General features: G+C 47.4%; 3 protein-coding genes and 2 long non-coding RNA genes across 14 annotated transcripts; 2 read left to right on the forward strand and 3 right to left on the reverse strand.

Annotated features, from left to right (window-relative positions):
- Positions 1-17,999: 17,999 nt before the first annotated feature.
- On the reverse strand, positions 18,000-18,593 carry LOC111257071 (tyrosine aminotransferase-like). The gene has a single exon (XM_022826102.1). It carries the CDS (start codon positions 18,363-18,365, stop codon positions 18,000-18,002), a length of 366 nt encoding a protein of 121 aa, XP_022681837.1. The 5' UTR covers positions 18,366-18,593.
- Positions 18,594-31,850: 13,257 nt separating this feature from the next.
- Positions 31,851-38,178, reverse strand: LOC101758514. Of its 5 annotated transcripts, none has more exons than XM_022826037.1 (5): positions 37,290-38,178; positions 36,951-37,033; positions 36,540-36,553; positions 35,948-36,184; positions 31,851-32,595 (listed from the first exon to the last, which is right to left on the reverse strand). In XM_022826037.1, the coding sequence occupies exons 1-5, from the start codon at positions 37,529-37,531 to the stop codon at positions 32,299-32,301; spliced, it is 873 nt and encodes a 290-aa protein (XP_022681772.1). In that variant the 5' UTR covers positions 37,532-38,178; the 3' UTR covers positions 31,851-32,298. The 5 variants fall into 5 exon arrangements, 2 of the variants coding, with proteins under 2 accessions (XP_022681772.1, XP_022681773.1); XR_002677458.1 differs by lacking the exon at positions 31,851-32,595 and adding an exon at positions 37,163-37,289 and having other exon boundaries at positions 36,142-36,184; positions 37,424-37,555; XR_002677457.1 differs by lacking the exons at positions 31,851-32,595; positions 35,948-36,184 and adding an exon at positions 37,163-37,289 and having other exon boundaries at positions 36,388-36,553; positions 37,424-37,495; positions 37,566-38,136.
- On the forward strand, positions 33,793-36,064 carry LOC106804314. 6 transcript variants are annotated; one of them, XR_002677462.1, is made up of 3 exons: positions 33,793-35,187; positions 35,291-35,542; positions 35,622-35,931. XR_002677462.1 is itself a non-coding variant. In XM_014805146.2 (3 exons), the coding sequence occupies exons 1-3, from the start codon at positions 34,888-34,890 to the stop codon at positions 35,536-35,538; spliced, it is 456 nt and encodes a 151-aa protein (XP_014660632.1). In that variant the 5' UTR covers positions 33,793-34,887; the 3' UTR covers positions 35,539-35,931. The 6 variants fall into 6 exon arrangements, 2 of the variants coding, with proteins under 2 accessions (XP_014660632.1, XP_014660633.1); XM_014805146.2 differs by having other exon boundaries at positions 35,291-35,368; positions 35,461-35,931; XM_014805147.2 differs by having other exon boundaries at positions 35,291-35,368.
- Positions 36,278-39,362, forward strand: LOC111257039. The gene is made up of 4 exons (XR_002677463.1): positions 36,278-36,388; positions 38,194-38,320; positions 38,464-38,576; positions 39,044-39,362. It is a non-coding gene; the product is annotated as an uncharacterized LOC111257039 (long non-coding RNA).
- Positions 39,363-41,833: 2,471 nt separating this feature from the next.
- Positions 41,834-43,746, reverse strand: LOC101759598. Its single transcript, XR_215057.4, has 2 exons — positions 43,140-43,746; positions 41,834-42,287 (listed from the first exon to the last, which is right to left on the reverse strand). It is a non-coding gene; the product is annotated as an uncharacterized LOC101759598 (long non-coding RNA).
- Between the last annotated feature and the right edge of the window lie 27,347 nt (positions 43,747-71,093).

Raw genomic sequence — 71,093 nt, forward strand, 5'->3', positions numbered from 1 at the left:
AGGTGAGAGTCACTGGACAGCGGTGAAAAACATTCTTAAGTACTTGAGAAGGACTAAAGATATGTTCCTCGTCTATGGAGGTCAGGAGGAGCTCGTTGTAACAGGTTACACCGATGCTAGTTTCCAAACCGACAGAGATGATTCAAAGTCACAATCAGGATTTGTGTTCACGCTAAATGGTGGTGCTGTTAGTTGGAAGAGTTCCAAGCAGGAGACGGTGGCCGATTCTACGACAGAAGCCGAGTACATCGCGGCTTCGGAAGCCGCGAAGGAAGGTGTTTGGATAAGGAATTTCCTCATTGAGCTTGGTGTGTTCCCGAATGCGTCCAGCCCATTGAATCTCTACTGTGATAACAATGGGGCAATTGCGCAAGCAAAGGAGCCAAGGAACCACCAGAAGAACAAACACGTAATGCGGCGATTTCATCTCATTCGAGACTTCGTTAACCGGGGTGAGATCAAGATATGCAAAATACACACGGATCTGAACATTTCTGATCCGTTGACAAAACCACTCCCGCAGGCTAAGCATGATGCGCATGTAAGAGCTATGGGTATTAGGTACCTTCTAGATTGACTCTAGTGCAAGTGGGAGACTGTTGGAGGTATGCCCTAGAGGCAATCATAGAGATGATGATATTCCATTTGTATCCATGATTTATATATTGTGTTCATTGAATATCCATTAAAGGCTACTTGAATTGATTTGCAATTATGTGAATTGTATGTGAAACTCTTTACTTGTATGGTTATTCTAAAGTTGTCCCTAGTCGGAGTTCATGTGAGGACACACATGAATATTAGACTAGCATATGTATTAGTTGATGACTATGTTTCACAAGTCATGGACATGGAGATGTTGAACTAATAATGTGGACACATGTGGAGACATGTGCTAGGACTGACCCAACACGAGAAGTAGTTCTCTCTTTAAACAACATATATGCTTTGTCCTTAGACCTGAGACTGTCGCATGTATTCTAGATGTGGATCGACCTACTTAGGGGCTATCAAACGCTACGCCGTAACAGGGTAGTTATAAAGGTAGCTTTCGGGTTTGTCAAGAAGCATGCTATGAGACATGGTCAGTCAAGATGGGATTTGCCCCTCTCTGATTGAGAGTGATATCTCTGGGCCCCTCGAGTGATCGGATCCGAAAATGCATGGCCATGCTACGTACGGTTAAGAGTTAACCTACAAAGGGATTCCGAATCACAGGATCGAGAAAGAGCGGTCGGCTTGAAGCTAGACCAAATATCGTGAGGCAAAGGGAATAGCATGTATATTATGTTGTGATGGTTCGTCTGATATGATCTTCATGTGCGTATAGGAGTTGGCACGTCTTGCAAGAGGCCGCTACCGACTATTGGGCCAAGTAGGAGTACTCGGGCCATGTCTATACGTATCCGAACCCATAGGGTCACACACTTAAGGGGCTGGAAGCCCAATTCGGATCTGATCCGAGTTGGATTAGGTTTAGGAGTACTAATGGGCCTCGGATCCAGAGGCCCATCAGGAACCTCTATAAATAGAGGGGTGGGGGCGCCCTAGGGTTGACACCTTTTGGCGAAACACACCTGCCGCGCCTCCCACGCCCTCGCCTGTTGCAACTCGCGGATCTAGCAATCCGGCTTGCGACGCTTCCTCCCTGCACGTGTGGATACCTTGGAGGTGTTGCGCCTGCAGCATTTGGACGAGCCATCGACGAGCCACCGACGAGCCACGACGAGCCGACGACGAGCCGCGGTACCGGAGGCGATCTTGCTGTGCACGTGGACGAGCTGCTGAGGAGCTGCTGGACGTGATCGACTACGTACGACTACGTTGATCGACTACGTACGACTACGTGATCGTCTTCACTGCACCGACGCATATCTACATCTTCCGCACCAGTAGTGCGTCGAGTGGTAATCCCGTGATCCTTATACGGCAGTTCTTCCTGGTTATACGCGGTAGAAATTTTGATTTGCGCTAGCGTAGCCTACCTCGTATCCCTACACAAAGACCAGCAGGCCCAGGCACCGGTGTGGAAAGAGGCCGTCGGGCCGCTCTGGAAGGCCAGGTGCCGCGAAAAAGAAAGGAAAAAGGAAGTTGGGCCGTTAGGGCCGGAACAAGAATAGGAAAGGAGGAGAGGGGAGTAATCGGCCTAGTAGGCCCGGGAGAAGAGAAATGGCCGGCGGGTAGAAGGAATAGGAGGAGGAAGTGGACCCGAGCTGCAGGCCCAGCGCGAGTGAGAGAGGGTAGAGAGGAGGCGAGTGAGAAAAGTAAGGCCGGGGGTTCTAGGGAAAAAGTTAGATTTTCTTTTGTTAGAATAATAGCTTAAATTTGTTTATCACCTTTTAAATCACAGAAATTTCTAGGAGTGTCCAAAATTAGTGAAACCAATTTTGTTAGGATTGTTTTATTTTCCTTTATGCATTAAAATTCTTATACCCTAGGAAAAATAATAAAAACTTAGGTATTTGTTTAATGCCTTTTCATTAAGGTATTTAAATAAATACTTAACCTTTATTAAATGCATAAAATATGGAATAATGTTTTCATATTCACAAATTATTATTAACCCATAGGAAATTAGGTTTTGAGACTAGAAAATAATTATAATATTTTCTAAAAATAATGGAAAAAGCCTAAGGTAGGGTTAGTAAAGAAAATAAAAATGGTGGATTAATCTTTTTGGGTTTTTGTGTGTTGGCTTGCAACTTTATCATGAAGGAAAGTTGTATAGTCTTGTATTCAAAAAGTTGCATCACTAACCCATGCATATGCTATATCGTAGACAGCGAAGCACCTGAAGAGGATTTCTTGGAATTATAAGAAGGATCTTCGGAGTTTGAAGAGATCGTTGAGTTGATCCCCTGCGAAGCCAATCCGTCGGACAATACTAACATTTTTATAGAACAAGGCAAGCCCCGGTGCATTTATACCTATCTAATTATTTCATGTGTCCAATTATTGGTTAATTTCTATATGAATGCATTAAGTCTAGGAGTTGATTGAAACCCATTCTTGTGCATAATCATACCTTGTTTTAAGGACATCTTTGCCACTTGTTCAAACAATTAGTAAGTAACCCAAGTTTAGAAGTGCTTAGATGCTTAAAGTAACTTGTTTACCGAACCTTAAGGTGAAATGTTGGGTCATACATGCTAATTATGGAAAGGTAACTTGGAAGTTGAAAGGCAGGCAGAAGCTAGAGATGTTAGTTCTGTCTGCTAGTTTAATCTGGTTAAGGCCTGATCATTGTCTTAACCTTTGATCAAGTGAATGACACCTAGTTACTTACTGGGTATGGGACCAGTAAAGCCCGATAGGTTAGTAGACTCTCTGATCGAGAATATTTCGTACCCATGCTTGACGTGCTGGAGATTGGCAGGGGCGTAGCCTGAAGCTCACATGGAGATCAGGCTAGACGTGGGGTCCCATGTGGGGGTGCGTCTCTGGGTTCGGGTAGTCTTATTCCCAATCCTTGGGTTTGCTAATCGAAAGGTCGTTGCGTATGACCCGGACAGTCGTACATAGGTGATCAGGGTGCTCTCCTACAGGATGTAAATTGATCCGGATCGTCGCAATTCTTGGTTATGAATGCACTTGATCACTATTGAGCATCGTAGTATAATCTCATGAATACAATATCTCTCCGAAGTTAATTTGTTGTATGGCTTAATTTCTCACTGCTTGCAAAAGTCTCTTTTGTTATCATTTAGATTGGTGAGGTAATAACTTAATTGGGTTAAAAGATAAAGCTAAGGTCTCACTTCTAGTAAGCTCTTATATTGGTTAGTGTGTCAGCCAGTACACTAATATAGCTATCATGTAGTTCCAGAAAAACTATTATATTGGTTAGTCGGGTAAGCCTTGCTGAGTACCCCGTACTCAGGGTTATCCCTTGTGGCTGTTTCAGAAGCACCGCAGGAGTCCGCAGAGGAGGAAGCCCCAAAAAACTAGGGTATTGTTACGAGTCTCGCAATACCCTCAGAAGGAAAAACTTTAATATACATCTCCCATCTGGACCAGTTTATGTTTAAAACTCCTAGATTCCCTCTAACCTGCACTATTAAGTTTATTTCAAACTATGTTCTGTAATAATTCGTACCTCTTGTATGTATGTAAAAATGTAATGTTTGTTGATGCGTTCCCATCGTGGAAGCGATCCTGGTGTATGGCTATGAGACGTGACGTGGATCCTTCGAGGAGTCCTAGGGACACTCGATGGACTACCGGACTTATACTGTGCGTTTCGAATAATTGTTGTCCCGACAGCGATTAAGCGCATTTAAATCAGTTTAAGTTGGGCAGTTCCGCCACACCCTCGGGTCAAAGAAAAAAGATACAGCCGAGCCCTCGGGCGAGGCAGATAAGGGTCGGCGAAACAGACAGGGTCGGGCGAGACGGAAAAAGGGGTCGGGCGAACTGGGAAGGGGGTCAGCAGCTTACCTTTAGGCCTACTGGTGAAGTCTTGGGGTCAGGAAGGAATAGACTTAGGCGGAAAGACTAAGGCGCTAAGGCTTGGATGGTGGTGAGGTTCGACGGTGTTCCGGCGGCGGCGGTGCTTCTTGTGGATAGCAAGCAAGCTCTAGCACCGTGCGGAGGAAACAGGCAGCTGGTGGGTTGGGAAAAGCGGGTTTGAGCGGAGAGGGGAACTTCCTCATGAGCTTAAGCAGCAGAGTATGGCGCGGTGAACCAGCGATGGCGAAGGAAACTCCGGTAGGGGCTCTGGTACTCCTTTTTATAGCGACGCGGAAGAGAGAGAGAGTTTGAGCAGCGCGAAGATCGGGTTGAAAAGGATGGAGTGCTCTACCTTGGTGGCCATTGGGCGGCGCCCCCATTGGCCGGTGAAGCAGAGCTTCGAGGATAGGGTCTTTGGTCATTGGGCACTGGAGACACAGCCGGCGCAGGCGCGGTTTTGCCGGGATTAAGATTTGGCGAGGGCGAGCAGGGTCTGGTCGCGTCAAGCGGTGGATTGTGGGCCGCGACTTGACTGGCGTGTGACAGGAAGGAAGGCACTGCAAGCGAGGTCGCAGCAGGCGAGGTGACAGGGCGAGCGGCGGCACGAGCGAGCGCAGAACATCGGCTTGCCGGGGCACGTTACTAGCGAGGTGGAAAAAGGAGCTGTCTCTGCCGGAGCCGGGATTGGCGAGGGCGGTATCGTAGTGGAGCGCGCGCGTGGGTGGCGCGACTGTGGGAAGACGAAAAAGCTGGAAGGCATCGGGGCGTGCGGCCGGGGATCCGGGCGAGGTGATGGGTGCGGGATGCGAGGTGGTCTGGCGCGGCAGCGGCAAATCCTCTGTCGCGGTGGCGACAGGGCGCCTTGGTGCGGCCGACGAGGGTGCGAGCGAGACGAGGTGAGGCAGAAAGGGCTGCAGGGCTTCCGCGCGCGATTAGGAAGGGGCGCGCTGATCTTTCTTGTCGCGGCCGGCGACTGGGTGAGGCGGCGCTCGTCAAGGAGGTCGAGCCACGCGGTGGAGAGGCTCTTAAGCAGGGCGCACGCTGGCTCTGGCATGTTTGACTCGAGAGATCCGAGGAATCTGGTTGTGGGTCCACCATCCAGTCTCTGGCTCTCCCGCAGCTCTAAGATTGTGGAGGAACACCGGTTTTGGGACTTAGGGAAGAGTTGCTGCTTGCTGGGTTGGTGCGATTTTGTTGGGTTTTTTTTAGGGGTCGGACCAATGGAAACTGCAGACTTGGGATTAGTCTTGAGATTAACTCGGCTGATTAACCAAGATCGTTACACATATGCATAGCCAAAAGAAGCAGCAGCAGCTAGTAATGAGAATTCATTAAGCCAACAAAATTCATGCTGCAGATCAGATGACCATAGATCACAAATTTCTTTACATTCATGCGGAGGTAGACAATGAACTGGACTGGTTTGCAACACAAGAATAAAAAATTACACGATAGGAGTGTGTTTTCTTACCAGCAAGAGATGTGAATCAAGCGCCGGGTGGAGCGAGGCGCTGTTGCAACGATGTAGAGGCAGCGGCGACGGAGCGTCGAGCACAAAGGTGGATGTGGCCTCCCACGAACCCTAGCCTTGTGGGTGCTTGGCCTGCGACGCGCGAGGGCAGTGGCGGGCGATCTCGCTTGGATCGAGAGGTCAGAATGAGGGGGAAAGTGGGGTTAGCAAGGGGAGGAGGGGGGCGATCTCACTTGGATCTATATGTAGAATATATCTTTTAACATATATCTGAATCCTTGCTGCATTCAAAATATTTAATCTATCTGAACAATTAAGGTTCCTTTTCACATAGGGAAACTAATTACAATGGTAACTTCTAGATCAGAAGAACAAGCAGAGTAGACTAAGAGGTCCTCACAACTCACATCTCACGTTCCAATAGCAAATAAATGTCATATGAAAAATATGAATTCTCTAAACACAGAAACCTGAACTGAAAAATAACTATACCACGTCAAGCCACCAGTGCCACTGACAAAGTTTTTAGACAAAAAAAGATGCATAAATGATTGTGAAAAATCACCTTGGTTTCTTTCAGAATACATTTTGGGTCACAAATTGCTATCCAGCCAAATCTCCAGCCAGGTACAGCCCATCTCTTTGATATAGCTCCAAGAGTGAGTATTGGAACAGTCTCCCCAAAAACACCCATTGGCACAAAAGGAGTGCTACCATAGACAAGGTTACCATAGACCTCATCTGAGATGACTAACATACCGAGCTTGTTTGTTGTATCTGCAATCTAAGTCAGATACAGGCACATAATAAGCATTATTACATGAATAATGTAAGGCTACCTAGCAACCAGCATTGTATAAAACACCTTACTAACCCTGGACAAATGCTCATAGTTATACATAGAGCCACAAGGGTTATTGGGATTAATAATCAGTATTGCAACTGTTGGGTTATGATCCAAATTCTTGGGCTGAAGTAAAGCGGGCCGAAGCAAAGCGGCCCATTAGCGTTTAGAGGGACTACACCATCTATTAGTACCATATTGCTAATAGACGAGGCTGTGGGGTTTTTTCCTCCCTATATATATGGACCACCTCCCTCATGGAAAAGACGCATCATAGACTTCTATACGGGAAGGCCCCAAGTTAGGGTATCCCCAAGTTGTAAATCTTCATTGTAACCACACCCAGATAGAGTGAAGATTGTTGTTGGCTGGCGCCCGTGGTTTTTCCCTCTCGCATTGGGAGGGTTTTCCATGTTAAATCTCATGTCTCTCTACGATTGATCTTGTTTACTTCGTCGTTCCTCCGCCATAGCGTATAACAAGTGGTATCAGAGCTGAGTTTTTCAGATCAGGGCAACACGATGATGTCGATGAAGTTTGATCTACCGCTACTCGACTACAAGACGAGATTCTCGCTATGGCAAGTGAAGATGAGGGCGATACTCGCCCAATCACAGGATCTGGATGAAGCGCTTGTTTGCTTCAGGAAGAAGAAGAAGGAAGAATGGAGTCCTGAGGAGAAACATAAAGATCGTAAGGCTCTATTGCTCATTCAACTTCATATTTCTAATGATATCTTGCAAGAAGTGTTGCAGGTTCAAACTGCTGCAAAACTTTGGTTGAAACTGGAATCGATCTGCATGTCAAAAGATCTCACCAGTAAGATGCACATGAAGATGAAGTTGTTCTCGCACAAGTTGCAGGAAGGAGGATTGGTGATGAATCACATATCGGTCTTTAAGGAGATCGTGGCCGATCTGTTATCCATGGAGGTAAAATTTGATGATGAGGATTTAGGTCTTTTGTTACTATGCTCACTGCTCGGTTCATATTCAAATTTCCGTGACACCATATTGTTAAGCTGTGATGAACTAACCCTAGCGGAGGTTTATGAGGTGCTCCAAAGTAAGGAGAAGATGAAAGGTATGGTGCAGGGTGAGTCGGCGTCCTCCAAGGGCGAAGCGTTGTAGGTAAGGGGCAGATCTGAGCAGAAGTCCTATGACAACAACAATCGCGACAAGAGCCAGCATGGTAGAGGACGTTCAAAGTCCAGGGATCAGAAGTTCTGCAAGTACTACAAGAAAATGAACCATTTCATCGAGGATTGCTATAAGGTAAAGAATAAGGAGAAGAGGAATGCCGCATATCAACAGAAAAATAAAACTGAAGGTAATGCCTCTGTGGTCTCTGGTGCTGATAGTATTGATTCAGGAGATTGCCTTGTCACATTTGCTAGTTGTGTTGCTGGTCAAGATGAATGGATACTCGATTTGGCATGTTCGTTTCATATCTGCATTAATAGAGAATGGTTTAGTTCTTATAAGCCTGTGCAGAGTGGAGATGTCGTACGCATGGGAGATGACAACCCATGTGAGATCGTGGGCATTGAATCAGTTCAGATCAGGTCACATGATGGCATGGTTCGCACGCTGGACGATGTGCGATATATACCAAGGATGGTAAGAAATCTCATCTCCCTCAGCACACTCGATGATGATGGGTACAAGTACTCCGCTTCAGGTGGAGTTTTAAAGGTATCAAGAGGTTCTCTCATTTACATGGTTGGTGATATGAATTCTGCCAAGTTATATTTGCTTAGAGGAAGTACTTTGCATGGTTCCGCTACGGCTGCTACTGTCTCTGATAATAATACTAACCTCTAGCAAAAGCGTCTTGGGCACATGAGTAAACTTGGTATGGCAGAATTCATGAAGAGAAACATGTTGGATGGTTGCACTCAAAGTAAGATGAACTTCTGTGAGCACTGCATTTTTGGTAAGCACAAGAGGGTAAAGTTCAATACCGCGGTACATCGCTCCAAAGGTATACTTGAGTATGTACATGCAGATTTGTGGGGACCTTCCCATAAGACCTCGTATGGTGGTGCAAATTATATGCTAACTATCATTGATGATTACTCTAGAAAAGTATGGCCTTATTTTCTGAAAGGTAAAGATGATACATTTGCTGCTTTTAAGGAGTGGAAAGTAATGATAGAAAGGCAAATTGAGAAGAAGGTAAAGCTGCTTCGTACTGATAATGGTGCTGAATTTTGCTCGCATGAGTTTAATGATTATTGCAGGAAGGAAGGCATTATTATGCATCGCACCATTCCATACACTCCACAGTAGAATGGTGTGGCTGAGCGCATGAACAGAACCATCATATCGAAGGCTCGTTGCATGTTGTCCAACGCAAAGATGAGCAAGTGTTTTTGGGCAGAGGCCACCAACACCGCATGCTATTTGATCAATAGGTCGCCTTCTATTCCACTCAACAAGAAAACTCCTATTGAGGTAAGGTCTGGTACACCCGCTGATTATTCACAGCTGAAAGTTTTTGTTTGCACTGCTTATGCTCATGTTGATAATGGAAAATTGGAGCCTAGAGCTATTAAATGTCTGTTTCTTGGTTATGGTTCTGGAGTAAAAGGATATAAGCTATGGAATCCTAAAACAAGAAAGACTTTCATGAGCAGGAGTGTTGTTTTTAATGAATCTGTGATGTTTAATGACAGTTCTCCCATAGATATTGTACCAGACAGATCTGATGATGAGCAGCAGAATGTGAGCGTGCAGGTGGAGCACATGGATGATCAGGAAGATGAATTTGTTGATGACACTATTGATACTGTTCAGCACTCACCTCTTGTTTTGCGGCAAGACGATTAGCCTATTGCACTTCGCAGAGCAAAGAGGAGTTGTGGGCCTCCATCAAGATTGATTGAAGAGTGTAATATGATTCATTAGGCTCTTAGTTGTGCTGAACAGGTGGAGAACACTCATGAGCCGGCTACGTACACTGAAGCCATTGTTTTTGGAGATTGTGAGAAGTGGATCTCAACTATGCAAGAAGAGATGCAGTCCCTGGAGAAGAATTGCACATGGGACGTGGTGCATTTGCCTAAAAATAAGAAGACCGTGCGTTGCAAATGGATCTTCAAGAGGAAGGAGGGTATATCTCCTAGTGAGCCTTCGAGGTTCAAGGCAAGGTTAGTAGCTAAAGGCTTCAGTCAGATTCCAGGTGTTGATTACAATGATGTGTTCTCCCCAGTTGTGAAGCATAGCTCAATCCGTATATTCTTTAGCATTGTTGCTATGCGTGATCTTGAGGTTGAGCAGCTAGATGTGAAGACAGCATTCTTGCATGGAAAGCTTGAGTAGGAGATATACATGGACCAGCCAGAAGGGTTCATAGTACCTGGTAAGGAGGATCATGTTTTCAAATTGAAGAAATCCTTATATGGTTTGAAACAGTCTCCTCGTCACTGGTATAAGAGGTTTGATTCATTTATGTTGTCAAATAGCTTTAAGAGATCTGATTATGATAGCTGTGTCTACATTAAATTTGTTGATGGATCACCTATATACTTGCTCTTATATGTTGATGATATGCTGATTGCTGCCAAGAGTAAGAAAGAAATCATTGCATTAAAGGCTCAGTTGAGCAGTGAATTTGACATGAAGGATCTTGGTGCTACTAAGAAAATTCTAGGTATGGAAATTACTAGAGACCGTGCTTCTAGTTTATTGTTTCTTAGTCAGCAAAATTATATTCAGAAAGTACTTCATCATTTCAACATACATGATTCAAAGCTTGTTAGTACTCCCATTGCACCTCACTTTAAATTATCAGTTTTACACTGTGCTGGCACTGATGAGGAAGTTGAGTACATGTCCAGAGTTCCGTATGCTAGTGCTGTTGGGTCTTTGATGTATGCTATGGTTTGCTCTCATCCGGATTTATCTTATGCTATGAGTATGGTCAGTAGATATATGGCTAATCCTGGTAAAGAGCATTGGAATATCGTTCAGTGGATTTTCAGGTACCTGCGAGGCACGTCGGATGCTTGTTTGAAGTTTGGTAGGACTGAAAAAGGACTTGTTGGCTATGTTGATTCTGATTATGCTGGTGATTTGGATAAGCGAAGATCGCTCACAGGTTATGTTTTTACCATTGGAGGTTGTGCTGTGAGCTGGAAGGCACATTTGCAGGATGTTGTTGTGCTGTCCACCACTGAAGCAGAGCTATTTGTGAAGCAAGTAAAGAGTCAGTTTGGCTAAAAGGTTTGTTTGCTAAAATTGCTGGAGTTGATTCTTGCATTAACCTATTTTGTGACAGCCAGAGTGCAATTTATCTCACTAAAGATCAGATGTTTCATGAGAGGACAAAGCAAATTGAGGTTAAATATAATTATGTTAGATATATTGTTGCAAAGGGCAAGCTGAAATTATGCAAGATTAGCACTCATGAAAATCCTGCTGATATATTCACAAAGCCAGTTCCTGTTGCTAAGTTTGAGCTTTGCTCAAGCTTAGTTCGTATTATTGTTTAGCCCAAGAGGCTATTTGGCGCCGAAGGTGTTTTCTTTGTTTGTTTCAGGGTTAAGGTTCGTTTTATGCTACAAGAATGAATTTGTCTCAAGGTGGAGTTTGTTGGGTTATGATCCAAATTCTTGGACTAAAGTGAAGCGGGCCGAAGCAAAGCGGCCCATTAGCGTTTAAAGGGACTACACCATCTATTAGTACCATATTGCTAATAGACGAGGCTGTGGGAGTTTTTCCTCCCTATATATATGGACCACCTCCCTCATGGAAAAGACGCATCATAGACTTCTATACGGGAAGGCCCCAAGTTAGGGTATCCCCAAGTTGTAAATCTCCATTGTAACCACACCCAAATATAGTGAAGATTGTTGCTGGCTGGCGCCCGTGGTTTTTCCCTCTCGCATTGGGAAGGTTTTCCACATTAAATCTCGTGTCTCTCCACGATTGATCTTATTTACTTCGTCGTTCCTCCGCCATAGCGTATAACAGCAACAGTATTCTCATCTGCAAGAGCTTCAACAGCTTCCAAGTCGACCTCCCAACCTCTCTCCGGAACAAGATCATAATGGCGTACTTCCATGTTATGAATCACAGCGTGCGCTTCATGTTTTGGGTAACCAGGCCTTGGGAGCAATATATTGACACCTGGTTGGCCAAAAACAGACATCACAGTCTCGATTGCTTGGGTGCATCCAGAAGTGAGCAGAACATCATCAGGGGAAAGCTTGTCAGGGAGACCACACGATAGGTACTCTGCAACAGCTCTGGATTTAAGCAGAAAGTAAGTATTGACAAAAGAAATATGTCTTACGTGTACATACAAGATTTAACAAATTATTATATGTAGATGAAGAATTCAGTATGCTGTTATGAGACAATACGTTTCTCATGAACTGGTTCATATGTGTGAACAAGGTGGACAAGGAACCAAGACAGCAGCAACTCTTATGAAAATTATATGTGCAGATTGTTTCTCAGAACGTATTTTGTAAGATTATAATTTAGTAGATTTTACAAATATGTTGAAATAAATGCTAGTGGTTATTAAAGCTGCCCTCATGAGGACCCTGTTAATGTAACTGCTGGATACATCTTTGCTGTTTTCCAAGCTCATACAGTGTGGCGCCCAAAAACAATATATTATACCGATATTTGTAGTCATTACTCATTAGTGGCACATTGCTTAGAGCATTGGCATAGTCTACACAATGATACTTGGACCAGTAATTTCTATAAGAATATGGCATTTCACATAATGATGATTAAATATTACATGAATGTAATGAATCTAGCAAAAGCTATGTAATTCTTTTACACAATGATACACTATCAATCTATGTAATTCTTTTATATATATATATATATATCAGTAGCGAGACGAACAAGGGGGATGAGCACTGACCGGCAAGCTGAGAGTTTTGTGTCGCGGGATGGGTAGTGTTAACAGCACAGAAGCAAGGGCAGGAATATAGCAGAGAATTTAGGATCGGAAGCAAGAACTTAGATGGGATCGGACGGATAGTTCTTAGAACAGAGGATAGTTGTTACAGATGTTCTTTTCGATACCTATTCCTTCTCACGCGCCTCCTTTTATGACTAGCGGACTCACGCACGCACACACAGGTTACACCCATTCTGGGCCATACATCAGAACGTTAGCCTTCCTGGGCCGGTTGCCTCGGCGCGGCCCAGCTTCCTTTGCCTGCGCTGCAGCTGCTCCAGAAGATGTCGCTGTTGACTGTTGCCCGTCAGCTGTTGCACTAACATCCCCCCCTTGAAGAAAACCTGCTTGTCCCCAAGCAGGAGCTTGTGGAAAACGCTGCTTCAACGGTGTCAAATCCTCCCAGGTTGCTAGAGAACGAGGCATGGCCGACCATTTGACAAGCACCTGCGGCACACCCTTGGCTGACATGCGACGGCGAAGAATCTTCTCTGGAATTTGAAGGCCTTCAAGGTTCACTGGTAGCTGGGCAACCTCTTCAGACGAAGCTAAAGCCTTCTTCAGCTGCGAAACATGAAAAACAGGGTGCACTGCCGAAGAGGCCGGTAAGTCCAATTTGTAAGCAACAGAACCCACCTTGGATAATATTTTGAAAGGACCAAAATAACGGAATGCCAGCTTCTGATTAGCACGAGGGGCCAAGGATGATTGCACATATGGCTGTAACTTCAAATACACCATAGCGCCCACTTCAAAACAGCGCTCTGAGCGATGCTTATCAGCTTGCTGCTTCATGCGATGCTTGGCGCGAGATAAATGCTGCTGCACTAATTCAGTCATAACAGCTTTATCTTGAAGCCATTCCTCCAAGGATGCAACAGGACAAGCTGACAGCAAGTCAATGCCAAAATGCTTCGGGACATAACCATACAACACCTCAAAAGGAGAAAATCCCAAAGCTGAATGCCAACTTGAGTTATACCAAAATTCAGCTAAGTAAATCCACTCCACCCACTTAGTAGGACAGGCATTAACAAAACACCGGAGAAATGTCTCCATGCATTGGTTAACCCGCTCAGTCTGACCATCTGACTGAGGGTGATAAGAGGAACTCATGCACAATGTAACTCCAGCAAGAGCAAACAAGGCCTTCCAAAAATGACTAGTAAAAATCCTGTCCCTGTCAGACACTATGGCAGAAGGCATTCCATGGAGCTTGTACACATGTTGCATAAACAATTTGGCGACTATGGCAGCAGTAAAAGGATGTCTCATGGGAATAAAATGACTGAACTTCGAAAAAGTATCGACGACTACCAAAACACAGTTCTTGCCACCAGAGAGTGGTAAACCTTCCACAAAATCCAAACTTATAGTCTGCCAAGCACCTGAAGGAACAGGAAGTGGTTGGAGCAAACCAGGATATTTAACTCGTTCAACCTTGGCCTGCTGACAGACTTGACAAGTTGTCACAAATGTATGTATGGCTTTCCTCATGCCAGGCCAGGCAAACATCTGCTTAACACGATGATAAGTAACTGGAAAGCCGGAGTGACCCCCAACTGCAGAACTATGTAAGGCCTGCATTACTTGTTGCTGCACAACAGAATTATGACCCAGCCAAATTTTTCCTTTAAATCGAAGCAACCCATCTTGAAAGGAAAAATCAGGGACAGATTCAGCATTAATTACTAGCTTGGAAATCAACGCTTTAGAAGCGGGGTCAGCATAATAGCCCTCCATGATATCCTTGCTCCATTGAGGGGAGACCACTGACATAGATAAACAAGCAGGACCCTCCTGAACTCTTCTGGACAAGGCATCTGCCACTCGATTTTCAGACCCTGGTTTATAGACAACTTTGTACTGCATCCCCAATAACTTGGTAAAAACTGTCTGCTGCCAAGGTGTGTTCAGTCTTTGCTCATTTAAATGCACCAGGCTCTTTTGATCAGTGAAGATAATAAATTCAGCATGTAACAAATAAGATCTCCACTGCTCAATAGCAATCAAAATGGCCAAATATTCTTTCTCATAAGTAGACAGCCCTTGAGTTTTAACTCCCAGAGGTTTACTAATGAAGGCTAAGGGATGCCCATTTTGGATAAGAACAGCACCAACCCCATTTTTGCAAGCATCTGTTTCAATGCAAAACTGCCTAGAGAAGTCAGGCAAGGCTAACACAGGAGCAGAACTGAGAGCTTGTTTCAAGGTAGCAAAGGCTAACTCCTGATCTTGTGTCCACACAAACAACACACCTTTTTTGAGCAAATCAGTGAGGGGCTTGGCAATCACAGCAAAGTGTTTCACAAATTTCCTGTAGTAGCCAGCTAACCCCAAAAAGCTTCTTAACTCCTTGACTGAGGTCGGCATTGGCCAACTAACAATAGCCTCCACTTTGGCTTCATCTGTAGAAACACCAGCATGACTAATTCTGTGGCCCAAGTAAGAAATCTCCCTCTGTGCAAACTTGCACTTAGATAACTTGACATGCCACTGGTGTTGCTGCAATAGAGTTAACACCTCCTTCAAATGTGCTATGTGGTCCTCAAAGGATTTGCTGTAAATAAGAATATCATCAAAGAACACAATAACACATCGCCTGAGTAAGGGAGCTAAAGTGGAATTCATAGCACCCTGAAAAGTTCCAGGAGCACCAGACAATCCAAAAGCCATGACCAGAAACTCAAACTGCCCATGGTGAGTTTGAAATGCGGTTTTATATTCTTCTCCTGGTTTTAACCGAACTTGATGATAACCCGAAATCAAATCCAGAGTTGTAAACCAGCTAGCTCCTGCCAACTCATCCATCAGCTGGTCAAAGACAGGAATAGGAAACTTCCCTTTAAGTGTGAGAGCATTCAGATATCTGTAATCCACACAGAACCGAAAGGTGCCATCCTTTTTCCTAACCAATAGCACAGGGGAAGAAAATGGAGAAGAACTGGGTCTAATGATACCCAATTGAACCATTTCAGCAACTTGCCGTTCAATCTCATCTTTCAGTGAGGGAGGATATCTGTAAGGTCTGATAGTAAAAGGTCGAGCCCCAGGAATTAGAGGTATACTATGATCACAGTCCCTGACAGGAGGTAAAGCAGTAGGAGAAGCAAACACAACTTGGAATTGCTCTAACAGTTTGGCAATGTCAGGATGAAACTCACTCACCCCATCTGAAGATGACTGCTGAGATATTGTATTTATCTGAATCAACAACTCCTGATCACAATCAGATGACTGACCCTGGAGAACAGCTGAAGATCCAGCATAAGGAATGATCATCCATTTGTGGCGCCAATGGACCTTCATGGGACTAAAATGTTCCAACCAATCCATTCCCAAAATGATGTCATAAGACTGCAATGGCAAAATTTTTAGTTGCTGCTGAAAAACACAACCCTGAATTGTCCAAGTGGCCTGAGAAACAGCCGAGACACAAGCCATGATACCCCCATTAGCAACTTTAACTTGCACATTGGCTGAGCACAGAGACAAAGCAGGCATGTGATCCACAACCTGTTGACTGATAAAAGAATTTGTGCTTCCAGAATCAATAAGGATGTGGACCTGGCAACCATTCATCTCCCCAAGCAACTGCATGGACCGTTTTCCTTCAGCACCAGAAACAGCCTCTGCAGAAATGGCTAGAAACAGATGATCCTCCGGAGATACCCCAGACTCTGAAGGAGCCTGTAATTCCTCAACATTGAAGAGTTCCCACACTTCCTGAATTGCTTGCAGTTGAACTGTGGTAGCACAAGTGTGACCCCGATGCCACTTTTCAGCACACCTGTCACACAGTCCTTTAGCACGCCTGAAAGCACGAAGAGCAGAAACCTTGTCTTCAACTGATCGAGCAGCTGGAAGAGAACGTTGATCCACAGGTAAAGTTGACTTGACAGAACCCATGGATGGTGGTGGTGCAGGTAAAGGCAAGGGATTCTTTGCAGAATATTTTCCCCAGGAAACAGCTTCAGGTTTACGAAAGTCCTTGCGCTTGGCCGGTTCAGCCACTTCTTCCTGCAAAAGGGCGAGAGCACAAGCAGTATCCAAGTCTGACGGACGTTGAACAAGAACAACAGCGCGAAGATCATCACGCAAACCATCAACAAATCGAGTACAAAAGAACAATGGGTCAGGAACTGGCTCATAAGCAGATAATTGGTCCACTAAAGTGCTAAACTGATCAATGTACTCGGCAACTGAACCTAATTGTTTGATACGAAATAATTGCCTAAGCAGCAACTGATACTGATCTTTGCCATAGCGCTCATGCAAAGCAGAACAAAACAAAGGCCAGTTGAGCAACGGGTATTTGCGTTCGACAGACTGAAACCAACAAGCCACAGCAGGAGAGACATGCATGGAAGCCACCCTAATCCAATCGACTGGATCTACATGGAACATGTCAAAATATATCTCACACCTAGAGATCCATAATCTAGGGTGGTACCCATCAAACACAGGAAACGAAATCTTCGGCAATTTGCCCCCGAAGCGAGGCACCTGATCAGCAGACCGAGCCCGCGCAACAGAGGAATCATACAGAGAGCCATGGAATTTAGCATGTGAAGGATGTGAGTAAGAATCGGTCATACCCTTGACCGGGCCAGGAATTAAGGTCGCCATGGACCGAAATCCCTGATCCCGGTGATGGAGTTCGTCGTGGTGCCCACTGGGCCCGTCGGTGGAAAATCCGGCAGGTGGGCGCGCGGCCACCGACTCAGGCTTGGAGAGTAAGCCCGCATCAACCACAGTGCTCTCCATCACAGAGCGGTCCCATTGCTTGGTGAGCCGCTTGAGCTCAAGCTTGATACCCTCCATGGCCGCATCAACGGACGGCTTCCAGGATATGATTTCTTCCTGAGCATTTTCCAGAACACCTAGGCGCCCCTCCTTGGCATGCGCCAGATCCTCAAACTTCTTCTCCCACTTGGCATCTAGGGCAGAGAAGCGCTTGTCCATCTCATCCAGCAACAGCTTGGTATTGGGATCCATGGCGCCCAGACGTCTCTGACGGCGAGTAAAGTGTTCGTGATTCAGGAGCGGATCCAGATCGACGGGGCCTTCCGCAGGAATCGGTGTCTCTGATACCAGATGTTAACAGCACAGAAGCAAGGGCAGGAATATAGCAGAGAATTTAGGATCGGAAGCAAGAACTTAGATGGGATCGGACGGATAGTTCTTAGAACAGAGGATAGTTGTTACAGATGTTCTTTTCGATACCTATTCCTTCTCACGCGCCTCCTTTTATGACTAGCGGACTCACGCACGCACACACAGGTTACACCCATTCTGGGCCATACATCAGAACGTTAGCCTTCCTGGGCCGGTTGCCTCGGCGCGGCCCAGCTTCCTTTGCCTGCGCTGCAGCTGCTCCAGAAGATGTCGCTGTTGACTGTTGCCCGTCAGCTGTTGCACTAACAGGTAGCCGTCGAACTGACCGGAGCGGAGGGCGGTGGCGATGGCCTCCACCGCCTCGGGAGCGGTGCGGTAAGAGGGGGCCGAGGAGGGGTCCCCGATGCTGAGCGGGATCACGGGCCGCGGGCCGCGCTCGTCCAGGCAGCCGTGGATGTCAAGGAGGTACGGCTGTACGCTCCGCTCCCCGGCTGCCGCGACGGCCGGGTTCGGCGACACGAAGAGCCATCTCCTGCTGCTCCGGTCACCCTCCATCGCTCCGCGGCAGGTAGACTGGATCTGGATGAGTGATTTGTCTGATTGATCGAGTTGTTAATGCAAGCTTGGCCAATGTGTCACTTTGTTCGGAAGCTTTGCTTCTGTGTTAGCTCGGAAATCCAATTCGTCTAGAGATCGTGTTTGACTGGCAACGAGTGTCGACAGTCGAGTGAGAGTGTTTGACTCGCAACGAGCGATGAATTGACCGGCCGCCTTTTCCCTCAAGTTTACTGCGACGTGTATGCCCACGTTTCCTTTTCTTTCTTATTCTTATTTCCTTGGGTCCAACAGTCTTCCTTTTAACTTTCCCAATAAGTATTAAGACAACCCAATAATTCACTATAATTCTTCTTAAATAAAGGAGTAGTTGTGACTCTTCCAATACAATAGTTGGATTGGGATGAGATTATTGGAAGACTATAAAAGCAACTCTCCCGATAACGGTAAAAGTGATATTGAGATATCCTTATTAAGTACTCCATCTGTTCGCTTTTAATAGGCATATTTTCAAATCTGAAAGATTCTCTTTTGATCGTCTTATTTCAGTCCAACTATCCATCCAGTTAATGGTTGTCTTCGGTCTGATGCGTGACTCTTCGTTCTTCCAACCGAGATTGGCTACATGGGCATCAAGAAATATAGGCTCTAATGATTTGCTTGTTTACGAGGACTAGTTAATAATATGATTAAATGGATGATAAGTAGGATGCTAGGTAGGATTGTTTTTCTTGGTCACTGCGGCATGAGAAAATAGTACTATCAAAAGAGAATGGAGCGAGTAATTATTAGGAAACATATTGGGAGACAGCTGGAGATTCTCTAAGTGCATAATTTTTGTTATGCACTTAGATATCGTCTATGTTTAGATGCATAATAATATCTATGAACTTAAAAAAAAGCTAAAACAACCTACCATTTGAAACGGCGGGAGTATGATCTTATCCATCCCCGCTCGTGTATGTCCGTACGTTTTGAATCTGATCAAAAATGCCTATCAATATGAATGTCTTGTACATGTTCTTTATCATCCATACACATAATGTGATTTATATATCTGGATGCATGATCCTCTACCAATGATAATGTGAATTTCTTATACCTTTCTTGGGGAATTGGCCATGGGTCGCGGCCCGAGGGAACCCATAGGACCATGGGTTCTGGAGGTCCTCCAGGATCAGCAGGGTCCCTCCGAAGTCCCCCTACTAGCTAGAAGCCCTTGATGCCCCACGCACGCTGTCACGGTAGGTCGCCCTATCGGAAGGACGGGACCCCTTCGGAAGGCTCGGCGCCCTTCCGGGTCCAGAGGAGGGCCCTCGAGAGCCTCACTCCCGTTCGGGGGTCATGTGTTTCCAGAAGTGTGGGGGTGAAGAACAAGGCTCCACCCCCCGCGGTCGCCTAGGGAGAAAAGGTCCACCCCCACATGATCTCGGTACGTAACGGGCGTCCCGCGTGATCTCCTAGTACAAAGCTGCCATGTTAGCCCTAAACACGGAAGGTCTCCGGACGAAGCTACCACATTAGCCCTAAGTACGGAGGGTCTCCGTACTTCGAGGGGGGGTTGTTGACCTTGCTACCCTGGGGGTGCCCTCACGCCAGGCCCGAACCCACGGGCGCTTTATCGAGGGCATGTAGGCCTTTTGCACGAAAAGGTCCTGCTCCCTGAGGATATAAATAAAGTGGCACATGGTTCGACCAAGATACAACATTCAAGCCACTCAGTTCCTTACAAGCTCTTCTGGACAAATGCCTTACCCAAAAGCAACCCTCTACTGTTCGGACTCTTTTTTACCACCAACAACCCTCTTCTATCTTAACTCTTCACTTTTATTGTCACATACTCCCTCCATCCCAAAAAGAATGATTTTATGGATTGTCAGAATGATTTTTTGGATTTTCCAGACATATCAAGGCACATGTACCCTTAGTTATTTCAGTTTGCATATAGAAAATAAGAAAATATGTTTCCATTTAATCATGCATGCATGAGATCAACGAGCCAAATTATACGTGCATAAAATTTAAATCCTAGAACATCATTCTTTTTGGGATAAATTTTGAATGCCAAAACATCATTCTTTTTGGGATGGAGGGACTACATGATACTCCCTCCATCTTGTAATACAAGGCATACAAGAGTTCAAAATTTACCCTCAAATACAAGGTATTGTAGGCACATTTGGATCATTACCATTTAATTCTTTCTATAATTAACAAGATAAGGATGAATGATTAGTGGATTATTACTAAAAATAAGTAACTCAGGGTATATACGTCTTTTGCTACTCCTGCTAATATGTTCTAAACTCTCTATGATGTGTTGTATTTCAGGATGGAGGGACAGGTTCAAACGGGTCATTCAGGATTTCAGATAAATAAACCAGACTTATAAACACAATTACAAGTCCTCCCCTATTCCATACGGCAGTGACTCTGTCTTAAAAACAATTGAACAGTCAAGCAGCTAGGCAAGCGGCAACTACTCCCAGAGAAGCTGGCTGAGAGGAAATAGATTCTTAAAATACTGGTACAATCCAATTCGTTCGAAACCAATTCTGATTATTATTTTAGATGGATTCTAATTATTTTAGCATATCCAGACGCCCTTTGGCTGCTTCGCTCAGATATCAGAATTTGTACATGCACGACGACGTATCCACGCCGGCACCCGGCGCGTGGAGCCATGGTGTGCGGACAGCGCCTTCGTCGATCATTGGGCGCAGCTGCGCGCCTGCAGCCTACGCCGGCCGGTACGCCTGCCGCTCGCGTTCTCCTTGCGTTCTCATTGGGATCTCCATCCGTTACCAACTATCATATTTTTCATGTGGTGCGGAGGCGTTGAGAAAGGGCTTAGAACAACAATTTTTGCATTTTGGTACTCCGTCTTCTCAAATATATTTCTAGTGACATAAACGGCAGCTCACTTGGCCTACTTCCATAGCAAAATACGCTGAATGGAGTACATATGACTGTGCACGCACAATTTGATAATTCATATGTGCAATTTATTTTCTATAAGCATGCGATGTTTTCAAATAGTGATGATTAAATATTATACGAAAGCACTTTTCATGGTAAATCTATCAAAAGCTTTGCATTGATCTATGTAATTCTTTGTACACCGGCATTCTCATTTTTGCCTTCCGTTCTTAAATATATGACACTGTTGACTTTTTCAAACTTTAACTAACAACATTTTTTAAGTGAATTAGTTAAATAAAATAAAATGAGTATCATTACATCTATAATGAGAAGTATATTAGATTTAACATGTAGGTTTATCTGTTTGGAAACACAATTGTCAGAAGACAAACAGTCAGATGAATATAGAAAGTCAATGGTGTCATATTTAAGAACCAAGGCTTACCGTCGATCTAAATTCCCTCTCCACAAATCACGGCAATAGCACCAACAATGGATCATGCACCATAATTCCATAATAATCACGTTAGGGTATGTTTGTTTCCACCCTCCTAAAGTTTTAGCTCCTAAAAGATTTTAGACAGTTTTTAGGCACCTCCTAAAAGTATGTTTGGTTCCACCTCCTAAAAGTGACTAAAGGCGATTAATGAAGTGGTAAAATGACCCTGGTACCCTCCCACTACCCTCCCACCATGCCCCTGTGAGTTTTCTGGCGCCAAAATTGGTTGGCCTGCTAGCGCCATTTTTGCTGATGAGCTGGTGGCGCCATTTTTTCTAGTTCCTGTCACAAGATAGTGAGGTAGCTACATGCGGGATTTTTTTTGAAGCCACATGTTTATTCCATTATGTAAAAAAAAATGCACACAAATGTATACACACTCGTCCATACAAAAATTCGACACATCAATAAAATCATCATTACAAGTTGACATCTATGCTCTACTAAACAAACCATCGGCTATCCAATCACGGAACTCGTTCATGTTTCGATCTTCGTCTCCATGACGTACATTTGACACATTTATTGGGATACGAGGTAGGCTACGCTGGCGCAAATCAAAATTTCTACCGCGTATAACCAGGAAGAACTGTCGTATAAGGATCACGGGATTACCACTCGACGCACTACTGGTGCGGAAGATGTAGATATGCGTCGATGCAGTGAAGACGATCACGTAGTCGTACGTAGTCGATCACGTCCAGCAGCTCCTCAGCACCTCATCCACGTGCAGCAAGATCGCCTCCGGTGCCGCGGCTCGTTGGCGGCTCGTCGATGGTTCGTCCAAGTGCTGCAGGCGCAACACCTCCAAGGTATCCACACGTGCAGGGAGGAAGCGTCGCAAGCCGGACTGCTAGATCCGCGAGTTGCAACAGGCGAGGGCGTGGGAGGCGCGGCAGATGTGTTTCGCCAAAAGGTGTAAACCCTAGGGCGCCCCCACCCCTCTATTTATAGAGGTTCCTGATGGGCCTCTGGATCCGAGGCCCATTAGTACTCCTAAACCTAATCCAACTCGGATCAGATCCGAATTGGGCTTCCAGCCCCTTAAGTGTGTGACCCTATGGGTTCGGATACGTATAGACATGGCCCGAGTACTCCTACTCGGCCCAATAGTCGGTAGCGGCCTCTAGCAAGACGTGCCAACTCCTATACGCATACGAAGATCATATCAGACGAACCATCACAACATAATATACATGCTATTCCCTTTGCCTCACGATATTTGGTCTAGCTTCAAGCCGACCGCTCTTTCTCGATCCTGTGATTCGGAATCCCTTTGTAGGTTAACTCTTAACCGTACGTAGCATGGCCATGCATTTCCGGATCCAATCACTCGAGGGGCCCAGAGATATCACTCTCAATCAGAGAGGGGCAAATCCCATCTTGATTGACCATGTCTCATAGCATGCTTCTTGACAAACCCGAAAGCTACCTTTATAACTACCCTGTTACGGCGTAGCGTTTGATAGCCCCTAAGTAGGTCGATCCACATCTAGAATACATGCGACAATCTCAGGTCTAAAGACAAAGCGTATATGTTGTTTAAAGAGAGAACTACTTCTCGCGTTGGGTCAGTCCTAACACATGTCTCCACATGTGTCCACATTATTAGTTCAACATCTCCATGTCCATGACTTGTGAAACATAGTCATCAACTAATACATGTGCTAGTCTAATATTCATGTGTGTCCTCACATGAACTCCGACTAGGGACAACTTTAGAATAACCATACAAGTAAAGAGTTTCACATGCAATTCACATAATTGCAAATCAATTCAAGTAGCCTTTAATGGATATTCAATGAACACAATATACAAATCATGGATACAAATGGAATATCATCATCTCTATGATTGCCTCTAGGGCATACCTCCAACAGTCTCCCACTTGCACTAGAGTCAATCTAGAAGGTACCTAATACCCATAGCTCTTACATGTGCATCATGCTTAGCCTGCGGGAGTGGTTTTGTCAACGGATCAGAAATGTTCAGATCCGTGTGTATTTTGCATATCTTGATCTCACCCCGGTTAACGAAGTCTCGAATGAGATGAAATCGCCGCATTACGTGTTTGTTCTTCTGGTGGTTCCTTGGCTCCTTTGCTTGCGCAATTGCCCCATTGTTATCACAGTAGAGATTCAATGGGCTGGACGCATTCGGGAACACACCAAGCTCAATGAGGAAATTCCTTATCCAAACACCTTCCTTCGCGGCTTCCGAAGCCGCGATGTACTCGGCTTCTGTCATAGAATCGGCCACTGTCTCCTGCTTGGAACTCTTCCAACTAACAGCACCACCATTTAGCGTGAACACAAATCCTGATTGTGACTTTGAATCATCTCTGTCGGTTTGGAAACTAGCATCGGTGTAACCTGTTACAACGAGCTCCTCCTGACTCCATAGACGAGGAACATATCTTTAGTCCTTCTCAAGTACTTAAGAATGTTTTTCACCGCTGTCCAGTGACTCTCACCTGGATCAGATTGGTGTCTGCTTGTCATACTTAGCGCATATGAAACATCTGGGCGAGTACTTATCATTGCATACATGATAGATCCAATAGCCGAGGCATATGGCACTCTACTCATGCGATCCCGCTCATCAGCAGTCGAAGGACACTGAGTCTTGCTGAGATGTATGCCATGTGACATAGGCAAGAACCCTTTCTTTGCCTCTTCCATGTTGAACCGCTTCAACACTTTGTCAATATAAGTATCTTGGCTCAGACCTATAAGCCTTCTCGATCTATCTCTATAGATCTTAATGCCTAGAATATATGCCACCTCCCCTAAGTCCTTCATCGAAAAACTATTTTTCAGTGAAGTTTTTACGGACTCAAGCATAGGAATGTTATTTCCAATCAGTAATATGTCATCCACATATAAGATTAGAAATACTACAGAGCTCCCACTAACCTTCTTGTAAACACAAGACTCTTCTTCGTTCTTGGTGAAGTCAAACCCTTTGACCACTTCATCAAAACGAATGTTCCAACTCCTAGATGCTTGCTTCAATCCATAAATGGATCTCTGAAGCTTGCATACCTTTCCAGCATTTTTCGGATTGACAAAACCCTCGGGCTGTATCATATACACGTCCTCAGCTAGGTTTCCATTCAGGAAAGCTGTCTTGACATCCATCTGCCATATCTCATAATCGAAATATGCAGCTATAGCTAGAATAATCCGAATGGACTTAAGCATCACTACGGGCGAGAAGGTCTCGTCGTAGTCAACTCCTTGAACTTGTCGAAAACCTTTTGCGACAAGTCGTGCTTTATAGATGTGAACATTTCCATCCATGTCCTTTTTCTTCTTATATATCCACTTGCACTCTATGGCTTTAACACCATCAGGCGGGTCAACCAAGTTCCAAACTTGATTGTCTCCCATGGACTCTATTTCGGATTGCATGGCACTCTGCCATTTTTCGGAGTCTGGGTCCATCATTGCTTCTGCATATGTCGCAGGCTCATCATTGTCCAACAATAATATTTCTCGCATTTCGCGGAGCCTTGCTGACCTTCGTGGTTGTGGCGGTGCTTCTCTTGCCATGGGTATCTCAACTTGTTCTGCTACGTTAGCATCACTCATTGATTCTTGCCCGATTGGCTCATCTTGAACTTCTTCAAGATGCACTATCTTTCCACTCTTTTCTCCTTTGAGAAACTCTTTCTCTAGGAAAACCCCGTTCCGAGCGACAAACACTTTGCCTTCTGATCGGTTGTAGAAATAATATCCCAAAGTTTCCTTTGGATATCCCACGAAAATGCACTTATCCGACTTGGGTGTGATCTTGTCCGACTGAAGTCGCTTGACAAACACTTCACATCCCCAAATCTTTAGAAAAGACAAACTAGGAACCTTTCCAGTCCATATCTCATATGGTGTCTTAACTACGGATTTAGATGGTACCCTATTAAGTGTGAAAGCTGCTGTTTCTAGAGCGTATCCCCAAAATGACAACGGTAGGTCCGACTGGCTCATCATTGATCGAACCATGTCTAACAAAGTTCGATTACGTCGCTCAGACACACCGTTTCTCTGAGGTGTTCCAGGCGGCGTAAGTTGTGGAACAATTCCGCAACTCTTTAGATGATTGCTAAACTCGTGGCTCAAATACTCGCCTCCACGATCAGATCGTAAGGCCTTAATTTTCTTGCCACGCTGATTTTCAACTTCATTCTGAAATTCCTTGAACTTTTCAAAGGTTTCAGACTTGTGCCTCATCAAGTAGACATAGCCATATCTACTAAAATCATCAGTGAAAGTTATGAAGTATTGGAATCCTCCTCTAGCCGTCGTGCTCATTGGTCCGCATACATCACTATGTACGAGTTCCAACAAGTCTACTGCTCTCTCAGGAAATCCTGTGAAAGGCGTCTTGGTCATCTTGCCTAGCAAGCAAGCCTCACATGTCTCGTATGATTCAAAATCAAACGAAGTTAGAAGTCCATCAGAATGGAGCTTCTTCATGCGCTTTTCACTTATATGACCCAAACGACAATGCCATAAGTAGGTAGGACTCAAATCATTAGGCCGAGGCCTTTTAGCACTTACATTACAGACAGGTGAACCATCAAGATTTAAAACAAACAATCCATTCACAATGGGTGCAAAAGCCATAAACATATTATTCTTAGAGATCACACAACCATTGTTTTCACTCGCAAATGAATAACCATCCTTCATCAAGCATGAAGGAGACAAAATGTTTCGACTTAAACTAGGAACAAAATAACAATTATTCAACTCCATAATAAATCCTGACGGGAGGTGGAGTTGCATCGTCCCGACGGTCAAAGCAGCAACTCTTGCATTATTGCCCACGCGGAAATCAACTTCTCCTCTTTCCACGCTTCTACTTCTTATCATTCCCTGCATCGAATTGCAAATATGAGCAACCGATCCGGTATCAAATACCCAAGAATTAATAACTGTATCAGCGAGAAATATGTTGTCTATAACATTAACAACAAGCGTACCTGAGGTAGAAGTACTCTTACTTCCGCCGTTCTTCAAGGAAGCTAGGTACTTCTTGCAGTTTCTCTTCCAGTGACCAAGTTCATGACAGTAAAAGCACTCTTTATCTGGAGCAGGTCCAGCTTTAGCCTTGGGCGCTGGGTTTGGCTTGGACACTCCAGCCTTACCCTTCTTCTTCCAAGAATTGCCCTTCTTCTTAAAGGTAGGCTTGTTCTGTACAGCCATCACATGGCTGGTACTAGCGCTTTTCTTAATGTCAGCCTCTGCTGTTTTAAGCATGCCACACAGCTCATTCAGATCCTTCTCCGTCCCATGCATATGGTAGTTCGAGATGAAGTTCCCATAGCTAGGCGGAAGAGACGAAAGAATGAAATCAGTGGCCAACTCTTGGCCCAGTGGGAAGCCTAGCTTCTCCAACCGTTGAGTGTAACCAACCATCTTGATTACGTGTGGTCCTACTGCTGCGCCTTCTGCTAGCTTGCTCTCAACAAAGGCCTTAGACACATTGAACCTTTCAGTCCTGGCCTGTGTTTGGAACATGTCTCTAAGCGCCACGATCATATCGTGCGCCTCATGGTTTGTTTCGAACTGCATCTGCAACTCGGGTTCCATGCAAGCAAGCATAAGGCAGCTTACTTCGAGGTTAGCATCACATGCTTTCTTGTAAGCATTCTTAGCAGCAGCGGGTGCATCCTCAGCAGGTTCTTCTGGTAGTGGGTTGTCTAGAACATCTTCCTTTTTCTCAGCCCTGAGAACAATTCTCAGGTTGCGGATCCAATCCGAGTAGTTTGTTCCATTCAACTTGTCCTTCTCAAGGACCGAACGCAAAGCAAACGATGTGGTGGTGTTGCTAGGTGCCATTTAATCTACAACAAAAGTAATGCAAAATACACTAAGACAAACGTATCCATGATAGAGCAAATTACATTAAACTATTTTAACAGAATCTACTCCCACTAAAATCAATATCCCTCTATTGAAACTTAGTGATTCAGGATCCACAACTAACAAGTCCACTAGTGAGCTTTAGCATCACCGCTAGCGAACGAGGTAGATCGGTAAGCAACTTTTGCTAATCATATCACATATGACTCCTGTTGTTGGGTGACATCTCTATGTTTCGGCGCCCAACCTTTATGCCCCAAGGTCCTTAACCGTTAAGATAACCTTGTTAAGCAAACCAACCCTTATGCGTGTAAGTGTCCGACACAAACCCGTCTAGTCAAGGAAAACTAGTGGCACCCTAATTTCATAGACCCACCACTAATTGTACAAGACATGGGACGGTGCAAGTTTTAGTTGGGAGGACATACTAACTTAAACTTTGTGAGGGATCGTTCTACTTCTAACATCACAGCATGCAGAAAGTAAAACAAAAACAGAATAGCATTCACACAGCTTGTGACACAGTATGGCCCGTTTTCATATGGTGATCTCCATCTCCATAGAACCTGTTCATCATGGTGATCTCCATCTCCATGTTCCATGTGCGCCATCCTCCCGGTGATGAGTCCTCCAAGAACTAGAGCATGCTATTACGCCTAATAGCTAGTAAAGAATCTAGTAATGAAGATTACATAGTTGCTTGGATCATCACAGATTGGTACGCAGACCATTAAATACAATAAAGTGACAACACATATGGCTCCTGCCGTGTTGCTGTACGCGTGACACGCAGGTCACGAATGAGTTACACACATGCATCACATACACAATGGGGCCATACTGATCACAAGATACACACATACATCCTGCAAAACAGAGTTAGGCGTCCTAACATTCCAAACTTCGGAGGCCCGAAACTCCATCTTCCAAGCCGAATTTGGCAAATCTAATCTCGCCAAAAACGGCAATGCCGTTGAAATTCACGTGTAACTTTTTCTGTAGATCAATTTTCGTATAGAAATCGCCCCGATCCGAGATCGTACTGAAAAGTTACGGCTGATTTACCGAAGCATACGTATACGGCAAAATCCCGACACCGGCAGTAGATCCCATCTACTATTGCACATCTAATGCGCCTGGCGTATGACCCTGGATCTCGATTTGACCAATCATATTGATCTTCCCTCACTGCAACTGGATTTACGTGTATCACTTAACTCCGATGGCGGAAACCGACCGGTAGGAGTATGTCGTTACACTACCATTGCAGCAAGGGCACGAAATCAGGACATAGATCAAACAGAGAACTCGCATATCTCCATATGCACACATCCCGAATCCAAAACTAAGCAGCTACGGCTCTTGATACCACTATTGGGATACGAGGTAGGCTACGCTGGCGCAAATCAAAATTTCTACCGCGTATAACCAGGAAGAACTGCCGTATAAGGATCACGGGATTACCACTCGACGCACTACTGGTGCGGAAGATGTAGATATGCGTCGATGCAGTGAAGACGATCACGTAGTCGTACGTAGTCGATCACGTCCAGCAGCTCCTCAGCACCTCATCCACGTGCAGCAAGATCGCCTCCGGTGCCGCGGCTCGTCGTCGGCTCGTCGTGGCTCGTCGGCGGCTCGTCGATGGTTCGTCCAAGTGCTGCAGGCGCAACACCTCCAAGGTATCCACACGTGCAGGGAGGAAGCGTCGCAAGCCGGACTGCTAGATCCGCGAGTTGCAACAGGCGAGGGCGTGGGAGGCGCGGCAGATGTGTTTCGCCAAAAGGTGTAAACCCTAGGGCGCCCCCACCCCTCTATTTATAGAGGTTCCTGATGGGCCTCTGGATCCGAGGCCCATTAGTACTCCTAAACCTAATCCAACTCGGATCAGATCCGAATTGGGCTTCCTGCCCCTTAAGTGTGTGACCCTATGGGTTCGGATACGTATAGACATGGCCCGAGTACTCCTACTCGGCCCAATAGTCGGTAGCGGCCTCTAGCAAGACGTGCCAACTCCTATACGCATACGAAGATCATATCAGATGAACCATCACAACATAATATACATGCTATTCCCTTTGCCTCACGATATTTGGTCTAGCTTCAAGCCGACCGCTCTTTCTCGATCCTGTGATTCGGAATCCCTTTGTAGGTTAACTCTTAACCGTACGTAGCATGGCCATGCATTTTCGGATCCGATCACTCGAGGGGCCCAGAGATATCACTCTCAATCAGAGAGGGGCAAATCCCATCTTGACTGACCATGTCTCATAGCATGCTTCTTGACAAACCCGAAAGCTACCTTTATAACTACCCTGTTACGGCGTAGCGTTTGATAGCCCCTAAGTAGGTCGATCCACATCTAGAATACATGCGACAATCTCAGGTCTAAGGACAAAGCGTATATGTTGTTTAAAGAGAGAACTACTTCTCGCGTTGGGTCAGTCCTAACACATGTCTCCACATGTGTCCACATTATTAGTTCAACATCTCCATGTCCATGACTTGTGAAACATAGTCATCAACTAATACATGTGCTAGTCTAATATTCATGTGTGTCCTCACATGAACTCCGATTAGGGACAACTTTAGAATAACCATACAAGTAAAGAGTTTCACATGCAATTGACATAATTGCAAATCAATTCAAGTAGCCTTTAATGGATATTCAATGAACACAATATACAAATCATGGATACAAATGGAATATCATCATCTCTATGATTGCCTCTAGGGCATACCTCCAACAACATTACCCTGAGAAGAGGATCCTTCGGCGAATGGAACATAGTTCTCATCACGATCAACCAAATCAAAGTCCACATCTCTCGAAAAACTCTCTCTAATAAAATTGTGTAGTGCCATGCACGCAATAATTATACGGCTTTGCTTTTGCATTGGATAGCTAGGAAGGTCAAGCAATATCTTCCACTTCATCTTTAGAACTCCAAACGACTGTTTAATGACATTACGAAGTGAAGAATGTGAGTAGTTAAAGAGTTCTTTTTTACCTCTTGGCATTGGCCCTTGTCTAAACTCCGCAAATGGTACTTGGTTCCTTTGTAGGGTGCAAGATATCCCGATCGATTTGGGTAACCCGAGTCAACAAGGTAGAACTTGCCTGCGCATTCATAATACATGAATTATGTAAGTCACAGACCTAGTGTTGTAATAATAATAAAATGCATGCAACCTAGGTCATTACCTTCAGGTGGGTGCGGAAACTTATCTCCAAACTTGTCAATTGCATCTTTGAAAACCCGCATGTCATGAACTGACCCAGGCCAACCAGCCACCACAAAGGTAAACCTCATAACGAAATCACATATGGCCATGACATTCTGACTCGTATACCCATGTCTTCCCATATGTCTATTGCTCCAATGCAATTGTCAAAGAATGGTGTGAACCTAGGGCTTTGGAACCTAGGATGCACAAAATTAAACTCAGGGTCCTTTGGCTTAATGACGTCAACTGCTAGCTTGTTCACACTCTCTAGCACTTTATCAAACTTTCTACAAATTGTTTCTAGTTCACACTCTCTAACACTTTATCAAACTTTCTACAAATTGTTTATAGTGACCTTGTGAAACGATCTTCTACAAATTATTTCTAGTGATCTTGTGAAACGGTCTTCAGCTTGTCTAAGAGATTGAGGTGCACCACATATCCATAGAAACAGCCCTAAAGCTTCCATTGATGACATCCTCTTAGTTGATTTTAATCCATAAGATTCAACTAGAAAACTATGCAGCCTCAGAAACAAATCTTAACTCATTCTAAACATATTATAACAAGATATGCTATTTTCTAGTGTTCTCATGACCCAACATGGCAGCAGCAATAGTTAAGATTTTTCTCCTCTTCTTTCTACAATGCAAGATATAGGACTGTATTCTTTGATCAAAGTACTCTCTGTCATTGTCCTTTTCATCACATTGGTCATCCCATTCTTCTTCTTCCAGCAACGATAAAAACAAGCAAATCAGTACTGTCCATTAGAATTTCAGGCATGCAAACAGCAATATTATGCAGCCACCAATAATACAATTAAGACATATAAACAGCAATATACAAAGCATATAAACAGCAATATAAAAAGCAATAAACACTAATGAAATAACACAATTCACAGAATTGAATCCACACATTCATTCAACACCACAATACATGTCCATTAGAAATTAAACAACACAATTGAGCCATAACAAAAGGTTCTGCCATTAAAAGATAATTCTAGTTCTTAACGAATGAAACAACACAATTCAGATAAACATAGCAGTCATTCCATGTCATTCCATGTCTTCCTCAACCAAATCAATTTCTCCTCATCATCATCGATCATGTCAAACACATCTTTGTAGTACTCGTGCTGAAACAATCTTGTTGCTATGCCAAATTCAGTTGATGTGGGACCAGCTCCAGCCTGCTTTACCAACAACAGACACCTCTTTATGTCATCCTTTTCCTTCTGCTTATTTTCCAACTCCTTCTGTTTCTCCATCTCCCTCAGATAATGCCTCCTTTCCAACTCAAATTGCCTGTACTAGTGTTTTTTTTCCAACTCATCTTGTCTCTATTTTTCCATTTCTTGTATTGCTGCTTCTTCCTTACTCCTAGCAACTTGTAACTCAACAAGAAGCCCCTAGAACATCTTGACCATTGGGCTCTTACTCTTCTTGTTTGGGCTTGTGGCTGTGCTTGCAGTGCTATTTGTTGTCTTGCGGTTGCCACTGCTCAGAGGACTTGTCAGGAACTCCTCTTCCTCTTGTTCTTCACCTTCATCATCACCTAAGTCTACCTTCTCATCTCCCTTCTCTTGAGTTGATGAACCTGGTATGACAGAAGCTGCTCCATCCACTAAATGTCCTTTAAACATCTCCTCAAGATATCCAATATATGTTGGCACACCAAACATGAACTTTCTACATTCACTTTTTCCCTGTATAACAGTTAAGCATCTTATCAGTACAATAAAAACAGACCTAGTGCTACATATACAAAGACAGTACATGCTTGACAACATTACAGACAGGTTACCTTTAATGCCTTTTCCTACCAAGAAGCTGATGCTACTACAGTGCCATCAGGTCTTCTCCCTAGACCTGTATCAATTTGCAACATGTTCCAAAAAGTGTACAAAGTCCTACACTGTGGCCACCTATTTTTGAGTTGCTTGATAGAAAGGTTGAGTCCAATCTTTAATAGCATTCCTTTTTTCATGTTACAATAACCTTTACGTGTCATTGCCCCTTTAAAACAATTCCCTGCCCACATTTCCTCAACAGCAAGTTCACAATAAGAATGTGTGTTTTCCTCAGACCATTCAGCCCTGTCATGAAGATTCTATAGCAGAAAAGAAATTGTCACACTAAGTATTGCAATGACACACAATTCAAAAATAAAATAGCAACAACACATTTTCCTACCATAGCAGAGGCAACATTTCATACAAGAGAAATGGAAACCATGCATATCAGAGAGAGTGTTTCAGAAAGGGGAAGCAATTTACCTGAGAGAGAGTTTCAGATGGCATGCCCTGTTCTTCTTCGCGGGCATCAACATTCACTGGATTTTGATAGCCGTGGCCTGCAGAGAAAGCTTCACCACGTCCTCCTCTCAAACTTCGACCACCACGGCTAACACCTCTCCCTTCAACCGAAAGTTTGCCTTGGCCTCGTCCAAAACCAACTTTACCCCCAAGCAAACCTTTGCCACGACCACGCCCTCTGCCGATGGCTGCTTGCACACTCACTCCAGGGGCCCGACGAGGGACTGCCTGCTCAAAACCGGCCTCGTCACCCTGAAGGAACTCTTGGTAGGACTGAATATCGGAGAAGAAGTCCGCTTGTAAGTTGAGATCCAAATGCTCCATGTGCTGCCGGGGAGCGGACAGAGAGGGGCCACTAGCGGAAATAACGGGGTGATATCATCTTCGTCCGCATTAGGCTGGGATCTGCGGAAGCTGGTGGCACCGGAGGTGGAGCCTTGAGATAGAAAGTCCCTGTAATTGTACTTGTCCATCAGGCGTGGCCGAATTGGGGAAGGGGACGGCGCAATCCACCTGCGCACGAAATTAGATCAGCAATAGGAAGGAAGAATCGTAGATCGAGAATAGGAGAGGGAAGAAACTCACCCCGCAGTCCCAGGAGTTCGTCACGAACTGGCTGACGGCGGATGCCGCGAGTAGGAGGACGAGGACGAGCCGACGAGGATACGGCGGATGGCGGCGGCGGGGATCCGGTGGGTGGCGGCGGAGATTCGTCGAGGGAGCGCCCGGACGGCGATTTGTGGCGGCGTAAGGCGGCGTCGATGGCGGATCTAGCGGCAGGCGAGTTGGGGTAGCGCAGGGAACGGCGACAAGGATTGCGGGGTCTGCAACCCGGGAAGGTTGGACTACGGGCGGCGGATAGGAGGAGGTGGGTGCGGACGGAGTTTCTTGACCACGGGCGACGGTGAGGTAGGTGGATCTAGCGGCGTCGGGGACAGGGGAGGTAGGTTTGGGAGGCGGCGGGGTTGAGGGTCAAGGCGGGTCTGGCGCGCGGGGGGAGGCGGGGTCTGGCGTGCGGTGGGGGTGGGTGCGGGGGTAGGACGGGTCCGGAACCGGTTTTAGTCGGTTTTAGGGGGGTCAGCGTCTAAAAGATTTGGACCTTCTAAAAAGATTTTAATCACTTTTTAGGAGGAGTGTTTGGCACTTTAGTCATATTTTAGTCACTTTTTAGGAGCTAAAGTTTTAGGAGGGTGGAAACAAACAGGCCCTTAGTCAATCTGGGTTTTAGATTTCTGAAAAAGAAACAAAATTAGCTTACGATGCATGATGGCCGATTTTGAAAAAAAAAGATATTTTTGGCCGAAATCATTCACGTGTTTATAAATTTTAAAGCACCGTTTGCATACAAAATGGAAAAAATAGTAAATTAATCAGTTCACATTAGTTTGTTGCAACTGTTAAACTATGTTTCATGAATAGTTGAGAGGCCTACCATTGGGAAGGGTATGGACAAACCCACTCTTGCTCACACCCAAATCGAAATAATTATTACTAGCAGAAGTGCTCGTGCGTTGCATGGAAGGAAGAAAATCATTGCGCGCTCCAAAGCACAAGGCATACGCCACCAAATATGTTCCAAAACACAAGGCATACGCCACCAAATATGCACGCATCAAATGAGGCTGGGCTCAAAAGCAGGCCGGACTTTGTTGTTGCTTGCACAATGCAGATGTACGTATAGCCATGGGCCTTGTCCAGCGGACATTGCTTGTACGAGTCTTTCTTTGTTGTTGCCGTCCGACCGCATGCACACAACAACGTGCACATAGTGATCAGCCCTGCCGGCACAGGCTCAGCCTTGCAGGCCCACCAACGACGCCGGAGCTCATAGCTCTGTCTGCTTCATACGCCGTGCATCGATCGCTGGGGAGGAGAGTGTGGGGCCAGGCTGGCAGCTTCACGGCACGTGAAAGCTCTCCTGTCCGGCCATCCGCTGAGCCTTATCTTCTCACCGCTCATTCTGTCCATGAGACTAAACTTAAGGTTTGCTTGTTTTTCTTCTATCTGCAGTATCTATTGCCTCTATTCCTCAGAATTTCTGGCAGTTTTCGCTCAATAGATAAATGTCTAGCACATTATTTCGCAGGTTGATCTTATTGAGTATGTTGAAAAGCATGAGTTTGTATTTGATGTTGTGTTAGATGAAGATGTTTCAAATGATGAGGTGGGCACAAATTGCATAACCTTTTTCATCAATGTTTAAAGTACTGTAAATTCATTCCCAGACACTGTCTTCCTTCAATTTTCAATTTACAGGTTTATCGCGAAACAGTAGAACCTGTTGTTCCAACAATTTTCAATAGAACAAAAAAAACTAGTTTTACTTATGGATAAACGGGTATATGTCCGACCTACTCTAGATACATCCTATATCTGTAGAATACTTTACATCATGGCAACTAATATCCTCCGCTCAGGTAGTGGAAAGACCTACACCATGAGGCCCCTTCCTCTTAAGGCCTCTCAAGATATCCTGAGATTAATGCACCATGCATACGGCAACCAAGGGTTTCAATTATTTGTCAGCTTCTTTGAGATATACGGTGGCAAATTATTTGACTTACGTAATGATAGGAGGTGAGTTGCCACAGAATTTGTGATGTTCAGGAATGGTGTGTATCCCTGAGTCTGCTATTTCTCACATTCTAAATATCTATTGCTTAATGCAGTAAACTTTGCACAGAATTTGTGATGTTCAGGAATGGTGTGTATCCCTAGGTCTGCTAGATCGATTGGAGCGTACCTCGCAAGCGCACCCGCGCGTGGTAGGGATGGGCAGCGCCTCGGCCCTCATCTTCGGGCGGCCACTTGTTCTCCTCCCCCAAGCCGGCGCGGCCGCACCCACGGCTCCAGCTCGCCATGGTGATGGACCCGAAGAGGAAACGAACGAGCCGTGGCCTCCCCGCAGAGAAGCCACCAGCCCCACCATCATGAGCCTCTCCGTCGACCGCCACCCCCACGATGCCGTTATGAATGAATGCTATGAAAAAATAGGCATGTACATCATTTCAAATGCAAAGATCGAGTTTAAGTAATAAAATTCTCATCATCTACTTTTTAAACAAAAATGCAGGAGCTCTGACGCTCAATCAAGGATAAAGAAGTTGTGAGGTAGAAGCCATGCCGTGCCACACCACCCTGTGAAGGGCAGCATTGGGAGAAGCCCCTTAACACAACAGAGGAGGTTACACAACTTGGTTCATCTATTTTTTATATCCAAAAAACGTTCTGTGCATGTATTCTCATCATGAGTTGACTGGCATGCTTTCAAATATTTATTTTACTCCTAAGAAAAGTACAAGGTACGAACCAGGGCCTCATTATCAAAGACGAACCTCACTCTTGTAGGCTGCAGAGAAAGAATGCAGCAAGGCCAACATTAGAAAAATACTAAGTCATAGTTAAACAGAAAAAGGACTTAGAATATATCAATTCCTTATTGTTATCTTTAATAATGATACAATTGGGTTCCTAATAAAAAGATACAATCAGGAGTGCTGAGTTAAATCGTTATGTTGCTGATACCAAGAATGAAAACGCATGGATGTCTGCAAAAATAATTGATAATTTGGGTTGACTGAAATGCTGTAATATATGCCCTCGAAAACAGTAATATTTATATGCTCCACGAGTTAACTTGCAGATGCTCTTGTAGAAAAGAATATAATTCTATGATAAAATGTGATCATCATGAATTCAAACAGATGATCTGAACTCCAAAAGCAGTCTGCTTAGGATATGCAGACCTGGAACAAAAGAAGCCGTCGCAATAGTCCTACAGGTGCAGCAGCTAGAAGATTGTCTGCATATGCAAAAGCACCAGCAATCCCTGCATTTGGACAATAGCTGTTATTAAATCCCTTAATAACCATGCTAAGCACTTGCCATCTTCTTCTGTTGAGGTTTAAGAATATGTTAAGAGATGTTCTACTTAGTACTTACTAACTTCAGAGCTCACCAAGTATAGCAATTGGTAACCTATAGTCGGGATCAGGGACAACTGTTTAAATAGTACGAAGATCAACAGGACCTACACCTCATCGATGATTACGCGAGAGAGGCGTGGAGCGAATCAACGTCGTCACCTGGAGACAGCGAAGGTGAACTTGTGGAGGCGGCCAGCGGGGAAGAAGACAACGAGTGCGACTTGTGCGTCGCAGAGCACGGAGAGCTTGTAGGCCTTCTTGAACAGCCCACTCCGTCGCTTGGAGAAGCGTACCTGCCGGCTGGTCCGGTCCTCGATCCGCCGCAGCTCCACCCGCTCGCGCTTCCTCTTCGTCCCCTTCTTCTCCTGCTGCAGCATGTCAAGCTCCACCCGCCGCTCCATTCCTTTCGCCCTAACAACGCCAACCAATACCAACCTCGCAATGAGCTCAAGCTCGCTGTCACTTCACTCCTGAGAGGGAGAGGCATAGCAGATTGGGGCCTCAGGGGAGGATATAAAGAGAGGATCGGAGCAAATCTTGATCTTGGGGACTTGGGGTTCGCTCCCCGCTGGCCGCCGCGAGGCCGCTTCGCCGCCTGGCTCCCCTGCAATGCCACCACCTCCCCGCCGCCCGCCTTCGCTCCCCGCCGCCCGGCTTCCCCACTCCACCCCACCCTGCTTTCCGCCGTCGCCACCACCCGCTCCCGCCAGATTCGGGGCGCGGCTCGGAGGAAGGGATTACCGTTTCGGTTTAACCCCCTCCCTTCCCTCCTTTCTCCACCGGAGCCCCCATCTATTCAGCTTTGGATTGCGAGTTGATTACCAAAAATTTGAGGGGTTATTTTTGCAAAATGTCCACGACGGTTGGAAAAAGCAACAGTTGAAAGAAACATCCTCTCTCTAATATTAGTCTAATATTAGGTATAGATATAGATTCACTCGTTACCCTTCCCAATAACACCCATATCCAATACCCTTCCCAATAACACCCATATCCAATGGATAATTAATTTTGTAATATATATAGAGGATGAGATTAAAATGCACTCACGTGCATTGTACAGCAAATGCACATACCCCCACCCGACTGTGAGCGCGAGCTGTGCTGGCGCGGAGCACGGCGAGCGCACGGCGGCGCGCGGACGTGTGGCGGGCCTTCGGAGTCCAGGGCGTGGCGCAGAATGATGCCGGGTAAGCACGCACAGCTATACGCAGGTTCATGGCACCAAATTCCTTCCTCCACTTCTCCATTTCAAAAAAAAAACTTCCTCCCTTCTCCTATAGTCTTCCCCAGTTCCATTCACCGATTCCTTCATTCCCTCTGTATTTTGCAGATCTGGGAAAGAAATTGGCGCGCGTGGCAGCGGGGTCCCCGTGATTCTTCCGGTCAACTGGTTTGCCTGGGAATTCAACTTCGAGCTCGTGTGTTGGTAAAATTAGTGTGTAGGTAAAATTGCCCCTCTCACTAATCTACCCGAGAAAAATCTACGTGATTAGCCTGATGCTTGTAGTGATTACTGCGGGTGATGAGCTTGTGCGTGGCATTGCGTTGTTCAGTAATGTTGGTATTTTTGAAGTTAATGTTCTATCATACACCTGTAGTGACTGTTAAAAAATTACTGGTGGTTAGCGTCACCTTGATTAAGTAATGTTTTTAGGTTTTCTATTATGCAATTTTTGCCATGTGCTGATTGTTAGTTCCGTTTCTGATATGAACATTGAAAATACATGTTTGTGCTTGCTGAATATAGAATTACGGAATTACTTTGGGTGTTCAAAAAATTACTTGTGCTACTGGATTACTGTCGGTTTGCATATGATTGCTTAAAATAGCTCATGAAATTACTGTGACATAGCACGTGAGCTGTGGATTGCTTGTGATGGTGAAAATTACTGAACTACTGTTGATCACAGGGCGATGATTCTAAAATCTGCGGTTTGTTCAAGACTATGAAATGCACTTTGAGACACTGGAAGCTGCATATGAAATCTACAGAGCATACGCAAAGGTTGCCGGTTTCTCCCTCAAAAAGAACATGAGGAGAGGGAACGGGTAGGAATTTTGTTGCTCGTACGAGGGAAAGCACAAGTGATTTCAATCTCGCTGGTTACTGAAGTAACTCGTGAATGTGCTTATTGAATTACTGATGGCGTGTGTGTGCTTATTCATGTACCGTGTGATTTTGCTGAACTAAAAACGAGTGTTGTTGGTTAGTTAAAATAGAACAAAACACATGCCGGTTGCAACAGAGGCAACCAACAAGTTGCTACTCGACGCAACATTAGCTAATTGCAACCATGGCAGTGATCCAGTTACAAGTAATGCACACGTACCACAATATCAATCGGGGCACTAATCTGGTTATAACTAGAGCAATTGCAACTGGTCGAGACCTCCAATTGCAAATAGGATAATAGCCCAGTTACAATTAGGATAATAAGATAATTTCAATTACACTAGAAAGCCATGCGCACGCTATCGCAATTGTAGCCAGGAGACTAATCTAGTTACAGCTGAAGCAGTTGCAATTGGTCTAGTCCTCCAGTTGCAACTAGGACAGTAACACAGTTACAACTAAGATAATAAGCTAGTTACACATATCATCACAATTGCAACTACTTAGTTGACATATCCTCCTACCGCACACACACCCTAAACCAGTTGCGACTAGAACATCATAAGTGGAAATCAAAGCAATTAACCGTCTGACCGCGTATCCCCACGACGGCTAAAATGCACCCAGGTGTCCTCATGGCGCGCGTAACAACCATCCACCACCGCCAACCTGGTGAGTTCGGCTGCGCTTGCCTCACGCGCCAGCCATAGTCCCCGCTCCACGATGCCTCACGCAGTGTCGGCGCCAGCCCTGGCAGGGCCATTCGCACTCTGCTCCCGCACCAGCTGCCGCTGCCAGCACTTTCCATCCCTCCCTTCCTCTCTCTCTTCCTTCCACCGGTGTCCTCTCTAGCACCGGCAGCTTGCCGCGGCCATGGCCGCGCCCCGTATGCTTGGTAAATCAGTGGCGGAGGAAAGGGGGAGTGAGACTGTGAGAAGTTGGAGAGAGAGACACGGGGAGGGAGGGAGTGCGCTAGTGGGCCCTCAAAATTCATCCCAGCTAAGCGTGGAAACAAGATATAGCTTTTCTCTCCTTCTATTCTCTTTCCTCCGTGTAAGCAAAATGTTGAGCTGGATTACTACGAGCTAGCTGACGTGGAACTGTTGGAATAGGCCTTAGTTGGATTGCAACTAGATCAATGACCTAGTTACAACTAGGTCAATAACCCATTTAGAACTACACTTGAAACTGGTTGCAACTAGGACACACCATCATAATTGCAACTAGGACAATAATCTAATTACAACTTGTCGGGGATAGATCCTCATGTACCCGCAGGGAAGGAACAAGACAGATTCCTACTAGAATTTCCCTAAAATCCTACTAGGACTCATACCTTATAATCCTACTAGGACTCTTAGATATATGTAACCGACTAGTAATCACGACCCTTAGAGTATACAAAGGAGGGCAGGGGTACCTAGATTGACAAAGAAAGCAACAACTCAAACCAAACAACACCCAAGCGCAAGGCACAATATACAACACACTAAACAGGATGTAGGTATTACGCTACTATGGTGATCCGAACCTGTATAAATCTGTGTCTAGGTCCGGCTATCCCCCACCGACCAATCTCCTACGTTAGGATACCTCTCGGTAAGTTGCCGGGTATAGATTACTAACACAACTGGAGCAGTTGTACCTTGTCGTGTCCTCTAGTTGCAACTAGGACAATACGTAGTTAAAAAAACTAAAAACCCATGCACACGCCATCATAAATGCAACTTGTCGCTCCCTCCTAGTTGCAACTAGGCAAATAACCTAGATACAACTACATTAGAAACTGGTTACAATTAGGACACACCACCATAATTGCAATTGGGACAATAATCTAGTTACAAAAGAAACAGTTGCACCTTATCGTGTCCTTCAATTGAAACTAGAACAATAACGTAGTTCCAAAATACACTAAAAACCTATGCACACGCCGTCACAAATGGAGCTGGCCGCTTCCTCTAGTTGGAACTAGGTCAATAACCTAGTTAGTTATTGACCTAGTTCCAACTACACTAGAAACTGGTTGCAACTAGAACACACCATCGTAATCATAATTGCAAAGTAGGACAATAATCTAGTTACAACCGGAGCGGTTGCAACTTGTCCCTTCCTCCGGTTGCAACTTGGATAATGACGTAATTACAACTACATTAAAACGTCATGCACAAGCCATCGCAAATGCAACCTGTCCCTTCCTCCGGTTGCAATTTGTCCCTTCCTCCGGTTGCAACTTGGATAATGACGTAATTACAACTACATTAAAACATCATGCACATGCCATCGCAAATGCAACTGGAGCATTAATCTAGCTACAAATGAATTATGCACACGCCATCACAAATGCAACTGGAGCATTAATCTAGCTGCAAATGAACTAGTTGCAACTAGGACACGTCATGGACCAATTGCAACTAGAGCATCTTACCAGTTGCAACAAAGACAATTAACCTAATTACAATTGTACCCATGGAAGATTACCATCATAGGTAGTAGTTACGAGATTGTGTATATTACGGAATCACCGAATTAGTTGTGTATATTACTGAATCACCGAATTACTGAAATATCGATATTGATACAAGATTACTAAATTACCGAATATATCAAGTTGTCAAAGTAACAGACATATTGTTGCGTTACGGAATATCATAGCAACAAGAAAAAGGTTCAGAATTATTGAAACAATAGGACACTGAGGAGGTACGAATTACCAAACATCAGCGGGAACATTTAAAAACTGGATAAAAAAAACGTATACATGCAGTGCTCGAAGGGGGAGAGGTATTTAGCATGTTTCTATGTATACATGTTTGTTTCAATTAACAATCACACATTAGTCGCTATATTCTATGGGCAAAATTCAGCATGATTTGTGATTTCCATAAGCATCTTGTTCTTTCACTTTTTGGACCCATAAGCACCGTCAAGGTAAGTACCGGCAACATCATGTGCTAGGCAAAAAAGATCAGAGAAGGCAGCCATTTCCACGAGTTGAAGCTGACCTAGAGCAAGCTCTTCAATCTGTACTGGGATTCAAGTAGCTGCATTGCAAAAAGGAAAACATGTGTGAGGGGAGCCCAACCAAACACAAAGTAAAAGCATGAGTTGGCATTCTTGGCTTGCCGATGATGTATTGCTCGATCATCACGTGGGGAACTAACTACTAGATTACCGAATAATCATCATCCTTCAGAATTCTGCTGATAAGGTGCTTGGATTACTCGATAATAACGAATGACAATTTACAATATGAATTCCTGAACCATCCTCATCCCCTAATTTACTAAATCACTAGGACTAGTGGCTGGATTACTAAATTACTAGAACTAGCGGCTAGATTAGTAAATTACTAGGACTACTGGCGGTGCATTTCATGGGAGCAAAAGAAGGGGGCGTTGGGTTCCATTGCTTATTTTTAGCAAGTGTCACATCAAATATTTAGATACTAATTAGGAGTATTAAACGTAAGCTATTTACAAAACCCATTACATAAGTGGAGGCTAAACGGCGAGACGAACCTATTAAGCCTAATTAATCTATCATTAGCAAATGTTTACTGTAGCAACACATTGTCAAATCATGGACTAATTAGGCTTAATAGATTCGTCTCGCCGTTTAGCCTCCGCTTATGTAATGGATTTTGTAAATAGTCTACGTTTAATACTCTTAATTAGTATCTAAACATTCGATGTGACGGGTGCTTAAAAATAAGCAACCGAACCAAACCAGGCCGAAGACTCAGTTGTCAGATGTGTCTCTTTTGGTTCTCAGTTGTTTTTTACCTGAATATTCAGCTAAACATGGTAGGCCGAGCTTTTGATTGCATCAATTTTGATGGACGTCTCGGTTGCCGATTGCACAGGTGTAGATGAAAATCATGCAATTTCTCTTACCTGGATGAGCAGGGCAGCTGTTCTGCGCACGCACTCCTCCATCTCCATTAGGATCCTGCACGCTGGCTTTATCTTCTCGCACTTGCAGAAGAGCCATGTACTAGCGGCGCCGAATACCGGAGAAAAGAAATCTGGCCTGCCCATCGATTGCGGCCTCCGCTCCCCGGTGCACTGGCCTGCGGCTGCGGCATCAGTGCACATCGCTACCTTCTCCACGGCACACTCGCGCTCCCTGCACTGGACCGCGTGGTGCCGCTCCCAACGCCGCAGCGAAGCCACCCATCTCGAGGCCTCTGCAGCCCGCCAGTGGAGTACCCCGCCTCGCGCACGCAGCACCCGTGCATGCCACTTGAGGCCGCCGTGCTCCGCCGCCGATGCCGCCGGCTAATTCCAGCCGCCGCCGCCGCCGCTGCCTCTCGGCAGCGCACGGGCGTGGGAGGCTAGGAGAGGGGCGACTGCTGCCCTCCGCTGCTGCTCGTGGCCCGCCACCATCGAATCCAGCAAGCAGCCCCGCGCGCCGTGCCCAACTCGCTGCGCCGCCGCCGAACCTGCTCGGCCGAGAAAGGTGAATCTGGATAGGTCGGGCGTTGTGGGTTAACGGGCCCGGCGCGCTGGCTGGTCCCTCTGGCTCGCCCAACAGAAGGCACCCAGGCCAACCGGCACGCTTGGGCCAGCCCGAGCTTCCCAATTAGGGTCTTGTTTACTTGGCAAATTTGGGAGGTGCCAGATTACTGTTATAGCACTGTAGCACACTGTAGCGTTTCGTTTGTATTTGTGAATTATTATCCAAATATTGACTAATTAGGCTTAAAAGATTCGTCTCGCAAAGTACAACAAAACTGTGCAATTAGTTTTTAATTTCGTCTACATTTAGTACTCCATGCATGTACCGCAAGTTTGATGTGATGGGGAATCTTCTTTTTGCATAGTGTCAAAGTTGGGAGTTGGGGGTGAAGTAAACAAGGGGTAGACTGTCTGCACCGGCACACGGTAAACCATCCTCGGTACCGTGGTAGTGGAAAAAATCTCGCACCACGGTACTTGAGGCGTCCGCTACCTAAGCGGATCATCGCCCGTCCGCTATCCCAGCGGACACCCAGGACGCCCGCGACCCGCCTCCTGAGACCGCTGCCCCAACGACCTCCCCCTCGCGCCTCCGCTCGGAACTCCGCCGCCGGACCGCCGCCGCTGCCACGCGGGGGGCCACCTTCGCGGCCACGCGCACCTCGCGAGCTAAATCCACCTACGTCACCACCACAGGCGCGGGGGAGCGGGAGTCGGGGGCGGGGGCGTGTTGTCGTCGGGCTAGAGGCGGAGCCCCACGTCTGTGGCGTCCATGGCGCTGATGCGCGACCTCCGGGACCCGTCCACGCATCGCTCTGTCGAGTCGTCCAGGGAGGAGGGGGCTGGCGGGGAGGAAGAGGAGCCGGCGGGAAGGGAAGGAGGGCCGGCCGTGGAGGAGGTGCAGGAGGAGCCGGTGGGGAGTGCAAGGGGGTGGCATGGAGGGTGAGGCGTTGCGAGGGTTGGGGAGGGGAATGGTTGCGGAGAGAGAAAGGGGGGAAGGGAGGAAGGGGAAAAAATATGACGTAGTTGGTATAGAGTATGGGATATAGAGTAACACAGGTGCGGGAGAAATTGGTATAGAGGAGGGAATCCCGATTACTAGGATAGAATATTCTTTTTAGAATATGGAAATAGAGTATGATGAGTGCGGACATCCTTAACCAGCTTCCGCTTCCGCAGGCCGCCAAGCCATAACTGCTCCCGCTCGTACCGCGCTCCCGGACCAGATGCACCTGACATTTAACTTGCACGCCCTGAGGGGCCCCACCCACTCCCAGCAGTTGCTCCTTTTCTGCTGCTTTTCCTCGCTTCTTCGCCGTTTTCTCCACCGCACTTGCCGCACGCGCTCATCGGGATTCCGCTGCGCATTGCTCCTCATTGCCGGGGAAACTTGTCGTCGGGGCTATAGGAAGCCCCACCCGAAGGAGGTACGGGGTCTCGCGGTCACGGTTCCTCTCCCCGTGACCCCACGCTCCGTTGGTTCCTCTCCCCGAGTAGCGGCACCCGAGTAACACCCCGAGCAAGCGCCTTCGTGAGTTTCGCTGTCGTCGACGTTTCAATCATCTTTCGGAAGGTATTCTCCTTATCCCCCTCCTCGGGTGCGCACCATTCTCGCAAATTGTTACCTAGGGTTTTGTATGATTTTTCCAATGTGTTGTTCCTAAATTGATCTCTAGTTTTATTCTCATGATACTGGACCGCCTGATTACTTGCAAACGTAATACCTTGTATGTTACAATTTGTGTTAATTTTGTAGTTTCTAGTCACTGTATGATGGCACTTATGATTGTTGCAATTCAAATGTTTTTACTGTGGCTCGCAAATCATTACCTAGGGTTTGTATGATTTTTTCCAATATGTTGTTCCTAAATTGATCTCTAGTTTTATTCTCATGGTACTGGACCACCTGGTTATTTGCAAACATAATACCCTGTATGTTGCAATTTGTGTTAATTTTGTAGTTTCTAGTCCCTGTATGATAGCACTGTATGAGTGTTGCAATTCTAATATTTTATTGTGTCATTTAAATTTTGTAGGACATGCTGGAGTTTTTTTTTATTTATGCGTATGTTGCTTTAATGAATCTCTAGTTTATCCCATGGTACTGCTGATTTACTTGTTTTGCAAACTTTCTGTTCTGCATGTTGCAATTTGTTTTTGGTTATGTGTTGGTAGTTACCGGATTTTTTTGCCCCTGTGTGTTGTTGATTATTTTGTAATTTTGCAACTAATCTAGTTTTGTTGTTTGCAACCTATACACCCATTAGTTATATATATTTTTTAAAATCCTATTATTACATTGCACTCCCTATCATCTTTTTTTTGCAAAACACACACTAACCTTTCTTTTATACATAATAGCACTTAGGATGGAGCCTGTGCGTTTGTCCCCTCATCTCAAGACCAAACAAAGGAGGAAAAACCTTAGGCTTCCTGATCCTTCACAGCCCCTACCAAGTGATGACGACGATGATGATGATTTGTTCCAAAACCCATTGAAACAATCCTATCGCCTGATGCACACGCCACTAGAAAGAGGCAGCATGGGGAGACCAGTTCCAGTGTACATCACCTAGTAGATACTGCTAAGGTAAAAAAAATTGATGTACTTTTTTTGTTTATTTTTTGTCTCAATATTTTATATATGTTCAATATTTGAATGATATTGCTTTTTTTTCACAACCTGCAAGACATAAATGTGGTGGAACCGCTCTAATTAACTTAGTTAAAGCATAATTAAGTCGCCTAACATGCGACCATATGCTTTAATCAAGTTAACTCGGCAGTCCGTTGGATTTCTTCTGATAAACCACTCCACAGGACTGAGAAAGCATAGCTCACACAAAGGTGAGTGGTTCCAAAGAATACAATAGATCATCCAAATTAAACCAGTGCATTAATTTATTACAACATCAGGTTCGAAATTCAAACATAGTTTGCAGAGTTCTTAAGCAGCGGAAATAAACAAACGGAAGCTAGCACCGATGCCGGATGTCATGGCGAGGCCGATCATGACATCAATGGTCCCGGTCCTCGCCGTCCGAGGAGGGATCCCATTCGACCGTCCACCCAGGAGGAAGCTGGGGAGGCCAAGTGCCACTAGCAGCAAACTCGGGGGCGTCAACATCACCTGAAAAGAGGTGTCACAACAAGGCTGACGACTACGCTCAACAAGACTTAACCGACCGGTGGTTCTAATCCACCAACACCTAGACATGCAATCTCTTTGGCTCTGGGGTTTGTTTCGCCAAAAACGACTATAGTAAATCCTTACTTTCAATATTTTAGCCACAGGTTCTAAGTTCATTTACTTGTCTAAGTTAGCAACTACACTAAACAAGCATAATTTCTCAAACAATTAATGACAAGCATCAATATTAAAATCATCAAGTCCGTTATTACTCAGTGTAGCATAACGATCAAGTAGTCCCAAACTGTGAGAGGCAGACGAATCGATCGAATTTCTTAACCATGCATGGCGAACCTAATCCCACGACATCTGTGCACCGCGAAGGGTCGCTTCATTTGTCAGCCGTCCCCATCAATTCCCAGACCTGTGTCGGGCCCACTTCCCTTGGTACAAGGCTCCATAAACCTGGCCTCTGCCGTTCTATGACCGTACTTGTCACCACATGTGGCTGCAAGGGAACTTTATTCCAGAGACAGTGGAACGAACCGCTCACGTCCTGGTTCAATTAGGTACTAGACTTCCCCATCCCATACTAGGTATGAGATTAGTACTTTCAAACACTTGATCACGAACACTATCACATCTCGACCTTAGTCCAAGTTTTCATGTAGACAGACGGGGCAATCCACCGACCACCAAAATAGTTCATAGAGCCCTGCCCCGTTCATCGTTCTTATAGTTGTAACAAAAAGGAGAGAAAACAACTCGTATAACTCGCGAGTGACAGGCGATCACTCGACTTTTACCGAGTCCTATTAAGCATTGCAACTACTCGGCTCCAAATACTAGTGTTCAGATCAAGGGCACTAATTCATGCATCTACGATTTCAAGCAATTCCTAAAACGTAAATGCACAATCAAGCAACCAATATATTGTAAGTAGTTAAACATAGGAATTTATGCTCCGGGGCTTGCCTTCAAGCGGAGCGGTAGCGAACTGATCTTCGGTGTGCTCAGGCTCGGCTCCCGCAGGTGGCGGCTCAGCTACGGCTCCATCTTCCTCCGGCGCTGGGTGAAGCTCGTAGGTTCCATCTACGAGGTTCAGCTCACGAAATGCAATGCATCAAGTTAAATTCTCAACTTTTCGTAGAACGCAAACACAACTTAGTGCTGAAGAAGAAGAAGTTATATAGGCCACATTCACCTAAACAAGATTCTAAACTTTGTTTACTTACATAAAGAAGGTGGGGTGTGGTATAGGCTGGGGGTTGGTTTGATGGCGATTGTGCACATATATGTAACATCACTTTATTAAGCTTTAGATCGGAAAGTTATCCTATTTCTGAATGTTCTTTTGTACCTCTTCCAATATAGCCTTTATTACCTTAAGGTAGCTGGTATTTAACAATTTTTGCGAAAAGGTGTCGTTTTCTATGCATTTACCCTATTTATTCTTCTCGAAACAGGAAAGGAGTTCACCTATGTAATTCTGGTGGTTTCCACATTTTTCCCATAAATTGAGTTACATCACTGATTTACATCACTGATTTAAATTAGAAGGTTTCATATTTTTCTCAGCTCCAGATTAATTGTTATGCAAAAAGGTGAAAACAACCTTTTTTACACATGGTAAAATTAAAATAGGAATTTGTACACCTGAGCCAGCTCCAAAACATTTTTTCTAGCTTCTACTGCTTGAAACAAACATATGAGAGTTGGTTTCATCTTTTTATCATATTTCTATGATTTTTTATGATTTAAATGGCTTAATCAAGAATTAAAAAATGCCACATTAATTCAAACAGTGACATATGCCCAAAGTATTTTTATTAAAAACTACTCTTTATTTTGAGCCTAGCAAAATTGATTTGGCATTTTTCTGAGTTTTCTACGAATTTTGGTGAATTTTTAAAGTTAAACACAATTTCTGCCGATTAAAACATTTAAGCTGAGGTAAACTTGCGGACTAGCCCCTAGGTCTAGGGTTTAATCATGTAAAGGTCCTAGGTTTTAACACTAAGGCCCCTGGTTCACCTTTCCCAAAAGCAATTGGGTCCTCGAGCACGCGGGCGGCGGCGGCGGCGGCGGGTAAAATCCCGGTGATGCGCCGGCGGCCTTGGGACGGTGAGTGGCCGGGAGGGCTTACGGGATCACCTTGGTCCGGTTTGAAGTAGTTGGGCGTGACGGGGAGGCTTGGCCAGGGCAGAACGGCGGAAGACGTAAAGCTTCGGGTGGCGGCGGGGTCCGGCGGCGGTGGTGTTTCTCGCGGGCAACAAGCAAGCTCTAGAGCTGCGTGAGAGGTTGGCGAAGCGGCTGGTGGTGTTGGCAAGGCGCGAGGTCGGTAGAAGGGGGACCTCCGTGGCGAGCTCAGGCAGCGGCGCGTGAGCGCGGAGCAGAGGAGCTTGCGGTGGCGGAACTTGGGCGAGCGGTGAGGGTTCTGGACAGTTAGCTGGAGCGGAGAGGGAGGCGAAGGGGAGCGCGGTAGCGCCGGCGGGGCTTTTATAGGCGCTGGGGGCTTGTGGCTGGCTGGTGGGCCGGAGAAGGGCGGGCGCGTGCTGTCGCGGCCATTAATGGCGACGGCGCCATTGGCGGACAGAAGGGATGGGCAGGTGCGGCAGGCGAGGTGACAGGGCAAGCGAAGCGACGCAAGCGTGCGCGGGATGAGTGGCTCTGCCGGGGCACGCTACTGGCGAGGCGAGGGAGGAGCTGTCGTGGCCTGCACGGTGGTTGGTGGAGTTGGCAGTGTTGCGGGGCGCACGCGCGGGTAGCGCGACTGGGGGTTTGACGGGAGGGTCGGAAGGCGTTGTGGCACGGCCGGAGATCCTGGTGGGGCGGATGTGCGCGGGAGGCGAGGCGGCACCAGTGCGGCAGCGGCCGGGGTGGCGGCGGAGTTGCGGGCAGTGCCTTTGGCGCGGCCGGTGAGGCCTCAGGCAGGCGAGACGGGACAGACCGGAGGGGCTGCAGGTCGTCGTCGCGCACGACTGGGGAGCGAGGCGCGTCGATCCATCTTGTCGCGACCAGCGACTGGGCGAGGTGACGCTTGCTGGTGAGGCCGCGCCATGTGGCGGCGGTGCTCTGGAGCGCGACGCACGCGCGCCCTAACCGACGGATACGCGGGATCTTTTGCCGGGCCTGTCTTCGAGCCTCTGGATCTCCCGATTCTTAAACCCTACCACGTTGACTTCCTTTACAAAAGTTGTAGTACACAGACCAAGGTCCAACTTTTGTAATTTGACCGAGTTCAAAATCATGGTGGATTTGGAGATTCAAAACTCCAAAGTTTGGAGGAACACCGGTTTTAAGGACTTAGAGAAAAACGGCGGCTTTGACTGGTTTTCAGGGTTCTGGGCTAACTTGAGCTGCAGTTTTGGGAAGCTTCAGTAGTGAATTGGACCAAGGTCCAATTAACAAAGTTGTTGTAGAAACTTATCTCTCCAACTTCTATAAAGGGATTTTCTGATAAACCCGCCCTAAGGTGCCAGGTCGGGCTGATTTTCTAGACAGCCTGGATTGCCAAAAGAGAATAGGTTGACCAAACTAGGGGACTTTGACTGGATTTTGAAGGCTTTCAAAACAGATTTCAAACTTGCTCCTTAAAGCAAAGTTATAAGGTTTCGAAGCTCTAAAATTTTGGTATAGGGCTCAGCTCAAGTTCATATTAGAAATTTCAAAATAGAGAGCCCCAAAGTTGGGACCTTGCCTGTTTTAAAACAAAACAACACAGATTGGTATTTTGGGTTTTTGGAGGGCTTCTGCTCAGATCCAAGCAAAACACTAAAAAACAAAGTTGTTAGAAAGATTGAGTTCTACAACTCTTAGTTGGACAGATTTTTAAGTTCTTAAGCAAAAATTGGAGTTACGGTTTGAGCAGCGTTTTAACCTTGTGAGGGAAAAATAGGGTACTTTCACTTGCCTTATTGTTGCCAAAGTTCTTCTTTAAGCACTAATGACTTGTTTTAGAATCAAGACATAGCTTAAATAATCTAGGTTGTTACAACAAACAACGGTGATGATAAGAAGATTAGGTCAGTCTCGCTTTGATGCTCTCCTTCCATCATTGGGTGTGAATTCTTCCTTATCGTGAGTTATCTAATCATTCTTTTTTCCTATCCCCATACATGAAATTAGGTTACATTCATAGGTGCAATCAATTAGTTTTTTGCTTAGCCTTTTTCCACACATGCAACTGTCTCACAGAAATCATTGCAACTTGTGTAAATTTATAGTTGCAACCGGCCATTTATTTGCATTGCAATTTTTTTGTTGTTTTGTAGTTTGCCGCATATATGCAATTTTTTTTGTTTTGTAGTTTGTCGCAAATATGCAATCTTCTAGTTTTTCTTTTATAACTTTACAACTATCCCCACCCCAATAATAGCATTTTCTGGAGCAACTTTTGTTTTTTAGAGTTGTAATTGGGTTCCTTACTTTTTTGTTTCTTTTTAAATATAAATGCAGATGATATATGTTGACCGCCTCCAGCGTAGGCTAGACATAGACTAGACCAAATTACCTTGATGTTCTATGCTGGATAACAAGATTATTGACAAAATAGCAGCAATGGATCGCAGGGAGATGTACCTTCTGGAGCGATTGAGTACGGAAATCTTGAGGTGATTTTTCTTTTTTTTCTAATGACATGTTTTATTTTTGCAACTGCTTGGCATTTGTATATTGCAACTTTTTTTATGTTTTCCACCCAGACTCACTGTGCCTCTATGTGTTTTTTGTTGATTTCAGTTGAGAAGTCTATCAAGCACCTACTACGCTCCCCCATCTGCTGCCACCCCCGTACCCGCCCATGCACCTGCACCTGCACCCGCCCCTACGCCCGCACTCGCCTGTGCCCCATCTGCTACTGCAGCTTCTACCGGGCCTTCTACCCCTTCTAGCAGCACCATGGATGCACCTGTTATGTTCAACTATTCGAGTTTCTTCTCCAGTTTTGGCCAGAGCCTTGAGCTCTAATGTTTGGAATAGGCTCGCTCCATCCTTCCGCCCGGCTGTGCTTTTACCTTTTTTTGAACACGAACACGAACACGAACTTCCATGACAAGACAAAATGCTAGCTTCCCAGTACAGTAATGCATACACTTCCGTATTTGTGCCATTAAAGAATGGATTTGAATGAAATGTTTCATTAAAAAAATTAACGAATGAAGAATATTTTTTCCTCTTATTTGATAAGCAATCAAAGGCTATCCTTCGTTGCACACCTAATGGAAAGCACTGGCTAGATGAAGGAAGCCGTCTACTAACCGGAATACTACAAACGCGAAGCAACAAGCAAGGGATGAGCGCTTTGTTGCTAAAGCGCATACGTTTTCTTGCTGGGTCGGTTTTTTTTTTTGGGGGGTGAGGATGCATAAACCTTGGACTCATCATAGCTATGCTATGGCTATGTACTAGTTGACGAGCTTGCCTCCAGTACTTGATAGATGCCCATGACTCTCTATCTTCAAGTGATCTTTGCCCCATTCTGGAAATGATGACTTGCCCACAGTAGAAGTTAGTGTCATTTTCCACTTTTTAGGTGAAATTGGCTTTACTAGTCTCCTCTCTGTCTCTTTCCACTTCTGACCCATAAAAAAGTGGAATTTGTGCTTGTGGAAATTCTCGAGCGAGCGTAGCTCAAGGAGAGAACCGTTCCCTCTTTCCTTTTGGGAGTACCGCTTATTGATCGGGAGTGGTCAAGGGAGGATCACCTTGTCTACATTGATCTGTCTCCCAACAGGTTTCTTTTCAATCAACTCAGATCTTTTGCTTTGACGAATTTGGACCTAGCGAAAAGGACTCTAAGCCTTCGCGCAAACAAGAAAAGTAGAAGCAAGACGAGGAAGCGGAGCTATTGTATGTGAGTTAGTTGGAAGAAGCAAGAATAGTCAGGCTGAGAAGATTCTGAGGAGCTATGATGCCAGCACTGCCAAGGCTCAGTCGATGATGAGGAAGGCTCATGATCTGACAAGGACATCTGACGAGCTAATGGCAAAAGCCTACCATGAGTGTTACGTTGGCATTAAGAAACTCTTGAATGATGCTCGTGCTGCGAGGTTGGTAGCCAATTTCACTCGGAGGAAGAAGGGAAAGAAGACTCATGTTTCAGGAGTGCAGAGATGTGGAGCGTAGCATGGCGAAGCATCTGGTTCAGCACACACTAAAGGTGAATAGTGCCCCTCGAGCCTACACACTGAAACAGATGTTTCAATGGAAGACCACCAAGATCAGGATTTAGAGGAATCTTTTAATCGAATTTTCGAGACACCCAGCGCAGTTCCCCATCATGATATCCCCAAGACCCTAGTGCATGATGACAGCATTGAACAACAAGAAGAAGAGCAACCGGAGCAGCAAAGTTAGGTGCATTTGCCATGCACCCAATTTTTAATAAATTTGCATGCTAGTTTCTGAATCACAAATCTTTTTTTCTTACACATTTTTCTCACTCCTTGTATTTTTATTGTTTTTTCTTGTAGCACTGCCTGCATTACGTGGGGAATCCTAGGCTGTGGAAGATATAATGGTCATGTTCCAATGTCCATCACCCTCCGGCACTCAGGATGACCAGGTTTCTTGTCTTTTATTTTTGCATTTTCCTCATTCTCTTTTATTTTCCTCATTTTCCTCATTCTTCTCTTTTATTTTTTTTATGCCAGTTAGGACCCCACGATGGGCGGTGAGGCACGTGCACCATGACGTGTAATTGCCAAGAGGAAGGCCCTTGCAACCCTTGGTAATGAGCAATAGAGCCAATCCGAGGTAAGCCCCTGCTGCCAAAAACCTCTCTGTGTTCTAAGTTGCATCCAACCTAGTGTATCACTGTGCAGTCACACACTCATTTATGTTGCAACTCTTTTTTTTGCCCAACTATACACTGAGATGCAACTGGATCCCATTAAGATGAGCAACTAAATCCTATTTGCTAGTGTGCAACTACACATTTTTTCATGAAACTTTTTTTCCATGCACACACTTTTTTTCAAGTGCATACTAAGATGCAATTGCAGAGCATTCCCATTGTTGCAACTGTCATCATCCATTACTTATCACATCTTCCTTTTCTACACTTTTTAGGGACACACAGATCAAGAGACAGGGGAGCATGATGCGTCTCATGAAAACCAGATTGAGCAAGAAGAGCAGATTGAGCAGATGGTTTCAAACGCAGGGGCACATGGGCAACACACATCAAGCACTATCAACACGGATGATGTAGGTCTTTTTTTTCCAAAGCTGCAATCCATATGAGACTTTAGTTGCAATCCAGATTATAGTCATGTTGCAATTAAGTTTTTCATACATGTTTCTTTTTTCTCAATATGTATTCAGGAAACTCAAACAGAAAAGGATGTTTGCCCCCCAGCTTGTAGTGAACATCATGTGAGCATGCATACACTTCCTATGCAACTTAGTTGTTGTTTGGGTTGTAATTCATATTTTTACAGATTTTTTTTGCATTTTTTGTTTGATAAAAAATCAGGAAGTCGATGCCCCGCACGTCTCACCTGAGAAGTAGTCAAACCCCCCAGCTTGCAGTGAACATCATGTGAGCATGCATACACTTCCTACGCAACTCAGTTGTTATTTGGGTTGCAATTCATATTCTTACATACTTTTTTTGTACTTTTTGTTTGAGAAAAAAAGGAAGTCGATCCCCCTCATGTCTCACCTAAGAAGTAGTCCAAATGTACCTGATATGGGCACATGCGGACAAGGAGCCCATATAGATGATGTAGCTGACCTCACAGACAAGGCTTCCGCCCATGTCGGTCCACAACAAGGTGATGGACAGGTCATTGTCACATCTTCAGGCATCAGCACAAAAAATGTAATCATGTCCAGATACAACAAGCAATCCAGTATATTAGTGAGTTGCAACCAGGATTCTTATATCCTTTTTTTTGCGATTTGTGTATAAACAGGTCATTTTAGGTCTGCCCACGATGCATGAGGATCCATCCAAGCAACCTGCCCAGACTGCAGTTACATACACAAGAAGATCTGCACAGAGCATAAAGGATGCTAAATCTGAAAAGATGGAGGAGAAGAAGCAAGCTGCTGAGTCGAAGAAGCAAGAGATGAATGAGGAGAAGAAGTAGGCTGCTGAGACGATGAAGGCAGAGAGAGAGAGGACAAGAAGCTGCAAGTTGAAATTGATAAAGAATTAAAGAAGAATGCAGCTGGTTTAAAGAAAGCGGGGGCGAAGGGCAAGGCAACTTCAAAGAAGAGGCTACAGACTTTTACTGGAAGAGAATATGCTCTAACGAAGCTAGTATGAGAAATGTTTGTAGATGCTCCGCTACGAGGCTGAAGCAGAAATTGCTAAATTGAACAAGAATGTTGATTAGTAGGCAGGCTCCAGCTGATCTGCTGAAGAGATCCAGTTCTCGGGAGAATCCAATAACAACATCAACAACTTGACACCACCAGTTCGACTCTCCCAGGAAGAAGTATCACAAGGCTTAGAAGACTTCAGCGAGTTTCAAAAGCTAATTTTCAAGCGCCTTGGTGATAGACTATTGAAGAGGTCAAGGCAGTACATATCTCCTTTCATTCTCCCACGCAGTCAGCCTGACATACCCCTAGAAAAGGCTATTGCATTGAGAAGGAAAATTGTCAAAGATCCTGAATTGCAACGGTACGCTCGTGCACACTGTATCTCTTAGTATTTTATCCTTGCAATTCACACTCACACATCTGCTTTTTTTCTTTCTTGTTTTTTTGCAGCAAGACTTTGATGCAGTGGCCTCCTTTGCGACTTTAATGGCGAGGATCTCCTACAAACTTTCGCTGATGATGCAGAAGGCGAGTCGTGGATCGTAGATTTCTTTGTCCACTATTTATGACATGATGACATTGTATGCAAGGTGGATTCTGTCAGCTACAGGGTGTTCGTCACCACTGCTTTTTATGTGAGTTATTTTCATTCATTGGTTTTCATCCATCCACATAATATTTTATATTTTTGTGTGTGCTTTTTATTTTTCGAACAACAATCCCCCCTATCGCTTGAATGATGTTTTCATTCTTTTTCAGTACAATGTTTCATGCACTGAAAGAATGTTGAATGAGGATAAAATTGAGATGGACGAGTTCATTCTTGTATGGAAAACTCTACAAACTGAGCTGGAGAATTATGACTTGTTGAAGGCAAAACTGGTTAGCAGTCTCCTACACACTCTACTGTTTGTTCAATACACTAGCAACCTAGCATCACTACCAGTAGCAATTATTGTACGCACAGATATCCAACTGGCATTTTTTAACTTTTTTTTTGTTGTTGTGTGTGTGTTTCATGGGATAATCACTCTACTTATTTTTGCATATATTCATTCCAATCAGAGATGGATATCACTTTTTTGTCTACTACTTCAACATGATCCACCAGCGCATAGATATCCTAGATTCAAACGACTACTACTTGAAGTGCACTGACTAGCTAGAGCACCATGAGCTTATTTTTGCCAAGATCCCCATTATTGATGCTACGTTCCAGAAGGTCTCCAACTTGAAACTACCTTGAGTTCACAAATGGAAGAGGCCATTTGTTGATGTACCAAAGCATGGGGCCAAATGATTGCTTATTCTTTATCTGGAAGTACATGGAGTATTATGACGGGGACTCCCTAACTAAGGAAATCAACCCAGTGAGCTACATTACTACCACTTTTTTCTATCTCTTTTTATTTTGCATATTTTTTAGCTGGTTTGTTACGTAATATGTGGATTAACTTTTCAAATTCCTCTGTTCTTTTTTGTTTGGTCGTGTAGCTCAAGGGCACTATATACAGATGTGAGCTGATACTACCAATTGTTCCATCCCCTCAACCAAGCAGAGATTCCTGAATTGCTGGACAAGTTTAGAGTTGGGGGACGACGGATTGATTGGGACAGCGGTGACAACCAATAGAACTTTTCTCTTCTTTTTTTTTAACATGGTGCACATGTGGCAAGTGGAACTAATGTCTGTGACCACAGAAGTTGTGTAGCATGATAGTGGTGCCTAAAAAACTATCAGTTGTGTATATAAGCACTCTAATGTCGGTTATCGTGTATATAAACTTCGGTGTGGTGCACTTTTTTCCGCATGTTAATGTGGGGGGTAGGGAACTGTAATCACGTTAAACTATCTGGCATCTACCTATTTTTTTATGTTATCAAGTTAATTTTTTTATCCAAGCAGTTTTTTGTTTTATTTTTCGAAACCCACCTGCTTTTATTTGTGCAACTGTTCTACCACACAAGTTGCAACCAATCTACAATGCGATACCGCAACTAGCCTACCACACGAGTCGCAACTGGTCTACCATCGGGGTTGCAACCAGCGGTGCTACCATCACAATTGCAATTTGTGTACAACTGAAGTTGCAATCGGCTGATGGGCTGAGTTGCAACTGGTTTGTTCTTGAAACTAGCAAACAGGAGTTGCAACTGGTATACAAACGGAGCTGCAACCAGCCATCCAAGGTAGTTACAACTGGACTACCCAACCGGAATGTAACTGGTCTATCACATGAGTCGCAACTGGTCTACCACCAGAGTTGCAATTTGTGTACGTCTGAAGTTGCAATTAGCTGACAGGCTGGGTTGCAACTAGTATACAAACGGTGCTACAACTAGTCGACCAGTGTAGTTGCAACTGGCCTACCCAATTGGAATGCATTTTGGCCTATCACATGAGTCGCAATTGGTCTACCACCACGGTTGCAATTTGTATATGATGGAAGTTGCAATCAGTTCAATGGCTGAGTTGCAACTAGTATACAAATGATGCTGCAACCAGTCGACCAGTGCAGTTGCAACTGGCCTACCCAACCGGATTCGAACCGGCCTATCACACAAGTCGCAACTGGTCTACCATCATGGTTGCAATTTGTATACGACGGAAGTTGCAACCGGTTCAAGGGCTGAGTTGAAACTGGTGTACAAACGGAGCTACAATCAGCCGGCCGGGGCAATTGCAACTTAACTACCCAACCGGATTCCAATTGGCCTATCACACGAGTAGGATTTGGTCTACCACTAGAGTTGCAATTTGTGTATGATGGAAGTTGCAATCGGCTGACAGGCTGGGTTGCAACTAGTATACAAACAGTGCTGCAACCAGTCGACCAGTGCAGTTACAACTGGCCTATCCAACCGGAATGCATTTTGTCCTATCACACAAGTTGCAACTGGTCTACCACCACTGTTGTAATTTGTATATGATGGAAGTTGCAATGGTTCAAGGGCTAAGTTGCAATTGGTATACAAACCGAGTTGCAACTAGCCAGCCAGTGGTCTACCCAATCGGATTCCAACTGGCCTATCACATGAGTTGCAACTGGTCTACCACCACGGTTGCAATTTGTGTACGACGAAAGTTTGCAATCAGTTCAAAGGCTAAGTTGCAACTGGTATACAAACGAAGCTGCAACTAGCCGGCAAAGGCAGTTGCAACTGGTCTACCCAACCGGATTCCAGCTAGCCTATCACATGAGTCACAACTGGTCTACCACGGTTGCAATTTGTATACGACGGAAGTTGCAATCGGTTCAAGAGCTGAGTTGCAACTAGTATACAAACGGTGCTGCAACTAGCCAATCAATGCAGTTGCAACGGGACTACCCAACCGGAATGCAATTGGCCTATCACACGAGTCGCAACTGCTCTACCACCATGGTTGCAATTTGTGTATGACGGAAGTTGCAACCGGTTGAAGGGTAGAGTTCCAATTAGCCAACTAGTGCAGTTGCATCTGGCCTACCCAATTGGATTCCAACTGGTATATGATCGAAAAAGTTGCATCCAGGGCAATCTGAACACATAATTTGCACACATAATAATAGTGACCACTTGAAGTTTTGCAATTGGTAGGTTGTAGTACATGCAGATTCATTCAGATTCAGTTGCAACCTTTTTTGTCATTGGAAAGAAAACAAAATTAACAATAACATTATTGTGAGGGAACATTTAGCTACACACATTTAAGTACATGCAGATTTATTAAGATTCATTGACGTTGCCATCTCTATTTTCTTGGTAATTAACACGGCCAGATGTCTCATCCTCCCCACTCTGGCCCTCCTCTTGTTCTTCATTTAGTCCCCTCTGTATTTTTAGCTGACCTCTCTTTCTAGGAGTCCCATGTGTTTTGGCACCCCTCATTTTCGTTCTGCTCTCTGCTGCTCTGCTCCTGTTTGGGTTTAGTGGGCATGTTGTGTTATAGTAGCTAGTAACATTGCAAGTCTGGCATAGTTTGCTCTCATAACTCCTTGTGTATGTGCTGTAAGGATTACCAGCTTCCTTACTCTTTTCAGCAGATTGACTTTTCTTGCCAGATTTCCTACCTTTTGTGCGTGACACCGGTGGCTCAGCTCGTGATATACCAACTAGGTAGTTTGTAGAGGTTGGATCAAGGTTCAGCTCAGGCTCATGCTCATTGGATTACACAATAGCTGCACTACAATCTAGCATCGATGTAGTAGCACCAACATTCTGGATTGCACCAATAGCCTGCAACTCACCACTTGCCCTCCCTGACGAATTGGTTGGATGCATAGAAGAACCAACTTCTGTGGCTTGGAGAAGCTCAATTCCAGGAGTGATCCTATCTATCTACCTCACTATTTCAGCATAAGCGCGATCTATTTTGCTTCCCGCTTTACCCAGCCTCATTAACTTAGGTAGTAGTTTCGACGGCCATGACTGCTCTGTGTCACCTCGTGGCCCAACCTACACAACATCATGTCTGTCCCATGGAACCACAATCTCACATCACGCGTGTATCTTTTGAGAATGTACTTTTCCGGTATGCTCTGCACCTGTAGGTGGGTGAATGCCTTTATGATGTGCATGCAGAACAGCCCTGCAGTTTTGCAGTATATTTTGTTTAATATATAGAAACACCTAGAGACATTGATGTGCAACTGGATAGGTAACAAGGTTGCAACCAGCTTACCTGTGTGCTCCCACTGCTTGCATTCACATTCATACACTCATGCTTCCTTGTCCGCCACCACCCTGAAAGCATGTCGCACCTAGTAGAAGATCCCCGTGCCCTTCTTATGTGGGTTGTACTATTGTTAACATAACCATCCTTCAGCACCCTGTTCTAGCTTTCTGATCTTTGTGTGGATATCATTCTCTCGCAGTACATCCCCTTGAAGTATGTTGCAATTCAGCTCTTCCTCTTTTCCCACAGCGCAATTATTGCGGAGTTATCAGTGATTCCACACTCATCTATCAGCTTCTTCCACTCCACTTCAAACCATGTAAGCTCCGGCGGATAATTTATTAGAGATTCTAGCCTCTCCTTCAGGTTTTTATGTTTGTGTTGTGTGTATAGTTGGTCGAGCTCATATTCCCAGACCCTTGTTATATGCCATCTGCAGTTTCTATATTACGATTTGTCAAACACTATCTTTATCGCTTCTCTCATTGCTACATCCTCATTTGTGGTAGCCACAATATGTGTGTGTGTGTCTATATATATATCTATATATATATATCTATCTATCTATCTATATATATATATATATATATATATATATATATCACACAACAATTTCCAAAGGAACCAGCAATACGATAGGGTTGCAACCCATACAACACCTAGTTTGCAACAGCAGACTCCATTTTATTGCATTTGTTCAATTATCAAGTTTGCAAATTAGGAATACATTATATGCGCAATTGGAGTAAAAGTCATACCTGTTAGGATCACATAGGGCTGGTGCCCCCATGTAGTTCTTGAAAGTTTCAAACAACTATTTAATGATTGAATTGTTTCATCCTAAAGCAGCGCTTGCCCAAAACTAGCATTCTTCAGGTTGCTATTGGCCCCCACAATCATGCCTAGCGGCATATTTTTTCTGTTTGTTTTGTGGGTCGTGTCAAACGTGATAAAATCACCAAAATCCTTGCACTCAGCTCTTTGGCTAGCGGGGCTCCAGAATCTATTCCTAAGAACCTTTGCTTTCAGATCAAATCCACATCCCAGTTTAAGTACTCGTTGCTCGCCTTGCACTCTCTAAAAAACTGAAAAAGCTTGTCCAGATCACCATCCCTGTCCTCCCTTGCTTGCTAAGCAATCTTGGAACATAAAAAGAAATAAGTACATTATTTTTTGCACCTATCAGGATACTTTTTTTTGGAATTTTTTTCTGGATTGAGTACAGAGGGACCTTGTTGGGGGGAAATATTAGCGACCTCCCAATGCCGCTCAAGGCGACAATCATAAAGGCCCAGGCCCACCTGTGGTAATTGCGGTTACATCTAGCCCATTGAAGGAAGAGAACGCTCCGCTCCGTCTCACCCGACCCAGGGCCCTGGGGTCGGACAATCCCGACCCCTCGATGGAGGGACTCCGCCTCGCCCGACCGCGGCCCCAGGGTCGGGAGCGCCCGACCTCTCGCCGCAAGGTTCCGCCTCGCCCGACCGCGAACCCAGGGTCGGGAGCGCCCGACCCCTCGCCGCGAGGCTCCGCCTCATCCGACCCAGGGAACTGGGGTCGGGAGCGCCCGGCCCCCACCACAGAAACTCCGCCTCGCCCGACCCTGGACGCGAGGGTCGGACTCACTCGGGTCCACGAGACGGATATTCCCCTCGGGCGCAGACTGGAGGATCAGGATAACGATCTCGTGGGTCCCCCTGTCAACCTCGCCATAAATGCGCTGCGGCCCTATAAGCCAAAAGGGAGGGGCATCCCCAACGTAGCCGATCACGAATACCGGTGCACGGCCGTGCGGCGCGGGCTGCAGTGGCCACAGCTCCTTCCGATTCGTCACAAAGTACTCATGAGCTGCGCCAAACGATGCAGGAGGGCGCGCCGTTCGCTCTCGCGCCCCGTGCGCCCAACGGCAGTCTCAGGGATGTGACGTCCGGGTCCTACGACAATCGGCAGGACAGCAGCATCAGGCTTCCTCCTCGGCGGGCACGGATGCCGAAGCTGAAGATCATCATCACGCACGACGGCGACGGCGATCGGGGAGATCATCGACAGAGGAATCGCCCTCCCTCGGCGGGCGCTCTGACAGGGACTGGATGCCGGAGCAAGAGCGGCAGCCTTGGGATCCCCCCGGATTACTTTTCTTACTTAGCTTATCCTTCCTACCCCTCCACGGGAAGCCCGGCTCACTTGTAACCCCGAGCTCGTTCTTGCGATATAAAAGGAGGACCGGGGATCCTGAGACGGGGACTTTTTAGATTCTTTTCCTCAAGCCAACAACACACTCTCACACTCCCTTAGAGCACAAGCACCTTCAAGAGACCTGGGATCAGCTCCCTCTCTCGTTCTTCTGTAACCCCTACTACAGAACCCTGCGTGGGAAACACGAGCTGCCTCAATACTGGATGTAGGGCTTCCTTTGCCCGAACCAGTCTAACCCTGTGTCTTCCACGCCACCATCCGAAGCCTTACGCGCATAAAAGAAATTTACTAGTCTAAGTCTCGATCCGCAAATCTTGACAACGACAGTTGGCGCGCCTGGTAGGGGACCTTTGCGCGTACGTCTCCAGCTTCAGATGGCCAGCCACGACATTAGCTTCGCTCCGGGCTCCCTGATCCGCTTCGGGAGCCTGGACTTCCTCGCCACCGGGGAGGGGATCGAACTGATCCCTCTCCTTGTCTTGCCCGCTCGTCCCGCCGTCTTTGGCCCTGCCGCTGGGACAGCGGCAAGCGGCCCGGCCCGCGCCGGAGGGCCCTTCCCGAGTGGTCGGCTCTTCGGGCTGCGCAATGCCGCGGCGGCTTACGGTCGCCTCCTGACGCGGTCCATGACCGTGTCGCCCGCGAGCGACAAACTCGCGGGCGTGGTGAGGACAATCTCCGACGCTGGCTCCAGCAGCGGGAGCCGCCACCCCTCGCGTGAGTGCTTCATGGCCGAAGTGCACTCCGAGGGGTCCAACGATGACGGCGCCGAGGGGAGACAGAGGACTCCTCCCCCGCGCGCCGCCGCTACGACCGGGGCCTTGCTAAGGGCCCCGGAGCGCCTTCGGCAGCCGGAGGCGCGCGCTGCGTCCTGCCAAGAAGTCGAGCGCCCCCGCCACGAAGGCGGAGCGCGACAGCGGGCGCGCGACGTCCAGCAACGCATTTGCGCGGACAAAGAGAGCCCTCAGCTCTTCGCTCACGCCAGCAAGAACGTCGCAGTTGCGGCGGCCCTACTCCGGCAACTCCCCGAGCCGGCAACGCCCGAGGAGCGACGGGCGCGCCAAGAGATGCGCGACTTGCTCGAATGCACCACCGTCCAGCAAGCGGAAACTTCCGTGTCCCGGCGACGCGGGCAAAACACCAGCAGGGTGGCGCCCGACGCGCCCCCAGAGAGACGGGGGGAGTCCGTCCACCAGCCTCCTCCCAGGGCAAACCAGGCCGCATCCGCCCGGCGGACACCACCACCCGCGGGAGGCGGGGCTCGATCCGTTCATCGACGCGTCGGCCCCATCCGCGACGCCCGCGACACCCTGGATGCGCGGAGGCGCTCCCGTGAGGATAGGGAGGACGGGGTAGATCGCGGCTACCACATCCACCGCGGCGGGCGCTACGACAGCAAGGAGGACCGCAGCCCAAGCCCCGGCCCGGCGGGGCCCCGGGCCTTCTCCGCGCGCATCCTGAACGCGCCTTTTCCGCCGCGCTTCAGGCAACTGACGAACGTAGCCAAATACTCGGGGGAGATGAACCCTGGGGTTTGGCTCAGCGACTACCGGCTCGCATGTCAAGCCGGCGGGGTGGACGATGATCTGTTCATCATCCGCAACCTACCACTCTTCCTGGCCGACTCGGCACGAGCCTGGCTGGAACATGTCCCTTCGGGACGGATCTGCTACTGGAACGACCTGAAGGAGGTATTTATAGGAAACTTGTAGGGCACGTACACGCGCCCCGGCAACTCCTAGGATCGCAGGAGCTGCCGCCAGGGATCGGATGACTCCCTCCGGGACTACATCCGGCGCTTCTCCAGGAAGCGCACCAAGCTCTCCAACGTCACGGACGCCGATGTCATAGGGGCCTTCTTAGCGGGGACCTCCTGCCAGCCCCTCGTCCACGAGCTAGGGCGCCGAGGCCCGCGAACCACGGAGGAGCTCCTCAATATTACCACCAGCTACACCTCGGGCGAAGAGGCCATTGGAGCGATCTTCGACCGCTCCAAAGGCAAGGCAAAGCGGGAAGAGGATGCCGACGAAGGCACCTCCAATCGCCAGCAGAAGAAGAAGGGTAAACAGCAGCGCGAGGCTCCCCTCGTGGCTGCTGTCGAGTGCAAGCGAGGACAGCCACCCCCGGAGGGAACTCCCAGCTTCTTCGACAAATTGCTTGAGGGACCGTGCCTGAACCACGAGTTCCCCGCGAAGCACGCCTACAAAGATTGCAACCTCATGAAGAGGTACTTTGTAGGTAATCCAGTGAAGGGCGACCGGAAGCAGAAGCCCGATGAAGAGAAGAAAGGCGACGAAGAGAAGGAATATGGCTTCCCCAAGGTGGACGGCTGCTTCATGATCTTCGGCGGCCCGGCGGCGTACGACTCCAAGCGCCAGCAGAAGCTGGAGCGCCGGGAGGTCTACGCGGCCGAGCCGGCAATGCCAGCCTTCCTCGACTGGTTGGGACCGGCCATCACCTTCGATCGGTCCGACCACCTGGGACGCGTCCGGCACCCAGGACACTACCCCCTCGTCGTCGACCCCATCGTCGGCACGACGCGCCTCACCAAGGTGCTCATGGATGGAGGCAGCGGCCTCAACATCCTCTACACCGAGACCCTCAACGCTATGGGGATCGACCGCTCCCGCCTCCGTCCCAGCAAGGCGTCGTTCCACGGCGTCGTGCCGGGAAAACAGGCGATGCCTCTCGGGCAAATCGACTTGCGCGTCACTTTCGGGACCCCCTCCAACTACAGGAAGGAGGTCCTCACCTTCGAGGTGGTGGGGTTCCGCGGAACCTACCACGCCATCTTGGGGCGGCCATGCTACGCTAAGTTCATGGCCATCCCCAACTACACCTACCTTAAGCTCAAGCTACCGGGGCCCAACGGGGTCATCACCATCGGCACGTCTTTCCAGAAGGCGTATGAGTGAGACGTGGAATGCTGCGAGTACGCCGCAGCCATCTCCTTCACGGGCGATCTGGCGGTCCAGCTCGCGGAGGGCGCCGAGGACCAGCCCGACTCCAAGCAGTCGGCCACCTCCTTCGAGGCCACCGAGGGCATCAAGGAGGTCCTCCTCGACCCCAGCAGTTCCGACGGCAGGACCATGCGGATCGGCGCTACCCTATCCCTCAAATAGGAAAGCACGCTCGTCGACTTCCTCCGCGCGAATAGCGACGTCTTCGCGTGGAAGCCCTCGGACATGCCCGGCATTCCGAGAGAAGTCGCTGAGCACTCCTTGAACATCAAGGCCGGCTCCAAGCCAGTGAAGCAAGGACTGCACCGCTTCGATGAGGAGAGGTGCAAGGCCATCGGCGAGGAGCTCCAGAAGCTTTTGACGGCCGGATTCATCAAGGAAGTGTACCACCCCGAGTGGCTAGCTAATCCTGTTCTTGTACGAAAGAAGAATGGGAAATGGAGGATGTGTGTTGATTATACCGGTCTCAACAAGGCGTGTCCGAAGGATCCGTTTCCTTTGCCATGCATAGATCAAATAGTCGACTCAACCGCCGAGTGCGAAACCCTTAGCTTCCTTGACGCATATTCCGGCTACCATCAGATCGTGATCAAAGAGTCCGACCAGCTCGCTACCTCTTTCATCACCCCCTTCGGCCCCTACTGCTACGTCAAGATGCCATTCGGCCTCAAGAACGCGAGGGCTACATTCCAGCGATGCATGCTGAAATGTTTTGGGGACCTCATCGGGTGGACCGTTGAGGCCTACGTTGACGATATCGTAGTCAAATCCAAGAGGGGCGACCAGCTCATCCCCGACCTCGAACTAGCCTTCGAAAGGCTGAGGGATAAGCGTATTAAGCTCAATCCTGAAAAGTGTGTTTTCGGAGTCCCAAGGGGCATGCTGTTAGGCTTCATCATCTCCGTGCGCGGCATCGAAGCCAATCCGGAGAAGATAGCAGCCATCAGCGACATGGGGCCAATCCGGAACATAAAGGGAGTCCAGCGTGTCACGGGATGCTTAGCGGCCCTGAGCCGCTTCATCTCGCGCCTTGGCGAGCGGGGGCTTCCTCTCTATCGACTACTGAAGAAGACTGACCGCTTCGAGTGGACCGGCAAGGCCCAGGAGGTACTTGATCGGCTCAAGGACCTCCTGACGAAGGCCCCGATCCTGGTCCCGCCAGCCGACGGCGAGCCCCTCTTGCTCTACATCGCGGCGACCACCCAGGTGGTTAGTGCAGCCCTGGTGGTGGAACGAGAGGAGGAGGGACACACTCTCAAGGTGCAACGCCCGGTGTATTTCATCAGCGAAGTCTTGTCCGAGTCCAAGGCATGCTACCCGCAGATCCAGAAGCTCATCTACACCGTCCTCATCACGAAGAGGAAGCTGCGCCACTACTTCTCTTCCCACCCGGTAACGGTTGTTTCGTCGTTCCCACTGGGCGAAGTAATCCGGAACTAGGACGCCACAGGACGGATCGCGAAGTGGGCACTTGAGCTCATGGACCAAGGCATCACCTACGCCCCCCGCACCACCATCAAGTCCCAGGTACTCGCTGATTTCGTGGTAGAGTGGACGGAGATTCAAACACCATCGACGCCGGAGAAGCAGGAGTACTGGACGATGTACTTTGACGGGTCGCTGATGAGGGCCCGTGCCGGAGTGGGTCTCGTCTTCGTCTCTCCTCTAGGCGTGCGCATCAGGTACATGATCCACCTCCACTTTCCTGCATCCAACAATGTCGCCGAGTACAAGGCCCTCCTCAACGGGCTTCGCATTGCCATCGAGTTGGGCATCCGCCGGCTAGACATCCGGGGCGACTCCCAGCTGGTCGTCGAACAAGTCATGAAGGAGTGGAGCTGCCACGACCCCAAGATGGCAGCCTACTGCAATGAGGTTCGCAAGCTTGAAGACAAGTTCAATGGGCTGGAGCTCAACCACGTCGCGAGGCGCTTCAACGAAGCCGCCGACGAGCTGGCGAAGGTAGCATCCGGCCGAATGCCCGTCCCCGACAGCGTCTTCGTCAACGACCAGTTCAAGCCTTCAATCCTCTACCCAGAGCCGGCGAGGGTCAGCGAAGCGCCCCCGACCCCGGGGTTGGGTTCCGACCTAGGGGAGGTCAGCAGCGCGCCACCCGTCCCAGGCCCGGACACCAGCCATGACAGGGTCGGCACCGCTTCGCCCGACTCGGCTCCGGAAGCCGATCCCTCCGGCCCCATGGTCATGGAAATCGCGGCAGACCCCGCGGTGGGGGCCTACCCCCCAACCGACTGGAGAGCCCCATGCCTCGACTACCTTGTCCGTGACACGCTCCCGGCAAACAAAACGGAGGCCTGTAGGATCGCGCGTCGTGCCAAATTGTTCACCATTATCGATCAGGAGCTCTACAAGAGAAGCCATACCGGCATCCTCCAGCGCTGCATCCCGATCGAACAGGGAAAGGCATTGGTCCAGGACATCCATGCCAGAGCCTACGGTCACCACGCTGCGCCAAGGACCCTCGTCGGCAACGCCTTCCGGCAGGGTTTCTACTGGCCGACGGCGGTCGCCAACGCTACCCAGGTAGTCCGCACCTATGAGGGGTGCCAGTTCTTTGCGCGCCAAACTCACCTGCCCGCGCAGGCGCTACAGACCATCCCCATCACGTGGCCGTTCGCGGTCTGGGGGCTGGATCTCGTCGGGCCCTTCAAGAAAGCGCCTGGGGGCTTCGCCCACCTGCTTGTCGTCGTCGACAAGTTCTCTAAGTGGATCGAAGCAAGACTGGTGGTGCAGATCAAGTCCGAGCAGGCGGTACAGTTCTTCACTGACATCATCCACCGCTTCGGAATCCCCAATTCCATCATCACCGATAACGGCACGCAGTTCACCGGATAGAAATTCCTCTAGTTCTGTGACGACCACCACATCCAAGTGGACTGGTTGGCCGTGGCACACCCCCGCACGAACGGGCAGGTCGAGCGATCCAATGGCATGATACTCCAGGGTCTCAAGCCACGGATCTTCGACCACCTCAAAAAGTTTGGCAGACGGTGGGTAGCCGAGCTTTCCGCAGTCCTCTGGAGCCTGAGGACAACCCCCAGTCGAGCGACTGGCTTTACCCCGTTCTTCATGGTTTATGGGTCCGAGGCCATCCTGCCCACCGATCTGGAATACGGATCGCCGAGGGTCAAGGCGTATGACGAGCAAGGGAACCAGGCATCGCTTGAAGACGCACAAGATCAACTCGATAAGGCACGAGACGTGGCCCTGCTGCACTCGGCTAAGTATCAGCAGGCCCTACGGCGTTACCACAGCCGCAAGGTACAAGGCTGAGCCTTCAACGTCGGCGACCTGGTGCTCCGCCTCGTCCAGGATAACAGGGGTCGGCACAAGCTAACTCTCCCGTGGGAAGGTCCTTTCATCGTCGCGCAAGTACTACGGCCAGGCACCTACAAGCTAGCGACCCCCGACGGGCAGATCTTCGGCAACGCTTGGAACATAGAACAACTAAGGCGTTTTTACCCCTAGTTTTCATTTCCAAGTTCTGTACATAGACTTGTCTGTAAATTTGAAGCTTTCTTTTTGCAGAAAAAGGAATTTCGAGCCAGTTCTGTTTAAGCTCTTCCCGTCGAGCTCAGGAATATCCAACCCTGGCTTCACTCCAGGGTCGCATATCCCTCGGGGGCTATCAGGGGCTCCGGCTCAAGCCACTTGGCACCATCTGAAAAACATTTTTTCTTTCGAACCGAGCCTCCCTTTCTAAACTTTTGGGCACAAAAAGGAGAGAGTGCGCGAACGGTGTTCAAGCAAGATTGATCGGACTGCGAAAAAACCTACACCCCAGCGGCTACGGTACCTTCGCTCATCAAAGCTTACTGACATGCCCGACAACACACTCTAAACTTTCAAGTCCAAAAAACATGAAAGGGGATTGGAAACTTTTGCACGACAAAGTTATAGAAAAGGCCTCTATGGCCATCATGAAACAAGTCTGAAACTAATATATTTACATCTAGGGCACCAGCCCGACACAGTTAGCTCGCCGGGGGATCTTCGGGAGGGACGGCCTCATCCTCCAGGAGCTTCGCCAAGGCCTCCGCCGAGCTGAACACCGTCGCGTCGATCTCATCCAGCTCGGCCTCGGAGTAACCGGCGGCGTATCCTCCGCTCATCCCGGCGAAGTTGATGCCGGAATAATGGGAGCTGAAGACCCCGAAGGCTCGCCGCACGCCGGTGTGGAGCGCATCCACGGCGATCTCGCAGGATCGGCGGTGCATCCCGAGGACACGAGCCATCAGCGAGCTCGACCCCTCCTCCTGAACCATGCCGAGGCCGTCGCAGACCACGCGGACCGCATCCCGCAGGACGCCGTGCTTACCACGCTCTGTGTTGAGCAGGTCCCTCAGCCTAGCGATTTCGTCTGCAAGAACCACCCGGAAGACCCACCAAGTCAGAAACCACTGCAACACCACGGAGACACAGAAACAAAAAGGAGTCTCACCATCGGACCGGGCCTTCAGCTCACGCTCCCGGTCGGCTCCCTGAGACACGGCGGTCTGGAGTCCCTGCACTTGCGACCGGAGTTGACCGACCTCTGCACCAAGCTCGGCCGCCATCTTCTAAGCCTCGTCCTTCCAGATCTTCTCGGTGTCCCGGTCCTGCCAAGCCTTTTGCCGCTCACGCCGGATGCGCTCGACGGTCTTCTGAAGGGCTTCATGCTCCCCCTTCAGCCATGCGAGCTCCTCGGCGTCATGGCGGGCCTTTTCGACGGCGGCCTGGAACTCCTCGCGGTCAAGGCAGGCCTTGTCGACGACGGCTTGGAGTTTGGCTTCCGACCGCCGCGCCTCCTCCTACGCCTCTTGCTCGCGCCTTTGCAGGTCGTTGATGACCCCCTGGGCGCTAGCAACCTGCATGGATAGCTCCCTGGTTTGCTCCCTCTCTAAGTTGAAGCGCTCCTAGAGCCCCCGCTCCAGCCGGAGGAAATCAGATTTCCCCCGACTGCATTCTTGGAGAGCCTACAAAGCAATACACATCAGGGGCAAGGCAATAGGAAAGGGACAATCACCGACAGGAGGGGCGACATACTTGGCTACCAGGGAGGACGACGTTGTCGAAAGCCCCCAACACCGAGGACAGAGCCGCGCGGGCGCTGGCGAGGCTGCCCTGCACCGCCTGCCACTTCCGCCACTCCGCGGCGTCATCTAGGGTGAAGAGGTGCCTCGGCGGGTCCTCACGGGACGTCCAGCGTAGGACAAACCCCCTCCACGCCTGGGGGATGGAAGTGGCCAAAGTCGAAGCGGGAGTCGACCCGGAAGCCTCCGGGTTCGCCGATGGTCCCGGCACCTGCGTCCCTGTCGCTGTCGGGGCCGCCACGGACCCGCTCGACGGTGCCACCGCCTCTGACACGGGCGGCGGAACAAGAATCCCCACGGTCACCTCGCCTTTCGCCGCGACCGCCGAGGCGGGCTCCTACTCCCCTTTCGGAGCCCCTCGAGTGGGCACCTCCGCCTCCGCCGTCGGTGCCACCTCCGCCGGGACCTCCGGGGTCGAGGTCCCCGCCTCCGTCACCACTGCCCCCTCCGTCGCAGCCACGGAGGCAGACACTCTCTCCACCGTCGCCACCACCGTCCCCGCCATGGCTGCAGGAACATCAGCCCCTGTTCCCATCACCGTCGTCCCCTCCGCCTCGTCGGCGTCGAGGTCGATCACTTTCCTGGCCTGAGGGCCCTGGGGAGCGACGCTCTGCACCGAGGGGTTGACCGGGGAAGCGGAAGGCGGAGCGGGGTCCACGCCCTCTCCCACGCCCGATGGCGCCGCCACTCCGCCGGTCGCCGTCACGGGGGCCGCTTTCGCAGCGGGACCCGCGACCTCACTAGGGACCCCGCTGCTCGCCGCGGGCGGGACCGCGGTCCACCCTGCAGAGGCGGACGACACCAGCATCGCCTTCTTGGGCGCCAGCTGCAGGACGAGACCACGGGGGGCAGCGCTGCCAAACAACAAATAAATGTTAGCGGAAACGAACGCAAAAGGGGGGAAAGGAGCGAGGTTCATGAGGAAATCCAACTTACGTTACTCCGGAGCAAGGATGGCGCGCGCGCTTCGCCTCGGAACCAGACGCCGACCCCGAGGCATCCGGCAGCGGCCGCTTGTCGCCACTCCGCTGCCCTTGAGTCTGAGGCGCGACGGCGGGGGCGGGCTCCGTGGACCTCCGGGGAGCG

This window comes from Setaria italica, chromosome IV (assembly GCF_000263155.2).
Source record: "Setaria italica strain Yugu1 chromosome IV, Setaria_italica_v2.0, whole genome shotgun sequence".
NCBI lineage: Eukaryota > Viridiplantae > Streptophyta > Magnoliopsida > Poales > Poaceae > Setaria > Setaria italica.

What these genes read in the sequence shown, in the direction of transcription:
- LOC111257071 (XM_022826102.1), bottom strand. Translation starts at nt 18,365, where the DNA reads ATGGAGGGTGACCGGAGCAGCAGGAGATGGCTCTTCGTGTCGCCGAAC.
- LOC106804314 (XM_014805146.2), top strand. Translation starts at nt 34,888, where the DNA reads ATGGGCCTTGTCCAGCGGACATTGCTTGTACGAGTCTTTCTTTGTTGT. An exon ending in TCCATGAGACTAAACTTAAG is followed by an intron (nt 35,188 to 35,290) that starts GTTTGCTTGTTT and finishes ATTATTTCGCAG; the next exon opens with GTTGATCTTATTGAGTATGT. An exon ending in AAGATGTTTCAAATGATGAG is followed by an intron (nt 35,369 to 35,460) that starts GTGGGCACAAAT and finishes TTCAATTTACAG; the next exon opens with GTTTATCGCGAAACAGTAGA.
- LOC101758514 (XM_022826037.1), bottom strand. Translation starts at nt 37,531, where the DNA reads ATGGAGCGGCGGGTGGAGCTTGACATGCTGCAGCAGGAGAAGAAGGGG. An exon ending in TTCACCTTCGCTGTCTCCAG is followed by an intron (nt 37,034 to 37,289) that starts GTGACGACGTTG and finishes GTCCAAATGCAG; the next exon opens with GGATTGCTGGTGCTTTTGCA. An exon ending in CGCGCGGGTGCGCTTGCGAG is followed by an intron (nt 32,596 to 35,947) that starts GTACGCTCCAAT and finishes ACTGTTATACAG; the next exon opens with GGAAAAAGTGAATGTAGAAA.